Consider the following 61,653-nt stretch of genomic DNA (forward strand, 5'->3'; position numbering starts at 1 on the left):
TTTGGAACAAACTTTCAGCCCTTTCTCAAGTGGAAAATCTCTGTGGGATGCAGTTATCTTGCAGAATAAAGGCTGTTTTCTCTCTCTGATTCACCCAGGTGATGACTAAGCTCATGGAGCATTTCTCAACCCATGTGCTATTCACAGATCTTTCATCCAACACCTTCTCCCAGCACAGGAAAAAAAACCATACTGCAATTAATGATTGCAGAGGGAAACCTCTTCTCTGTCCATGCCTCACTGCCCAGGGTCTGCAGCCTTGGAGAAATAAGTCATGACCCCCCAAGGAAGTCCTCTGGAGAAGACCAGTCACTGGGCTGCATATAAAACCTCTAAGCTTTATCCTCCTAAATTAATTTTTCTCTTTTGAATACAATATTTCGCACATTGCATGTTTGATTTTTGAATACATCAGAGTCAGTCAATGGGCTCAGATTAGTCCCAGCCTGGTTTCACCACAGCCAAGGTGGCAGCAGTGAGAGATGCAGCCTCCAACACCACCATGCCTTAGAGCAGAGCCTTTGAGCAGAGCCCTGCTGTCTGCTGGCCAAGGATGACTTGCAAAGCGGGCAGATAAAGCCTGTGCTCATGAATTTCGTAATGCTGGCACTCAGCTGCCATGGCGCAGGGTAATCCCATGGATCATGGAGGGAATATTTTGAGGGCAGAGCTTCAAAGCAGTGTCTAGATGCTGCAGGAGCTGATGCTGGCATGGATTTATTTCCCAACTATCATTTTCTCTATTTTCTTAGCTACTACAGCCCTTGTTTTAATCTCAGGTGTCAAAGCAGATCAGAGGCAGTCAGTGCCATGGCTAGAGGGGATAATCCCTGTTTCCTATGCATGTGTGAGCTGGACACACCAGGATGGAGGACCTGGAATTTGTCACTCTCCAAACCAGGTTCAGAGGTGCTTCTCATGCTGTTACCTTGTGCAGGCACTTATAAACCTGCTAGAGCCTCACAGCAGCAGCCCAGCTCTGTGTGGGGAGGTGCTGCAGGGTGGTAGGCACAGGCTGGAAAGCAAAACCAGTGTGGGTAGCTTCTGTGAGGAGCCCAGTGGTGTCCAAAATCCAGCCATGGACACATGCTCACAGTGTATGATCACACACCAAGAAATGGGACAACAGAGTTATGGTGGGCAGTGCTCTATACTAAATAGGCAGAGTCCTATTGGGTTATAGGACAAAATCAACAAAAATCACCCTGGTGAGTAACTTGGGAAGTAATTAAGAGCAGTTTTATAGGTGCCAGGTCCTGCTGAGCAATAGACCAGTAAAATTGTGTCTGAGTCTTCTGAGGGATGGATGTGAGGATGGAACACACAGACCTGCAGGTGGGACAGCGCCTGCCCATCCCCACCTCCTGTGACACCTGAGAGCTCAGGGCACTTTACATGGGACCCAGTCACCCTCTCACTCCTGTGCTGCACATTCAGGAGTGGCTCCACCTGCTTTGGAGCTGATTCACACAAGGAACTAACCAAAAATAAAGGGCCATGCTCCCAAAAGGCTGGACCAAAACCTTTGAGCAGTGAAGCTTTGAGACTGCAGTGAAGGAGGGGTGCTCCTAGGGTGGGCATGCCCTGGGTCCCTCTGATCTGATCACCAAACACCTCCAGGCTGGGCAGACAGAAATGGAGGTGGCCAGGAAGAACAGGATGTTTCCCCAGATCCAGGCTTTGGGTTTCTGCAGTTCAGCCTCAGCAGAATGGGCAGGAGCTCTTTCCAGGATGCCAAAAGGAAGCACAGCAGTGGGACCCACCCAGCCACTGGGTCCTCTCTCCCTGAGTCCTGCAGCCAGTGCTTGGCTGACCCAGCACCAGGGCCTGGGCAGCCAGCTTGTGCTCCCAGACCAAGGCAACATTTTTATCACGCCAGTTTAAACCATTAATAATTGTCTGCCCAAACCCTCCCAAGCTTCCAGGCATTATGTAAACAGAAGTGAATTAAATTTTTTTTTTCCATCACTGTTTGAAATGTGCGATGCTTTTTCTAAACTGCCCCATGAGCAGAAGAGAGACAGGGGTCTGAAGCAGCTCCCTGGCCCCCAGCCAGGTCCCAGCAAGTACTTTATATCTCACTTCAAGCCAGTCAGAGCAAGGGTTTAAGAGGCTTTGAACACAAACAGCGTTGGGTTGGTTAAGTCCTGCTTTGACCAGTGGCGAGCAATGGAGACATAAACAGATTTCATTTGAACCAGGCCTAATGTAGCTGGGTTTACAGAGTCCCAGCTGATGTGCACATCCATCAGAGCTGGTGTACATTTGGGGTGGCAGCGTGGTCCCAGGGGAGGGCAGCCATCCCTGGAGCTGCCCCGGCTCCGGCACTGACCCCCTGCACCCTCAGAGATCCCCACCTCTCCTCTATCTGAGCATGGAAAGAGCTGACCTGCTTCACAGAGCAAACCTGGAATCAATTAATGTCTAGCCTGCATTTAGGAGAGGCAACACACTATATAAACATTATGTATCATTTAGCTTCTGAGGGAAAGCCATCGCCTGACAAAAGGGGCCTCTCCTTTCTGTTTTATGAAGGCTGGTTCACACTGGTGCAGGCCTCCTTGGCTTTTTTGGCCTGCTCCTAATTTTCACCAGCCCAGATTGCAGGAGACTTCAGCTCACAAAGTAGATTAATTTCCCTCATTAATAGGTGGGGGTGTCCTTGCTGAGAACCCCCATTTCTGTTTGTCTGCTCAGTGACTCTCCCCAGGACAGAGCTGAGGGCAGCATCCCACTGTCTGCTGGGCACCAGGGTGGCTGCTGGCTCCTCCCAGGACCAGAGACATTGTTCTGAGGGCTGCTCCTCACTGCCCTGCCTGCCTGAGCAAAGGGGTTGAGCAGCATCCCAACACAGCACTTCCCTGAGCAGCCTGTGCCACTGCCTCCCCACCTTCACAGGGAAGGATTTCCTTCTAATATCGAATCTAAACCTACTCTCCTTAAGCTCAAAGCCATTCCTTCTTGTCCTGTCACTTCATGCCCCTGTTAGCAGTCTCTCTCCATCTCTCCTGGAGCCCCTTTAGGCACTGGAAGAGGATTTAAGGTGCCCCTGGAGCCTTCTTTTCTCCAGGCTGAACAACCCCAGCTCTCAGTCCATGGTCAGGTTAGAGGAATTTACCACTCTCTACCTTTCAGGAAGCTACTTGTGATGCCTGGCCCCTGTACTTACCCTGAGTTACTCACCACTGCTATTGCATTCTCCTGCAATTAATATTTTCTTTTCAGTTCAAATATATACCTCCATACCCTTTATGACAGGTGTCCCTTCACATTGGCTGCTGTCCTGCAGCCTCCTGCCCTTGCACACCATTGCCTTCAGGAAGGCTCAGGATTGTTTTTTACTCTACACAAAAGTTTTCTCTCACCACGGAAATAATGAAAACCAGGATAACCAGCAGACCACATCCTGAGCTGGGGGTGCCAAGCAGTGTGCTGCTGCTGCTGCTGCTGCAGGTGCAGTGCTGCTGGTGAGAGCCAGCCCTGCCCTTTTGGGCACCCAGGGATAGCAGCAGGCCTGGCTGAGGGACTCAAGGTGACCCTTGTCACTCACCCAAACACAAATGCTGCAGGAATTGTCCCTGTTCAGTGACAGCTGTGGTGTGGCCCAAATAGAGCCAGTGATGCTGATAACTCAGTCATGCCCTTTGCAGAGGGATTTGTTTATTTAAATAAGCAAAGGTCCTTTAACCTTGGCATCATTAGCTCTGGAACCTGCCATAACTATTTCTAGGGACAGTGTTTGCTCCCCTCATTTTGGCTCTGTCCTTGAAGCCAGCACAGGAGCAAACTTGCCATTCACAGAAAATTCCAAACAATACTTTTAGTGTCACCCTCAGGCCACAGAGCTGGGCTGCCCCTAGTAAAACAAAATTTTAAGAGGAGAAAAATTTAAATAAATAATTGGCAAGAAAAACCACCTGGGGATTGTATATGCAGAGTTATGTGGACTGTGACTCTGGAGGAGTGAACAGAGCCTGCATGGCTGGTGGAAGATCAGGTACCCCACACCCCACTGATTTTCCATCTCACTGGACCATATGCTGAGGAGATGTCAGAAAAAAGCAGGTTTTCATCTCATCTCTCCACCAAAAGGGTCACATCATGAATAAGAGCACCACATATGTTTCCATCATGTTGGCAAAGTTTTAGGAAGTATTCCTCATAAAACACAAAATGATTACAAATGAGAACATGAAAAACAAATTCAGCAGGAGCTTGTGTCACTGGTTCCTCCCTCACCCTTTTACAAGGAGCTGCTGTTCTCAGCTCTCAGCTGGCTTGGGGAAGGCTTTGGGGCACAAACACACAAATGGGACTGGAAAGGCATTTGGAGAGCAATGCAGATGAGCTCTCTGGGGTTGGTGAGAGGCAGGCACAGCCTCAACAGTGGCAGGCAGAGTTCTGCAAGATTGACCCACTCTGCTCTGTTGGGGTGCAGCAATAATTTTGCTTAGATACTGCTCATGTTGGGCTCTCATTTATTTTATGGCCGGAAGCCATAATATAGTGAAAAAGAGGATATTTTCTAGAAATTCTGCCCTTTGAGGGTGGTGAGGCACTGGCACAGGCTGCCCAGAGAAGCTGTTGATGTCCCAACTTGGAAGTGTTCAAGGGCAGGTTGGAAAGGACCTGGAGCAGCCTGGTCAGGTGGAAGCTGTCCCTGCCCATGGCAGCAGGGCTGAAACTAGAGGTCCTTTAAGGTTCCTTCCAACCCAAACCATTCTGGGATTCTGTGATCCTCTGGCAATGCTGAACTCCCACTGATTGTGCAGAATCACAGGGAATGGTCACACAAAACTGAGAAAAACCCTCCTGGTGTTACAGCAGCAATGCCAGCACACGACAGCTTGTGGCTGACAGCCAGGCCATGGAGGGTGTGAGCCTGTTTGCTCAGGAGCACAGGAACATCCCTGCTGCAGGGCACACACCCCTCTGCCCCCAGCACCCTGCCAAGAGAGAGCCAAGCCCCCCAGTGCACATTCCCCAGGCACTCTGCTCCCTCTGCTCACCTACATCATTTCTCAGTCCCTGCCATGGCACAGGAAGAGGACACTGAGCTGGGGGTGAAGAGGAGCTGTGCAGCCAGTCCTGCCCTGCTAATCCCCACTGCCACATGACTGCAGGGCTCAGGGTGCCTCAGCCTTCACCATCCCTGCACATCATCCTCTGCCATCCCCGCCAGGCCTTGGGCTGCAGCTCTGCCCTGGCACAGCCCGTGCTGCTCACAGCTCTGCTCTTCCCTTCTCCGATTACCCCGAGCTCTGTGGGTGTGTTTGCGCCTGAACTGCCAGACCAAGAGGCCAAGCAGGTTGTTCCAAGGTGCTAATCAGCACCAGGGCACAGAACAGGCTGCTTTGTTCCCAGGTATCACAGCCCTTTTCCTCAGTGCAGGTCGCTTTGCTGACTCGGAGCAGCTCTTCTGCTGTGCTGAGGCTGCTTGATCTTAGAAAGAGGAGCTGGCAGGAGAGCACTGGAGGCCTGGGCTCCAGTCCCAGCCTGGCCACAAGGTTTCCAGGAAAGGACCTGGGCTGTGATCCCTTCCCAGCCCTCAATGGCAGTGTTCCTCCCTCCATCAGCAGCTGCTCCCAGCACAAGGCCAGAGCTGGTGGCTGCACTCCCACCCATTTAGCTCACAGAAAAAGGAGAAGATATTTCCAGAATTATTTCAATTATAAAGGCTTATTTGTCAATCATTCTGTCTTATTTCAATTAAGGTTTGAAGCACAAATTGTAGGCAGAGCTCTGACAGCCACCAAGGATCACGTTCTGCCTAAAAGGAGTTTAACTTTTCATCCTCTCATGATCTGGCGAAGATTTTACTTTCATGATTTCCACAGTCTCTCCCAATATGCCAGTATGTTCGCAATGGTGATGCTGCAACCTGCAGGGAGAGAAGAGCATGGTAAAAAAATCCACAAATGCTGTGCAAAATGGGAAGGGGCACATCTAAGGCACATGGAGAACTTGCACCCTTGGCAAGCATCCCTCCATCCACCCAGCAGAGCAAGGAGCAGTGGAGCCATCCCAAGTATTTTGAGCAATGAGCCTCCTGACTCTTTAATATCTTTACTTTCTTTAATATCTTTCAAAATAATTTTCTCCCAAAAGATCAAAGGAGGCAATCCAGGAGTTGCTTCACAACATGTGCCATGTGCACACAAAACATTTGCAGAAGCCCCAGTCCTGATAAGTGATAGGGAGGAAATAACACAGAGACTCCTGACAATAACCACAGTCACCTGGAGTTTTGGGTAAAAGGGAATTTTTTTATATCCAGGGAATTTTTCCTGGACTCCAGGCCAGACTGTGGCTTTTTTAAACAAATGAGTATCAAGCTGTGATCATAGGCTTGAATCACATTAAGGTTAACCCAAGATATGTAAAACTCAGCAGTCTCCATTTGGGGGATTTGTGGGAGGCTTTTCCCATTACATGGTTTAGGTTTGCTGCCTGGGGTTGGTTGCTCCCCACACAAGATCCAGAGAGGTCCATGGCTGAGGGAAAGCCCAGAGCAGCCTGGACCAGAGCTGTAGGAAGGAAGCAAGTCCTCCTCACCTCCCACACTTTAAAGGAAGCACGTTCTCCAACCCCACTGTCCCCATAAACCTGGAATGAGCTCTCATCTCTCTCCCAGGTGTGCTGAGGTGAGGACATGAGACCCAGACCATGAGGATGGAGAATTGCTCAGGGCTCTGCACTCAGGGGTGACCCAGGATCCCCTGAATCCCAGAGCCAGGCACAATGAACAGTGAAAAACAGTGAATTTTCCAGCAGGAAATTGATCACATTTGGGATGAACCTTGATCCCAGACTGACACTGACCACTGTCATGGTGCTGGGAAATGACGTGAGTCCTCCTGATGGGAAGCAAACCACTCAATTTCCATATGATGGTGCCTTCTTAGACTCTCAGCACTGCTCATGCTGAGAGCAGACACATTTTCCCTAGGGAAAACAGACTCAAAATATCCATTTGTTCCAAGAAAATAATTCACTACCTCTTAAGGGTACCTTGTTCTGTGACTTGGTGTCTCTCTTGTGAGAGCTGCTCCACCTCTCCTGTTCAGTGTGTCATCCTGGAGATCCAGGAAGGACAAATACAGATCAATAAATGGTGAAACAAAACCCATCCATAATGATGGCATCAGAGTGGCACTGAATCTTTTTGATGTCATCCAGCAGCTCACTGAAAGAACAAGCACAGGAAGAAATCACTGTCAGCAAGAAGGAGGTGACACCTGGGGTTGTCACCCCATAGAACCCTCCAATTGCTTCAGACCAGCTTCTGGCTGGAAAATCTGTGATCCTCATCCCCAGTCCACTTTAGGAGAAGGCAGATGTGCCAGGCAGGAGCTCCTGGGGGCTGATGCCATGGGGATGCTCATCCCAAAGGAGCAGTCTGGGGTCTCCCAGTGCCCAGCCAGGCAGGCAGGACCTGCAGGGATCCCTGCTCTTGTGTGAGAGCACTGACCCACTCAGTACTGAACCAGTGACTCTCTGGCCCAAAGGCAAGAACACTCTCCACCAAGGCATCCTGAACTGGTTATTTTTAAATTACATTTGCTAAAAGCAAGAATGAGCAGAAGAATTGGGGGAAGCAGGGAGTCACGTTGCTCTAATCATTTACATTTCAGTGACAGCTTTACTGCTTTCATTTCAAGTCAGTTTTGCAGAAGCCCTTTATCATGCAGTGCAGAGCTCTCCTGCAGAACGTGTTTCAAGCCCAGAGCAGCATTTTGGGTACATCCCTTCACTGGGCTGTGAGAGCACGGGAAGGAGCACGACCTCCCGTGAGTGCTCACAGAAAGTGAGTCCAAGCCATTCTGAACAGGGCTCTTGGCTTGCCATGACCTAAAAGGGCTTCTTTTTAAAGTTCCCTTTGAAGTTAAACTCTGACAAAGCACAACAAAACTGATCAGGAGCTTTCCTCCGCCTTTATGACACTTTAAGGTCTGTGAGCTGTTAGATACACCTGTGGTGAATCTACCAAGGAGGTGTACAGGATCTACAGCCTGGATAATCATAAAAGTGAGCAAGGAAAGAAAAGGAATGTTTCCTCCACTGAAAGCAGTTCATTCACATCTTTCCCTGCTGAACACCATCTGCAGACAGTGCTGACTGCCCACAGCCCACCTGCTCCAGTGAGACGGGGCTGGTTGTTCATGTTCTGAGCACAAACTGGAGACAGAGCAACATCTCTGCTGCCCTCGGGGCCTGGCTGTTCCTCCCCTGCCCTGCAGGAGGGATCAGGACGAGAGACAGGAATCTGCAATCATCTCTCCCCTCCAAGCCTGCTGAGTTTGGTCTGAGCTCCTGCAGGAGCCAGCACAGACCTTTCCTGCCTGCCTGCACACCAAGGCACAGCCTGGGACAGCCAGGGCAGCCAAAGCCATCCAGCCCCCAAAACCAGGTGACATTTTTGCCAGGTTATGTCATGGCATTGGGGAAGATTGGGCTGGGGCACACATAAAGAAAAGCAGCCACCCAGAGCTGGGGTGGCAGGAGGGCCATAAAGCTCTCCCAGCAGGGCCTCCCATGCAGGACCATCAGCTCATTTGGGGCTGCCAAGGACTCTTTGCCTGCTCCAGGACCTGCTGCAGAATCCTGTGAGCTCGTATTAAGAAGGAGCTTTGTAGCTCACAGTCTGCACAAGCAGTAAACTACATCAGAATTAAACCCAAATATATTTTTTAAAAGCAGAAATGTTGATTTTTTAAAGTTTTCTTCTCCATCCCCCCCACCTTTTTTTTTTTTTTAACAGAAAAACCTGGCCTTTTGAAAGTTTATTTTGAAATTGAAATAAGGTTGAGTGGGGCCTACACTGAAACAGGGATTGCAGCTAACAGAACGTCTCTGTATGGAATACAACAAGGAAATTATTTCCTCAAGGTGGAAATTTATTGCTCCAAGGTGGAAGGCAGAGTGTTTTAAAGAGGTTTTTAATTAATAAAGGGAAGCGTGCCAAGAATGTGTTGCATGTTTGAGCTCTCTGCATTAAATACTGCTAACCTGTTGAGGGCTAATTTAGGCTTCAATTAATAAATAACAATACACACAGAGGCATAAACAGCCTCCTGCACCTTCAGCAAAATGCATTTAGATGGCTCTATCACATTTTAAACAAATTTTAGGCAAAGAGGTGCTGTCTCTTGGGGTGGTAAGTAGCTCAGGGCACTTGTCTCCTCAGGTCAGGACACAAAGCCAAGCACCAAATGCCCCTGGAGCAGGAGAGCAGCAGCGTGGTGGGGCTTGGCAGGGTATTTATAGCATCCCTGCAACAGGAAGGGACTGTGAGACACTAAAGAATTTTTTTGTTTGCCATTTTTTCCCGCAGTAATGCCATTCTAGGCATGCTCACCCAAAGCCAGGATGCAATTTCCCAGTGGTCCCAGTCCCTCAGGTGTTAAGTCTCCCTGACTTCCATCAAAACCTAATCCTGCATGGCCCAGGCTTTCAAAGGCATTTAGGCTCTTAAACGTGCAGATTTGTGCTGAGTGGGATTTTTTTTTCAAAGCACCTCAACGTTTTAAGTGTCTCAGGGGGGAATGGTGCCAAATCTTATCCTACAGGTTTTCTTCCTCATGGTCCCCAGGTAAGGCATCTCCTGGCACTGGGTTCCACAAGTTCAAAGTGTGAGGCTCCACCAGCAAACACACACTTTCCCTGGTTTAAATTTCTCCCCACTTTGCCATGCATCAGTTTCTGTCTCAAAGACATTCAGCCCAAACTGGAGCATCTAATCCCCCATGCCTAAATCATTCATTATTTCATGCACTTCTGCATGTCCTCCCTTCTGCCAGCGACACAGAATAATTAACATATAAAAGTCTGGTGATAAGTGAAGTTTACGATCCAAAGCAGAGGAATGAAGGCTCAGAAGTGAACATTATAAGAGCCCTGTGCCCATAAACATCCCACTTCTGGTGGGCTACCCAGCCAATTAATTACAGGCAGAAATTCTGGCTGAGCATTCATTGCCCACATAAGCTCCTTGCTGAAAAATAAACCTCCAGAGTTGTCAGGAGAAAATGAAAGTAGGAGATGGTGTGCTGGAGAGAAAAATACACACAGACCAAGAATAGGACATGACCTGTGTTTTATAGGGTTTTGGGGGTTTTTGTGTCTACTCTGCAGTAGTAAAAAAAGGAAAAAAACCCTCCTTTAGGGAAAAAGAAACTGTGCAAGAATACAATGGCCAAGCCATGGCTTCTCAAAAAGTCAGGAATTATTAATTTTCACCTTTTCTCATAAGCTAATACAAGCATCAGCCCTCTTGGTCCAGGTGGCCCCTGAGGGTACAGGAGAGCCTCACCTGGCTCCTGGGTTTGGATCCCCATCTCTGGTGAGGCTTGAGAGCTGCACACTCTTCCTTTTGCTGTACTTGAGGAGCCTGAGCATGCAGAGGGTCAGGAAACCTTTGCTGTCCCCTCAGGGGGGTGTGTGCACTGCTGTCCACAGGTGGGACACGTGGGGCAGTGAGGAGCATGGTCTGACATCCTTGAACCCCAGAAGGGTTTGGGGTTGGAAGGGACCTCAAAGCCCATCTGCTCATCTCACCCTCTGCCATGGGCAGAGAGGCCACCCACCCACTAGAGCAGGCTGCTCAGGGCCCCATCCCACCTGGCACTGAACACTTCCAAGAACGGGACAGCCACAAATTTTCTGGGAAAACTGTGCCAGTGTTTCATCACCCTCAGGAGAAGAATTCCCTCCTAATATCTAATCTAAACCTGTCACTTCAGGCCCTTGTCCAAAGTCCCCCTCCAGGTTTTTGTAGCTCTTTTAGGCACTGGATGGGGCTCTCAGACCTTCTCCTCTCCAGGCTGAACAGCTCCAGCCCCACCAGCCTGTCTCCAGAGCAGAGCTGCTCCATCCCTCTTAGCAAACTGTATTTATCCTGAGTTACTCACCACTGTCATTGCATTCTCCTGCCATTAACGTTTTATTTTCAGTTAAAAATGTACCTCCAGGCACACTAAAAATGTACCTACAGGTATCCCTTCACACTGGTTGCTGTTCTGCATCCTCCTGCCCTTGCACACCATTGCTTCAACCTGTCTGAGCCCTTCCTATAAGCACAGGAAGGCTCAGGATTGTTTTTTACTCTATACAAAAGCCTCCTCTGGCCCTGTTCCATCATGCCCACATCTTTCCTGTGCTGAGCCCCCCAGAGCTGGGCACAGTGCTGCAGGTGAGGTTCCATGAGAGGGGAGTGCAGGGGGACAGTGCCCTCCCTGGAGCTGCTGGTTTGTTAAGCAGCCCCGGGTGCGGTTGGGAGCTGGGGATGGGACCTGTGCACAGCTCAGCCAAAGCTCCTTGGTGTAAACAGCCAGAAGGATCTGTGACCTGGAGAGAGGGGGAGATGAGCCCAGGCAGCTGCCTGAGGCTGCCAGAGCTTGCACACTGAGCCAGCACTTTCACATGAAATGTCCCAAACAACATCTCTGCCCACAGGGACTGCTGCAAGTGTGAGGCAGCTCACCCTGCCACTGCCCAGTGTGGGGGGTCCTGCCCACCTGGCCCCACATCCTGCGCCCCTCTTGGCCCCTCAGAGCCCAGCATTTGCCACTCTCTCCCTGCTGGGAGCTGCTCCTGTCCCAGAGCCCTTGGAAAGCTCCGGAGCTCGTGGCTGGGTTCCGTGACATTAGCCAGGCCTGGCTGTGTGTTACTGGCATATACAATTAAGGCTCAGAGGTTTGCATACAGTAGCTGGCTTTTGTAAGACAAGGAAATCAAGGAGTGTGACCAAGAGGGATTTTTCAATGTGAAAATTGAGTATTAAAAGGGTGCTTAAGCCAGCTGAGCCAAAACCACAAGGGGGAAAGGGCTGCCTAGTAAAGGAGGAAACAATCGCATTTTAAGGATGGTAAGTATCAAACAGATGAGGGGATTTGGAGCTGAAATGCCTTTCATACAGACTCTGGGCCAGTGCAGGCAGTGGCACAGGGGAGGACAGTGAACTAGCAGCCACCCCAAGTGCCCACAGGGGCCAAACCCCTGTGCCCTCCATCCACCTCCTCCAGGCCATAGCACGTGGGAGCACGCCTTGCAACAGCCCCAAGTAAATGCTATAAGAATCTAGTAAGAAAATTGGAGGCAACACATCCATCAAGGAAGGATCTGGATGCTCCGTGTGCCATTTCCACAATGGCTCCATGAAAGAGCTGGGTGCTTCTTACCTTCCCCAAGTGACTCTTGCCACAGCTGGGAGGGTGGAACTTGCTGTTTGATGTCACCACCTTAAGAGGTCACGTCCAGAAAAAGCCACACAGGCAAATGCTGGGGCAAATTCTTGGATAGATAAAATTCAGGCATTAGCACAGCCTGATTATTCTGAATTTTCTGTGTGTGTGCATTGCTGAGCAGTTCAGGCACACCTGCTCCACCAGGAGGAGGCAATCAGCCATGCTGGTGCTGTGTGGGATGGATACCATCCCTCCTGGCATCCCAGGGCAGCAGCTGCCCCCATGCCAAGGTGGGAGCAGCAGTGGGATGGAGAGCATCCCCCCTTCCTGCTGGCTAACAGCAAAAACTGCTGAGCACTCCCACGGAGGCTGTGCCTTTGAGCTTTGGGAGGTTGTCCTCCCTTCTTTCCTTCATGTTTGGAAGCAGTGCAGGAGCCCAAGCACAGACCTTTGCTCTCACTGGGACCCTTCCCAAGGCTCCAGCCCCCCTGCAGTCCATGTGCACTGTCTGACTCTGACCAGAGAACCTCTGGCAGCCGTTCCTGGGCTCTTTGCAGAGCTCACTTACAAATGAGTTGCCAGTTCCTCACCAAAGAATCCATTCTGTGACAGATCTTCAGCCCTTATGCAAACATGTCAGTGGATAGCTCACATCCATGATTGCTCCTTGCCTTGGATCTTTAGGAGAAGGAGCATTAACAATTGCCAATTTACTTTGGTTAGTCAGCAGCTCCGTGCTGCAAGTCTGGACACTCTGTGAGCACTTGTTCCAGGACACACACAGGTTTCCTGAGGTGTAACTTTGAGCAAGCCACAAATATTTGTTTCTTGGAGCAAACAGTGGTGAAGAATTGAAACTAGCTCATGCAGAAGAACTCATTAACTTCATTTAATTGACAATCTCCTCATTAACCTGAGGCTGAAAGGGCCAGAGGAAATGTACACACCTAGAAGCAGCTGTGGAAATTGCAAAGATTTCAAAGTTGTTTTTTGCAGGATTGAAAAGCCCCTCAGAGGAGGGAAAGGCAAAGCAGGGCTGAGGACCTGGCAGGCTACAAGACAGCACAAGGACAGTGCTGGAGCAGGGATGGAGCAAACCCAGGAATTGTGCTCATCACCCAGATCCATGGATGCTGCACCCCTGACCTTGCACTGAGCCACCTGGTGCACATAAACCAACCAAAAATTCCAATGGGATCCACCCTGTGGTTTTACTCTGCTGAACCCCCAAGGCTCCAGACAAGGCCAGTGAAGAGGCAGAGATGACCAGCACAGCAGCCCAGACATGTCCAAGGGATGCTGTGATCCCTCCAGCCCCATCCTGGAGCCAGGGATGTGCCCTGGACACGTTAGAATGAACCACATCAATCCATCCTCCCAGCCTGGAGAGCTGGACAGGTCCTCATCAGCCCTCTCATGTCCAAACTGTGCAAGGTGAGAGGTTAATGAACAGAACCCACCTCTTCTTCAGCCACTCCAGCACGGTCTGGGCAGCCAGGAGGAGGAGGAGGAGGGACAGGAGGAATGCTGCTGCCTCCAGACTGAGCCATAACTCACAAATTTTGCTTTCTAATGTGCTCCTGCAGAGCTGTGGAACCCCACTCCCAGAGCCCTACAGCACATCTGATGCCACTGCCTCCCATTCCAATATGATTTTTGCAGTTTACTGGACCTGAGCTCCCACTGTGGGGAAAGAAAAGCATTATTCCCTGGCCCTGTTTCAGAGCTGGTGCTGTGAAGGTCTGATCCACAGCCTTGCAGGAGCCAAGCAGTGATCCCAACACACAGCACACTGCAGGCATGTCTCCCACTCTGCTGTCTCAGCCTTGAGTTTCTGCTTTTTAATTTCCTGTGGCCACAGAGCACCGCTGGAGGGTCTCCCAGGGACAGTGTTTCCCATACACCATGGTGGGGGTGACACAGTAAGTCACATCAGTCTCAGCACAGGGGAGTTGCCAGCAAGAACGCTGTTTCTGATGGATTATCCAAACATTTCAAGCCACAATCAGCCTTAAAGCCAAAAACCACCTAGCCCTTCAGGGGAATATTTAACCTGGTGACTGGTGATCTGAAGCTGGAGGCAAACAGGGGAAGGTGAGTGCATGAGCAGCAACACTCAGCCTTGGGGTGCAGCTCTGTGGGCTTTGGGGAGCAGGTACTGAGCTGCCCAGGAGAGAAGCCAGCACAGCAAAGCTGCATTTTGGGCAGCCCATTTTTGAGCCCTATCCTCACAGAGCAGCACAGCTCCAGCCATGCCACCACCTGGGGAAGGCCCAAACGTTGTACACTGGCTATTTTTGCTCAGAGCAGAGCAAATTATGCTCTCCTCAAGAGGAGCCTCAGGCTGAGTTTCCTGGCCCCAAACCAGTACCTACCACTAAATCCTTGCTGTCCAAGTTTGCTGTGAAATTCCAGCTCATGGACACTGTGTATCCCTTCCCCAAGACCTATTTTTATATTATTATTTACATTTCACAGCAATGCTCACCTTGCTTACAGGTCTGTGGGATGCCCCAGAAGTTATAAAGAAATTACAACATTATGGCTAAATTACTAAAATTATGGCTAAACAAGCACTGACCATAAAACGAAGCATTTCAAAGCTTCATCCTTCTCATTCCTGAGTATTTTCGCCTCTTTGCTGGTCAGGATTCTCAACACCCCCAGTACAGCTTTGTGCCATAGCCAGACAGTGCAGCTCTCTGAGCTGAATTAGTTGATGGGGATTTTTTTCCTCAGAGTATGTAAATAAATATCAATATTCTAAACCAAAGACCTCCCAGTAACTAAATACTATTTATCTTAAATTTGTCTTCAAACTAAACAGCTTTGTCACATATATACAATAATAAAGAAACAAATTACAAAGGAGGAATTTGATTTTATTGGTTTTACTCAAAGCCCACGCGTTATACATAAATTCTGAACAACTGACTTTACAGACTTCATTAGAGATGTTGTCAAAACTTTGGGTGAAGCTCATTTCACTTCCCCACCACTAACAGGAGACATCACAGCCTGATTGTTTGTTTTAGTTTTATTCACTCTTCACAGCAGTGACCATTTTCAAACCATATCAGGGAAATGCTGCACTTCACTGGGGAAAGGCACTTGTGAGAAAAGAACAGCTGAGCACGTTGTCTGAATTTGGGTCTTTTTAGGTATTAACTTGATATCCCAAGCAGGGTTACTGACAACAAACCCCAACATCTTGCTTCCTGTGTGTGACCAATTAGCACGTGACGGCTGTGTTTGCTGAGGATTCACAAAAAACATCTTATTTTATCGACTCAATCACTTGGGTGGCAAGCTCATGGCATTCTGCATCCCAAAATACCCGAGAGACCACACACCTCGCCCCGATATAGATTCTGGCAGCCGTACATCCGTCCCCCTTCTCGGTAGCTGGTGGCTGTGAGTGTCATCTGAGCAATGCTCTCGGGCATTTGGGAGGTGTCAATCTCCCGGCAGAGCTGCTGGCAGGGCATGACAGAGCACGCTGGGGACACCCGGCAGCGGCACTGCAGGGGGAGAGGCCCCTCCTGCAAGCTCTGAGCAGGATGAAATCTCCCTGCCGGCGCTGGAAATCTGTCTGGGGAGGATCATAGGATAAAAACAATTCAAACTATGGGAGGAACTATTTCAAACGTTGTCAGCGGGATCTGCAACAATGTGTGCAACGAGTAATTCTAGCTATGAAAAAAAGAAGTGGGTGAGCATAGCTTCAGTGAAGCCCAGCTTAGCAAGAATGCTGCTAATGCCGCTTCCTCCGCCGCCGGCAGCCCTGGCCAGGGCTCGGGCACTGGGCCAGGCCATCCCCAGCCTGGTCCAGCAGGTACTGGAGCATTACACCACCAGCAGGGGTTCAATCTGCAGGGAGCTGAGCACTGACCTGGCCAAGCACTCCAGCACAGGCTTCATTCAACGCTGTGGGAGCTCACCAGGACATTTCGTGTTTGCGGTACCGGCACTAAAGATTTCAGCAACTCCTGCAGCCTGGGTGAGGCTTGGAGCAAACTGGTCTAGTGGAAGGTGACCCTGCCCACAGCAGGAGGGGTGAAATGAGATGACCTTTAAGGCTCCTTCCAACCCAAACCAGTCTGTGGTTATGTGATTCTGTACTCTCAGACGGGGAAAGGCTCTCAAGCAGCAGCTCTGGATACAGCTGTTTCTGCCAGTTGAGCTGCAACTCCAAGGACATAGCAGCAGCAGCTTGCACTGCTCTCCCCAGCATCCTTGCACTTGTCACTGGTCACTGGCAGAGATGATGGTGCCAAGGCAGAGGGGACTGACCTGGCCAGGCTGCTCTTACACTGTTTGAGGTGCAGAGATGTACAAAACCATAGGAGGGAAGTGGCCAGGCATGGGGGAAACTCATATGGCAGCTGGACCAGTCCCTGTGAGCTTGGGGAACACCAACACACACGGGTGGGCTCCTGGTTTCATTCCAGCACAGTTTAGTGTCTAAAAAAGGATTGCTCAAAACTTATTTATTGCTGGTTTATCCACTGCATCCTCCTGCAGAACCAGCAATGGGAAAGGACAAGCACAGGCAGCCAAAGGGGTCTCACGATTAAGGTACTGAAGGTCAGAAAAGCTCAGCCACTCCTTTTACAAAATATCTTCCCTCTACAGGTTTTGGAAATCAGGATTACTGGGAAAAAGAGATATCATTTAAAAACAAAATATCAGTGGACACTGTATTAAAGCTATTTATATCCTGGTTAAACTGAGGCAGCAGCTTTGTCGATAAACTGAGCCAGCTTCACGTCTCTCTTGGTCAGCCCACCGCAGTCATGGGAAATCAGAGTTATCTGAACCTGTCACAAAGGAAAAGAAAGAGGTTACAAAGACATTTTGATCTCTGACATTTGACATTTTGATCTCTGAACAGCAGCTCATTGGGAACATTGAGTGTCTCTTAGTGAGCTGGTTTTACGTGGTGCTCCTGGCAAGCACCAAGCCGGACCCTCCCTGCTTGTGTAAACCAGAAGATGCTGTAGGTGAGGAGGCTTTACAGAGCCTGGAATCTCACCAGATGAGCCCTTTTGCACAATAACACAGGCTTTGTACTCTTGGGTTTCATCCAAGAATAGGTATCTGATTAAATCATTCACTCTTTAAGTTTAAATACCATGGATCAGTTTCATGAAGAACCCGGGAAAGTGACCAAGCTGCCAAGAGCTGGATCAGGGGCTCATATTTTGTTAAGAATCCACATCCCAAAGGTGAAAAAATTCTTAAGATTGCTGCAGATTAATTTAAAAAAAGTATAGGTGACACAGCTGCCTCATGGGTCTGTTTAGACTGAGCCAGATGACAAGTTGGGCATTATTTTGTCTTGCCTTTGACTGAGATTTTGGGAAGACTTAAAAGAAAAAAGGAGTCAAAATCTGAATATTCTAGAAATCCAAGAAAATCAGGTGGTCAGGGTGACATGAAGGGCTGACGAGAAGAGTCTCTGCTGGGAGTTTCAGCTGCAAGGAGAGGTAGGATGTCCTGCTCTGAGGGTGGTGGTCTGAGCTACAGGCTGCTTGTCCATATGTCCTTTATTTTGGTACATTTTTAGTGGGATTGCCATATATTCACTAAATGCTACAACAAACAATGTGATACAATGCAATGAGAAGGATTAGAAAATAAAATTGAAGGGAGAGCAGTAATTTCTCCCTTCACACAGCACCTTTCATTCGAGGGTTGCAGTAATCCTTGTAACCCTTGTAAATATGAGACCACCATCAGTTAGGTAATATTATAAACAAATTTTATAAGCTGCTATGTTGAGACATAGGAGCCTACAATTTCTAAAAAATCAAATCTGAATTGAGACTGCCAGGCTCCCATTAGGTACCAACAGTCTGCTACCCTACACTTCTCAGTTCCTGACCTGCTGCACAGACAGGAATGAGAGCTGGTGAACAGTTTTAAAACAGTAATTTATTCAGGTTGGCTAAGCAGGAGTTTAAAGGCTTCTGTTTTATTTTTAGATCTCAGCCAGAGAGGTGAAGCCACAGGCCCCAACCATACAGGCGCAAAGAGCTTCATTCTTGACTCCTCACCACTGCAAATCTCAGCATCTCTTTAAAATCTCAAATCTCTTTACAGAGACACTTCCCATTCCCATACCTTGTAGACAAGCTACAAATAAAGGCAGAGAGAAAGGGCCAGTGGTTCGGTGTCCTTAACTCCACTGCTGTGTGAGTAACTAGGGCTGGTGAACGTTACCTTGCTGTAGACATTAAACCATTCTGGGTGGTGGTTCATCTTCTCTGCCTGGAGAGCAACACGTGTCATAAATCCAAAGGCCTAGAGAAAGAGAGAGCAAAGAGGAAAACATTGGATTGGCAGTGGATTGGCAAGATTCACTCCAAAATCCCAAAATCTCCTCAAGATGCCCCAGATGGCTGCACCTTGGGTTTGTGTGTGCTAAAGAAGCATTTGAACTTCTTGTGCCACTGGTGCATTCTCAAAACAGCTGAAATGATCCCCTGCAGACCCTGGTAAATCACCCTGCTCAATGTGACTTAGCCCAGGACTCAAAGCCATTGCATGACAGCAGTGATTTCACCTCTGCCATCAGCAGGGATTTTAAATATCCATCCCAAGTCCCCCATTCCCTACTGCATCTTAGAAATGTGCCATTTCTAATTAAGCACCATGCCACTGTATGACCAACACTGCTTCCAGAAACACATCCCTCCATTTAACCATTTTGCTATTTATTTTACTGCAGAGAAAAAGGCAGCAGGTGGGCCTGCCCCTCCGCTTTATGAGACATATTTTCCCTTTAAATGAGTTAAAAGAGGTTTTCCAATCCTCTGTCCCTACATGCTCCCTCAGGACACAAGTTTTATCAGAGGCTCAAAACGAAAATAATAGCAGCCCCTTGCCAAAATACTAAGGAGCAAATCAGTGCATTATAAAGAAAATTAGAAGATCCATGCAAATCAAGACTGTAATTATGTAGTGGGGCCCAAAGGGCCTGGGAGCGTGAGCAGGACGCTCTCAGCAGCAGGCTTTGTTCATAGCAAGCTCCATCCATCGAGTTCAGGACCTGAGTTAACATGCAAAGCTGGAGGAACATCCACGTTACAGTCTGGTTCAGATTATAATACAACAAGCTCCACAAAACCATACCTGATTTAGGTAGGTTTTTAGTGCTAATTTATGGAAGAGAATGTGGCTATAGCCCACATTCCACCAAGTGATGACCATTTCAAACAAACATGTGGTCAATGAATAACATATAATGGTTGATAATAGTTTCAAGTCTTTTTCCCTCTCACAAATTGCAAAAACCTTTAAGGAAAAAAAAAAAAGAATTGGTGCCTGGATGAAGAATTACTTTGTTGGTCGCTTTGCCAGTCAAATGAATGCAAACGTTATAATCAGAGAAAATCATTCCAATGAGGTTTGTCATTTGGAAATCACCAAACTGTCAGCAATTAAAAAGCTTTTTTCTTTGACCCAAGAGCTTTCCAAAATTCAGGAGAATCTAACTTCCCTTGAAGCTCTCGCTCGGTTTAGTTTTACTTTGAGTGAACAATTACTTTTAAAAGTTTGCCCATGTTCCAGCAGCATGCTTTGAAGTAGAAAGCTGCAAGTTGTGCATCAGATGTTAGCAATGATTTGGAAAAATTCTCCATTAATAGTGATTATTTAAATGTTTTTAGAGTGTCCAGTCTTAATAAGAATGCTATTTCCAACACAGCAATCAATACACAGATATATCCTCATAAGTTTAAAACAGTGATGTGTCTGCAACCGAATTTCCTGTACAGAAACAAATGGCAAGGGAAAAAATAAAAATAAATCTATAAAACCCCCTAGCAGGTTTGTGTAAGCTCTATTGGTGTCTGTTCATCCCAGGAACTCACCCGCCCATGTACAGACCCAGGTCACACTGCAAACAGTCACTGATGGTGAGACAATAATCACTGCTCCAATGAAAGCACACAGAGAGAATTACACAAGCAAGTTACTCTAAAAAATTAATCTGCTCTATAGACCTTCCTCCACACTTCAGATGACAAATCCTCCTCATCAGCAGACCACCAAATCCTCTCAGTGAGTGCACCAACACAACATCCCACTGCCCCTGCCCCACAGAGAGTGGAGTCTCCAACTGGGTAAAATGGACACTGGTCACAAAACTGTTCATCCTACTCAAGACTGCTCAACTTGAGGCTGTCCAGCTCATAAAAAGGAATAAATTCCAGCACAGAGGACTCTCCCCAGGACCCGTCCTGCTGCTGGTTGCTCCAGCTGCCCCCAGCTGTCCCAGCCAGGGCAATCCAGTGTCAGTGAAGGATGAAGCCTGCTCGCCTTCGTGCATGCCCTGCTCTGCTCAGAAACATTCTCCCTCATTGCACATTACCCACAGCAACTCACTCCTTGCATTTCAGTTTACTTTAATTACACACAAAGTGTAACTCTCACAAAAAAATGACCGAGCAATTTCACCAACACAATCTCCATTAAGGTCTTAAATACTTCCTTTACTAATTAAATGAATTGGAACACTATTGTTTATTAATCACCTTTATATTTGTAGAGCCTTAACCTTTCTTTGGGAAAATACAACTGGCTCTGGAAGGAAAAGATCTTTAGGTTTGATTAGATATGAAAACACTATTACACAAAATCAGTTTGGACATTTCTTCACGTCTTGAAACTTGATCGGTAATTTGGTCTAATTGGTGATCAAGGAAACTATCTTGTGATCAATTAAAGTAATTACCGCATTCCGGCAACACAACCAACCTTAATTTGAGCAGGAGTCTGCACTTCTTCAAATTTAATTAAAAATAATGAAAATTATTATGCAGTCTGCAGTGCAAGATCATTGTCAAGTCTGCACTGGTGGGCAGAGTTTATCAGACCATCACACATTTCTTGATGAAAGTGGGACAACCACTTCACTCATGACAGTGAGACTCAACACAGTCTTGACTTTCACTCTTTTAATAACAGGGAAGTGCAGTCCCTTGGCCCCAGATGAGAACTTTTTCTAGTTTTCCCCTCAAAAACAAAAAGACAGGAGAAAGAGAGGTTTTGTGCATTTTCTAGAATCCATAAAAAAGTATTAAAAGAGACTTTGATGCAGTAAATATTATGAAGTATTCTGGTTTTTCAGTAATAGGCATATTAGACACATTTGTAGCCTAATTCTTTTAGGACATTTGGGCTAAAATAGTATCCAGACATTCAGGGAACTCCACATGTAGACCACAACACCCAAGTGGTGGCAGAGTGCAGAGTGCCTACAACAAACCATGAAGAGCAATGTAAGTAAGGGGTGAAGCAATCCTGCATAATCAAGATGCCTGGGTGTGCTGGTACATCTCTTCCCTTCATGTCTTTTAAGATCACGAAAGAAGGAACTAAAAACTAATGATGTTTCAGTCAAAACATCACATTTAAAATGTTTCTTAAATACTAGCAGCCCTAATATGTCTCCATGAGATAAAAATCAGGGCTACTCTTAGAAAAACAAGCTAGCCTCAATAAGTGAAAAAAACCCAAGGTAAACTATAAAATAATTCAGCTGTCTCATGATGTTTTGTGACTGGTCAAGCTGCTCTTGAAACTGATATAATCCACTATCACAAAATAAGACTTAATGTTACTTTTGTTGCCTGAGAATGGGAGAACCAGGGCCAGACACTTTGCTGTCAGAACTGGGAGGAAAGATGAAATTCCCTGTGCTCCTCTGCCCCGCCCAGCACTGCACAGCTCCGGGAGAACCCCGGGATCCCGGAGCTAATCTGCTATTATTCTTCCTTTCACACTTCTTAAGCAAGGAATCCATTCATCTTAATACTTTTTAAACAGGCTGCTTTTGTACAATGCTTGCCAACATTATCTTGATGAGTTACACATCAAAGGCTCCCAGGTCGCGGTGCTGCGCTCATGCATCACCCACCGCGAGTCCCGTGATGGATCACCCCGAGCATCTCCAGAAGAGAGCAGCTGACAGCGCTTGACTGCAAGTGGAGACATTTCAGCAAAACAGCTGAAAGGCTCAACGGCATGACCACGCACACTTTATTTTTTGTTTGTTTGTTTTAAAATGAAGTGTGCACTCAGGCTTCTTAAATCCCCTGGACGCGCAGCCAAGGAAAGCATGTGCTAATCACAAGTACATTAAGGTTTCTGCCTCCCATCTGTCATTATAACGCTGGAGGTAGCATTAACCCTGACCTTCTGCAGCACGAGGGCTACCTGTCTTCCCTTGCCCTGCCTCCCAGGCTGCATCTGTACCATTTATCAGTGGATATTAATGGATTGCTCAGGTTACAGTGACACTGTCACACAGGAGATGACTACACCTCGCACATTTGCCCTCCACTCACCTGAGTAAAAAGTACCCAGGGTACAGCATGTGTTCTCCTTAGAGCTTGACACTTGTAACAATAAAATCAATCATTAAGGTTCACTCCCAAACTCCAGAAGCTTTCACATATCCAGCTGACATTACTACCTAACAGTGAGCTACAAGCCAGCAGATAAAAGGAAAAAGCTCTTTAAAGTCAAGATATTTTAAGTCAGGATCAGCTGCTAGTCATGAGGGCTCTCACAACATTCTCTCTTGTGCTCTCAGGAAAATATTGGACTTTGTATTATTTTGATTCTATTTACTCCATCACTAAATACTTTTATCATATAAATATGCATAAAGCTACACTCTTCATCTGAAAATGACAACATAGTTAAAACACAAAAAGAGGAATCTAATTAGCATTTAGGGAGCTGATGGCAGCACAGCAGGACAGGTACCCATTCCCAAAACCACAGGAATCACAATATTGGGATTCTTCCCTGTTGGCATCATCAATCTGCCTGAACCATCCTCAGAGACACTGGATCCACATGATATTTTCCTCCTTTTTGTCTGTGTCTAGATTCATACACAACATAAATTAGGTGAACATCTTCTCATTGCTTCTCCCTTTTTAACATCAATCCATAAACAGTGGGACCGTAATTAGGACTGCAAACAATCATGCACCAAAATAGAGCTGAACTCAGGTTACTCATGTCCCCCATCTCTCTCTGAGGCCTCAAGGCATGGACAAGACACATCAGGTACTGTGCTACAATTCCCTACTCTCTCCATCCTGGCATGGGCAGCCAACAGGGTGTAAAGGTGAACAACACCTGATGAACCACTGGTAGAAATTTGGTTTTCTCCTCTTTAATAGCTTGAGCAGCAAAATATTGTCAACAGAGGCAACCTTCCCATTCCACAGCATCACCTGTGGCTGGGGAAAGCAGTGCTCTTAACTCTGAATGATAATAATGAGGGGAAAGGATGGAAGGATAATACTAAAGACACTCTGGCATGGACTGAGATGCCATTTCCATCTTCATAGCAATATCTGAAGCTAAAAACTCCAAATCCTCACAACTCCAATTTCCAACTGAATTGGCAATGCTTTTCTGTGTTTACACTGTTCTTTGAAAATCCAGAGCTGACCACTTGTATCCCCCATACTTATCTGCATACATCATTGGCACAAAAATGCAATGCTGCTTTACACTCTAAAAAAAGTTACCTATTTACATTCCTATTGCATCTGTAAACATTGCTGTGTTAGATGTGCAGCAGAGAATGTGCAAACCTTTACACCATGTTCTCCAAAGAATGCTGTTTCTGTCTCCCAACACTTGTTTACAATTATGTCAGTGAAGAAACCAGCTTGCCAGCTCTATATCAAACATTTTTGACAGCAAAAGCACAAACACTGATCTATTCTAAGTAGTTTGCCACTCCATGTAATCTTGGAAAAGGCATTCTTGCCTTTGATTCTAAAAATGTTTATACTTCGTACATTATGCAAATAGTTTTTATATATTAAGAAATAATGCAAGCAAAGCTCAAGTTAAATTAAATTCTTCAACAATAACCTTGCCAAAGCACTGATTTTCCTATTAAAAAAAATTATTCCAATTTGTTGATCTTACATTGGATGAAACATACTGTAACAATCTTCATAATTTATGTCCTGTTGGGACACTATGATTTAAAGTAACATAATACAGACCAGCATCACTGCTAATCTAAACCACCTGACCAGATAAACAACAGTTTCCCCTTCTCTCTTCACTGAGACTATTTCTGTTTATTGTCATATGATTTGCCAATTTGAGGACCATGAGGGATAACTGGAGGCAGAGAGGAGTGGAGCAGGGAGGCACAGCCCTGCCTCCATGGGGACGTTCCTCACCCAGGTACCCCTACAATGTCCAGAGCCACAGGACATGACAGAAGGCGATTCCAAGAATGCTGTCCCAGGAAAAGCCCACTTGTGGCAAAGGGAAATTTGCATTTACTCAGCACCCTCTGGACCCAGTGCAGCACCAGACACATCACAGCTCTGACAGTGCTTGGGGTGCAGCTCTGCAAAGCGATTGGAGTTCAGGGCTTCATCCTCCCAGCTCAGCACACTTTGACTTCAGTGACCAAAGCTGTGACATCTCAGGATCAGGACACAATGCTCTGGGCTGGAAGGCACTGTAAACACCATCCAGTTCCAATCCCCTGCCATGGGGAGGAACATCTTCCACTATCCCAGGTTGCTCCAAGCCCCATCCAACCTGGCCTTGAACACTCCAGGGACGGGGCAGCCACAGCTTTTCTGGCAACCTGTGCCAGGGCCTCACCCATCTCACAGGGAGGAATTTCTTTCTTTCTTTTCTCTCAAGAAAATACAGGCTTGATGGAATAGAAGAGAGAGAAGATGGAGATGTCTTAAAGCAGCATAAAACTTTCTGGAAGTGATAAAAGTTTCAATGCCAATATAACCATATTACAACCAATTACAACCATATTACAACACATTACATATTACTTTCATTTGTTTACAGGTAGATAAATATGATAGTTGCCCATAAAACTTCTGCAAAATGAGTAGATACCCTAAATCCCAACCACGCCTGCAACTAAATCATGTGGTATTTGTGATGCATCATTTCAAATCAAAATATAGAATATAAATGCTTTAATTTTTCCTTTTCTTCCCCCAGGTCCCTCAGCACTTATAGACTAATTAATATTATTTTATTTTAAAATATTTTTAATAAAAAAAACCAACTTTATTAAAAATTGTAGATCTCTAAATTACATTTTCCAGGAAAAAAAAGAGAGAAATAATCCCAGGTGTCAGGACTGAACTAGAGCATGGTGGAAATCCTTCCATGTCATAATCTCAATGCAGCTCTCTACCTTCCAAGCCATTTTTGTGTGCTTTGTGTTAAAAAATGGAATATAAAGGTTGCCCTTAGGAGATTTGTACAAAAAAAAAAAAGCTATTCCATGAAACATGACTTTTTAAAATGAGATTTTTGCACCATACCTAAAAACATGAAATAACACAGTGAAGTCCCCCTTAACTGAGCACCTGCTAAAGTAATCAGGCACTTAAAATAATAAACTCTCTTGGCTGCACAACTGAAAGAACAATGATAATTTGACTTGCTAAAACTAATGTTTGGTCCAGCAAATCAAACCCTTGGCTGTACAGCCATCACACAAACCACAATAAAAATAAAGTAGTAACAAGGTGTAGGGAGCCCCCAGTTCCAGCCTTCTGAATTCAGGCACCTGAGCCCTCTGCTGAGGCACAGCACAACGAATCATCCTTGACAGCACAGTGCCAGCCCATGACACAAAGGTATCGTAAACCAGAACAAATCAGAATTAATTTAAGTAAATGTTCCCCTTCTAAAAGCTTCTCAAACCCTCTGACTTTTACAGAGTGCAGGTATGGTGTAGAAGAACAGAGAAGTTCATTATCCCATCATGCCACATTTTGGATGAAACAGATTTGACTGGAGCAGAAGAAAATATTCTGCAATTTTCCCCAATGTTTGTTTTTACTCATTTGAGAAGGAATGATTTCATTCTGTAGACATGAAAGGGAAGTTCACAAGCCATCCATGCTGTTGATAACACAGGGATGCTCAGACAAAATTCTCCTTGGTCTTTTGGCCAAGATTACACACACTATCAGTTTAATATCCAACATCTTCTCTGCTGAGCATCCAAGGGCAATCATATCCTGCCTCTGATAATCCTCTAAATATTTGCCATTTATGATCCTAAGAACACATCAAAGAGGAGTAAGAAAGGCTTTGCTTTATGATGGATTAAGGGAAGATGTTGGTCTCATGACCATTTCATCTTCCCCTATCCCGTCAGCTTTTTTGGTTTAGTTTGTTTTTTTTTAAGGCAAGTTCAGCAATTCAAACACGCAACAGAGAAAACATGATGGAGATGTGAGGAATTTGAACAGGTCTTACAATCACTCTCTTGGCCAAGCCAGAAGCTAGAAAGATCTAGAGATTTGCAATAAAGCAAACTAAGGACGATTTACGTCAGATCTAGTCAGGGAATCATTTCACTCAACTGAAGTGCTGAAGGTGTCCTACTGTACTGCAAGTTTTAATGTTTGGACACCTTTTCTAGTAGAGTTTAGGGGCAGTGAACTCAGGAGGAGACTTACCTGGGCCAGCACTGGCAGGCTGCTAATTTTATAAAATTCAAATGTTATTTTGCAAACAAGACATTCCATGTCTAGAAACAACAGATCATTTGGGGAAAAAGAGTAGGACAGACCAAGAATTTTCCCAGAGAAGACAGGGTATCCCTCAAGCTCTGCAGAGTCGGGTCCTTTGCCTGGTTTGCCATGCCCACTGTTCCCTCTGGGATCTGCAGGTTCATCTCCTGTCTCTGCTATTTGGAAGAATGGCTGGAGCAGGTCACAGAGAAAGGAATAAAAGCAGCTACATTTAGCTGTGTTATCAGAACAAGGCTCACCTAACTGCCAACAATTCAGGTACTCAACCTGCACTAAACATTATCCACTTCTTAGCCCCCTTCTTCAGTTCAGACCCCTTCTTATGCTCCAAGCACATGCCTGGAAGTGACAGAGTGTGTTCAATGAGCAATATTTTGCAAAGTTTTTGTTGGTTGTTTTTTTACCAGAACACAAAGGTTTCTCTGGGCAAACCACGCTGCTTGCACATTGGTCCATCTGGAAATGGGGACACAGGCTCAGGAGGGGAGGCAAACAGTAATTCTGAGTCCTCTGGTGAGCACCAAATTTCTTTTAGAAATTCGTATGAGCACACCACCAAGGGAAACCCTTTGTAAAGCTCTTGGGTTTTTTGTTCGATTGGGCATTACAATGTGCATAAACTCAGCATTCTGGGCTTGTACAGTTAACAGTATTTTTGCTCACTTTGAGCACGCACCCACTGTAAGGAGAGTAAATGTTCCCTCAACCAAGGACACCTTGGACATACACAGACCTACATTTAACCGTCTGATGTTATTCTCACTCCAGTCCAAGGAAAATCGTGGTAGATCATGTAATCAGGACTTTTCCCACTGATCCTAGGAATAAATAACATTTTACTTCAAAGCATCTTTAGCAATAGATAAACCAAACAGTGCAGTGCTGACTCAGCACAGGGCTTCCCACTCATCACTGTGTTCCCACCAAACCTCTCCAAAACATCACACCCAGCTCCTTGTTTGTCCAAAGCGACTTTTCATCTCAGCCAAACAAAACTAAAGGAATAAAGGGCAAGTGGAAGAGCAAGAAGAGAAACTCTCCTCCAAAAAGCCACATGAAGTGGGTTTGCAGCTTTATAAGAGAGGGCTGGAAAAAAAAAAACCCCACATGCCTCGCCCTGATAAACGACGGCCCTGCCAGTGGCTTTCCAGAGCAGATGTAACGTTTTAGCCAAACGTGATTGTTTGTGAAAGAAATAATTCTGATCAAAACCCGAAATTGCAGCCAGCAGAAGAGCTGCACTTCGTCACGCTAATCCGGCCTGACGGGGAGCGGCGAGCGGAGATTCCTACTGCGAGAGGAGCAGATGCGAAAGGTCAGCGCCGGCCCCGCACTTCAAACCCCTTAACGTGTAAAACAGTGTGCATTAAAGCCCGAACCGCCCCACGGCGGGATTAACGGATGTCCGCTAAGTGGGTTTGATGTGCTTTTGGTGAGTAATGGTTCGTTCTGAAACAGGGGCGTTGCGGCCTTATTTCAGTTCGCTCCGCCAGCCGGAGTCCAGTTTTAATTGCAGCTGCAGAGGATAATATCCCAAAGCGTGTCGCTGCTTGGTGGGAGTATGGGAAAGGGAGAGCTGCTGGTGCTAAAGGCAATTTACGGTTGGAAACTGTAGGCAGGCGTTGCTCCAAAAGCGAGGGGATGCAAAAGGCTGAACAGCCAGGACTGCATTTAACCAGCATCATTCCAGTCCCTCCATAAAAATAAATGTTATTGCAAAAAGGAGTTTCAAGAAACCAGTTTTCCTTAACTGAAAAGATAAAAACATTCATCTGAGTAACCATCTTCTTCAAAAGAGGCAGTCATACTTGCATTTCCCCAAATGAAGCTATTCAACTGAATTCAAACCCATTGTCTTTTCCATTCATTTTCCAAAGGTGCTTTATCATGGGAAGTGCCCAAAATGTAGCTAAAATTAGATTGACTTGCTCCCATTTATCTCTTTAAGCACTGTCCATATGGCTGATAGGACATTATTTATTCTGTTTAATTGAAACAATCAATCTGTGCAGCTGAAAAAAAAAAGATAAACTCTTCTTTTGCTACAAATCTACAAAACAGCTTGCGAGATCCAAAAGGCATTTTGACAAATCATTTCTTTTGCATCTTCAGATCGATGCATGCAACAAGTATAAAACAAATGCTGTAATCATTTTTACTTGAGTGATAATAAATCCATCTGTTAAGAAAAGCATTTGTATTGGAGTCAACTGGAGAGCAGCCCAAAGGTCAACTGGGCAGATTTTAAGCAGTGGAGTGCATAAAAGGAGATACAACAGGTCTACTGAGGGGAGAAACTCAGCAATTAAAAACACCACACCACACTAATTATAAACAATAAAATAATGGTTTATTCTAGGGAGAAATATGATTAGCTCATCAAGAAAATGAGTATGCCAAATCACAGTTAAGTCACAAAAACAAACAAAACAACTGATGCAAACTCTACCACAACCAGGGTGGGACATTTTGCATGATTAAGGAGATGAAGGACATATGACCATGTGTGAGTCTTCAATTTAAAGATAACTATATTTATTTAAATATTATTAATATTGTGACATTTTAAATAACCCCGGTGGCCTGACACCACTGGCAGTGCCACAATGAAATTATAATGGTGATGTTGGTAGTGTAACAGCACTTGTCACAGGCAGCTGGGACACAAGGGTGGTGGCATCTGCACACACAGAGCCTGGCAAAGAGGAGATGGGATACTCAACAGCACAAAGAGGAACCATCACCTAAAGGGGCTACAGGAGAGACAAGGGGGGACTCCTTACAGGGCATGGAGTGACAGAGCAAGGGGGAATGGCTTCAAACTGACAGAGGGCAGGTTAGATTGGATATTGGAATGAAATTCCTCCTTGTGAGTGGGGAGACCCTGGCACAGGCCGCCCAGAGCAGTTGTGACTGCCCCATTCCTGGGAGTGTCCAAGGTCAGGCTGGACAGGGCTTGGAGCAGCCTGGGATAGTGGAAGGTGTCCCTGCCCATGGCAGGAGTTCAGAATGAGATAAGCTTTGAGATCCAAACCATTCTAGGATGCTATGGGTTTGTACATGGCAGGCCATGACGGCTGTGAGAATAAAATAATTCCCTTATTTCCCAACTCCCATCTCCAAGGATTTCATTTCTTCCTTGACACAATCAGGTCCCACATTTCCACCACTACAGACCACCAAGCTTTTCCATAACTCCCCACCACTGACTGCCAATGAGCTGGAAGCATCACCAGACACGCTGACCAGAGCTCCAGTGCCATCTCCTCCTTCTCCAAGGCCAAGGAAGGAGAATCATAAGCTTCCAAACAAGGAACCTCTCATCTCATTTCCCCCAGACCCTGCAGTGCCTTGGTCCCACAGACAGGTGGATCATGTCCAGGTCCCACAGCTGCACCCTGACCTGCCGACTCAGAGGTGAGACTCTTATTTACTCCCTCGATCCCAAGAATAAACTCAAGGAAGGTGTGACCATCCAGGAATCATATATTTTTACTGTGCTCTGCTCTGAGACACTTGATGCAGTTCATTGGCTGTGCTTTGGCCTTCAGGTTAACCTCTGCCAGTCCCAGAAATTTCACTATCAGTTTCTAATAAAAGAAAATGTCAACAGGCAAATACACCCAAAATTCATTATTTTCAGATACAAAGGTATTTCCAACTCTGTAAATCCACTCATAAATAATTCTGATTTATTGTAAATCGGTTATTGTATTCATAAACGCTGGGAAGTTAGTGAACAACTTAACTACCAACATAACTACCAAAGTTATGAAATACTTTCATAACTTTGCAGGTGCACAAATCACAGCATATGCGAGAGGACTCAAAGGATAATGGAAAATGAAGCAGTTTCAGAAAGCCTATATGAAAACCAGCACCTACCTAGCTGGATAAAAAAATAATTTATTTTTAGTCGACAGGCAATCAAAAGCAAAACTCTAGCAGAAGGAGCTGGCAGAGCACTACTACATTAAAAATAGCAATTCTCCCCAAAATGTATGAAAATAGGTCCAACTTTCGATTAGCAGAAGTGACAGTTGGGCTGAGGCTGCTCAGGCTCTGAGGTTAAACACAACTGACACAGGCTGCACCTGAATCCAATCACTCCCTGGGCTCTGAGAAGATTCACACGCGAGGACTAAATTTGTCACAAATGGGTTGGTTTCCGATCCTCCCGTAGCCAACTCGCTTTATTCTGACCCCCGTTTAACAAATCAACTTAATGGGCACTGGGAGTGCCATAAAACTTAACAATGGAGTGATTTTAACTTTTAAAATATAGTTATGAAGCAAAATGTTGGAGAGCTCCTTCAATACTGGAAATCAAATTAAAACTAGACATTTTTTAACAGTCTTGACAGATATAATCCTAGTTACCATGTAAATTTATGGTAAGCTGCTGTGATATTAGCCACAGGTGCTACTTTTAATATATGGCCTGCATCTGGCTGGGAATAAAATATCTCAAGAGGACTGAAAATGACCTCACTATCAGACAATGGAGAAGAAAAAAAACCACAAGACCGCTGTGGCATATAAAAAGCTGGAGATGTGGTCCACAACTGAATATTTGCCATAAAATTCATTTTAACTCTGCAGATTGTAAGTTAAAGGATATAATGTTTTCAATACATACAAGGCGTGGACGTATTTTAGACAAACAGCCAAAAGATTAAGTACATAAAGTGGAAACGAAATACACTGCCTATATGTACAAAACCAAATTTTCCAACCTTTGATGAATGTCAAAAACAAAGCAATGTGCCAGGAGCAGAAAAAGGATGGACCCAGATTGTATTGAAGGCACTGGCACCAAGTACTGCTATTGAAAGGAATCAAGAGTATGCATTGCATATCCTACCAAATTCATTTGGATGTGTAACTGGGATCATACAAGGATCATCAATTTAAAGGGACAAATCCAAGCACGTCTCCCTACAGCCAAAAGAAAAAAAATTGGCATCACCAGGAGGGAGAAAAAAAGGCATGTACCATAACATGCTCTGTCTGACTTTTTTCTCCCAGACTCCAACCAAGAGAGACAGCAAATCTGGAAAGGAAATGCAAAGTGAGAAAAATAACTTATTTAATACTCCTAGATTTTTTGCACATCTTTAAATACGTTCTCAAAACCCAAGACACAAATTGCACTGAGACACATGTGCCTCTACTCTCAGTGCACAGCATTTCCGTACCGTCCCCTCCACTCAGACTCATCCTCCACCTCCTCCCTCTTGCCCCAAAAGACAAAAAATGTACCTGAAATAGCTTTAAAACTCTTAGAGCATTTGATTTCCTGTCATTTTAGAAAATGACGTTAGAGGTCTTACGGAGACTTCCTACACTTTTTTTTTTTCTTTCAAAAACAAACTTAATTAAAAACTTACCCTATAAAAGAAAGCAGCTGTAAATTCTGAACCTGACCATCAGCAAACTTGCCCACCTTTGTAATTTCCTAACTGCATTTGCTGCCTCGGTGTGATTACCTACGGAAACGCAATCACACAGGCAGTTGCCCCTTAAACCCTCTGGTCAAATCCAAGCAAGTTTGACAAGAGACATGGAAGTCTCAGAGCTAAGATGTTCCTGAAATTCTGGGAAAGGGAGCAGCTGGATACAGGACCCAAGCTGAGCACTTGGCATCTTGCACTCACAGCCTTTCACAGCTGCACGTCCAGCCCAGGACTGGCCTTGAGATGAATCTGGCAGAAATTCACATCTTTAAACCAGGCCTGTCCCCTCTTCCAGATCCCTGCTCCCAAGGTGAACTGACCTGAAATGCTGGGAGAAGTTACCAGCATGACCTGGAGGCATAAATTAACTTTCTTTCCCAATCCCCAATCTTATTCAAGCAGACTGGAAGAAAACCAGTTTTGTTTCAGCAGCACAAAGATGGGAATGGATGACAACATCACCTCGTGATGCTACACCATGGCCTGAAAGCCCCACCAGCCACTCTTCTCTGCCCTGCAGCCTGGGAGAGAGGCCCCAGAGCAGCTCCCTGATGTGAGGTTTGTAGAGGCTCATGAGCATTCAGATGCATAGCAGGAATTGGGATTTGCCATGGAATGGTCCCAGCCCACCTCCTCTCCAAAACCTCACTCACAGCCAGAGGTTTCAGCCAAGCACATCTTCCTTTGGAAAAGGGACCCAGCCTGGGGGCTTTGACCCCATTGAGGGTCCTGAAGGTAAAAGACCACAATGTTAACTCATCCCTGCCTGTCTGCCACTCCACAGTGGCAACAGCCCAGGGCAACTGGAGGAACAGAGGCATTGGTGCCATCAGCACAGCTCCTCTGGACACAGCACTCTCCTCTACAGCTGAACTGCATTTTCCCCCCATCACTGGTGTATTTTATTCTATACATTATACAGACCACCAACCCCCCAGGAGCCTGCCTCACATTCTGGGAACACACACCAATGACACCCAGTCCCCCAGGACTGGTGCTTGGTGGGCATCCACAGCAACAAAACCAACCAAGCGCTCTCAGCAGAAACCCCAGGCTGGCTTCCAGCTTATTTCAGAGAATTGTACCACCAAAGTCCATTTTTGTGAAAATGTATCCTCAGAATAACAAACACCATCAGTGCTTTCAAATTCTGGGTTACAAACTAATTCCCTGAGCCAGAAGTGTCATTAGCTTGTCAGCCTTACAAAGGCAGCTCACTGCTGATAGCTTTTAACTGAGCTGATCTCAGCCTGAAAGCTTCAGGAATCCAAATAATTCTTGTTTCACAGAAGTTTCATTTCATTCTCATGCTGAAAATAATATACATAAACCAAGCTCATGTCTACACATTTGCACAACTTTATAATAAAAGTTGTGTTTATATTCTTAACATCTGTTGACATACATAGACTTTGTAAACCTGGCATAGATTTTGAAGCCACAGAATTTTCCATGCATCATGAACACTATCTGCAAGAAGCAATAAAAAAAAAAAAAGCAATGAATACATTAATCATACCAATATCATCTGCAAAACATAAATTTGAAATACCTTTCATGTCAGCTCAATTACTTTTTTTTGTGTGTGTATTTTTGGGGTGATTTTTTTTTTCCACACCTGATTTTATGCCATCTGTAAAAGGGCAGCAAGAAGATCACTGAGGAAATGACATTTCTCAGTCCTTTGACTTTTACTAAACACTTTAAATCCTGTAAATAGAATATTTATTACATGAAATGAAAGCAGTTGTACCTACAAGTTCCATTTTTTAATTGCAGGACCAAATTCTCCCAAGTACAAGGTATAGCTCCACTTTTTTCATTTGTTTCCCAGGTTGTAGTAACCATAGTGTTTACCAATAATCATTATAAATATATGTGCATAATTTAATAAAATTAAGCATACATGCATAATTTCAATTTATTTTCAGCTTTAACTTATCGAAAGGCAAATACCTGCTCTCTAATACCAGCTAAGGATCTGATGCCCTTGGGATCTGCACGTTGAGCCTGCTCCTGGACTATGAGAACAGGAATGATTTCTGCCCTCTGCAACAGCAAAGGGGATACTGCAGTAAATCTATAAAAATCAACAGGGGAAATTCTGCCCTCAGATATTCACATCTATGCTTGATCCAAGCAGAGCTGCCCAGGGCACCCACCTGCATGGCTTTTTCTCCCAAATGGGGGCAGAAATTTCATTTTGAATCCAACTCCCAGCCTCTGCTCTCATTTCTGCCTTACATGCATGAAAGCAGCTAAGAATGAAAGACCCTGTTCTTTTATCTCCCAAAAAATTCAAGTGGCACTTTTTTAAAGTACTCTTCCCATGCCTACAGGTACTAGAAGTATTGACATATAGCTCATAATTTACCAACAAGCTAATTTACATACACTCAACTTCCTATACTGGTATGTGCTCCATCCATCTTCAAATCAGGAAGACATATGGATATCTACCTAAGTTGGTAGGTAAGATAAGTCTACACTGTCAAAATAAAAACAAACTTTGTGAATTTTTGTCAGAGCAATGTGTTTTCCAGCTATCTGCGGGTGCAGGACACTGATCTGTCTCCTCGCCTGTCTGTTGGCAGACAGGGATTGTCTAAATCCATCTGATCAAACTGAGTTACTCATTTACAGTGGGCAAAACCACTTTTTAAATAATTTTGAGGGCAACTTCCCTTCTAGTTGTGCTGAACCAACAAAGACTTTGACCACAACCAGGCAGAGATGCCATTTCATGAATATTCAAAGACAGAAAATCTCAACTCTTCCAAGGGTCACTTCTATCCTGCCACATTCCTGGTTGCTCCAGCTGCCTGCACATCTCACCAAGGCTTCCTGTGAGCTCCCTCTCATGGGCTTCTCCCCTTCACTGCCCTTGGAATGGACTGATTTGGTTCTATTTGCTCGGTATTAACATTCAGGTTAAAAATGTACTCGTGACTCTGGCCGTGCTCCCTGGACCAGCACAGGCCTGCTAATGAGCTGCATTTTTCTGCAGTTGTTTTCTCTTTTGCTTTCTCCCAGCTCACCCACCCACCTTCTCTCTAATGCATGTTCTGGGAGTGTGATTTTTTTTCTAAGCAATGTCATTTTTCCTCAGAAGGGAATTTTCAGTGAAATGTAGCTGAGCAGGGATCTCAAGACAAATTCAGTATTTCTAAAGCCAGTTTCTAACTAATATCTGAGACAAGTTCTTGTGAGTGTGAGATGTGGCTCAGGATCCTGTTTCCAAACAAAAACCCAGTGAGGCAAATAAAAACCAGTACTGTGCACTCTGCGTGCCAAAGACACTGCCAGATCAGCTATTATAGCTCAATCAAGGATATACCAGAATTTGTCTTCCTGTTTAGAAGGTGAAACACTCCTGTTTTCCCCACCTTGCTTGCCAAAAGTTTCTGTTCTTTCTTATATTTACCTATGTTTCTCACATATTTCCCTGACAAAAATGATCCCCACTGCCCATCAGTTATGCATTTCCAGCATTTATTTATGAGTGCTAGTAATAGAAAAAAAAAAGAGGATCAAGTACTGCTTTGTCTGATTCCACAATCCCAACCTTGACCCCAACCTGAATATTAGAATCCAGAAACTGTAATATTAGAACAAATCTGCTTATCAACTACAACATGGAATTAATTTACTCCACTTAATGAGATCAGAATCTGAGAGCAAATCATCAGGGCAAATCCAAGAGGATTTGGCCCCACCAGGATACTCCCAAACTTCTGAATATAAATATTTTCCCATCAGGACCATATGGAAATTAAAGCAATTACATTTCCTTTATATTAAAAGTGGCATATAACAATCATTACCTGATTAAAATTTTTGAAATTGAACTCCTTGTAGATGGCATCTCTTTCTCCCAGCTCAGACCAGCCTGAAGCTTTGAGATCCAGTAAAACTTGATTCCTTTCCTCTGTCGTCAACCAGTGAGACTGGGAGGACTATTGAGGGAAAAAATAAAGGCATGGCACAAGTGAGGCTGAGGCTCTGCTTTGTACAACAATAAGAAAACCACACGATGAAATTGTGGTTATGTACGGTGCAAAGGTGAGGATATGGAAAATTGACTGTGCAGTTTCTTAACATTTGTAATTTCACAGACCAGGTTAACCTAATCCAGCCCAACCCTGCCATTTCTGTTTGGGCAGGTAAGTTTGGCCAAGTGCTTTTTGTACAAAACTAGTGAAAAGCAACAGACTCCAGGAATGAAGGCGGACATCAGCATACCTGTACCCTTGGTCATCTGAATTATCCAGATGCTGTAACATCACATTTATTTTCCAAATGTTCCATTCTGTCTGGCAAGTAAAGGATTATTTACATTATTTGGTAAATGTACAATTATAAGGCTAAAATATTAAAAGGATAAAATCATATCAGGAAATACCTATTTCAAAAGAGAGAAGAAAAACAGGAGATTGCACTCTACCTACTTTATATTTTACTATTTTAAGAAAGTGGGAATGGACTTATAAGACGGCACATGCTACGGAGTTCTACAAGGAACAAAGAGCTTTGTAACTAAATCAAAAGGAAAAAAATGTCAATACAGACCCAATTACAAAAAGTTTGAAGCTACTGGTAAAAGCACTAAATTCTGCAAAGCAGCAGTGTTTAAGTATGGCTTACTCGACATGACACGAGTCCTCCTGATGCCACTGGGAGCACAGACATGACAGATTAAATATCTGAATATCTGCTTAAATATCTGAATCAGGGGCTGAAGCACACACAAGCCCAGAGCCAGACACACAGGAATGCTCTGTGGGGCCTTTGGGAGAGGTTTGATTCCTTTTCTAAAAGCAGGACTTAAAGAAGGGCATGAGCCCTTCCTCAGACCACAAATTCTGAGAGATGGCTCTCAGGCTCTCATGACAAACGCAATGCTTTGGTGGGAAGAACCTTTCTCCCCAGTACAGCTACATTCAGACTGGTTTATTCCTTATTTCAGAGCCGGCTCAGCTCTGTGAGATCCCCCAGAAAGGCAGTTTTGCTGCCGGGGTTCACTCAGACAGGGCAGGCAGCGAGGACCTGCTCAGCACTCAGGAGTTTCACCTCTGCCAGCCGAGCCCCGGTGCCACCAGATGGGGCTGTGAGTCCGAGCAGAGCAGGAATTAACGCAAACAATGCGACCTGAGCACGGCCCTGACATCCACGAGGGCCGAGGAGCAACGTTTTCACCAACAGCATAGGATAAAAAGCCCAAAATGGAGTAAATCAATCTAACAGCAATACGGCTGCTGTTTGTGTTTAGGAGGATACAGAGATGTAACAATAAATGGGTTTTACAGGCCCCAAACTGAATTAATTTAGGCTCTTTACACTTCAAACACAATGTTACGTTTGCCAGAACACAAATTTCAGATTTTTCATTGCTATAACTGCATCATAGGCATAAATTTCTTACTTTTTTTAATATATTTTTCAAGCATATACAAAAATCACCAAAGCCAAAGGCTTTCTTGAAACGCACTGTTTTATCTGGCACGAGATTAAATTTGACTGCAAATGCACAAAAAATCATGAGGGGGGTGGGTTTTTGAGACAGCAAAGTCCAGGACTGCTGGACTTTGCTGTCTCAAACACAAAGTCCAGAGATGCCCTGTGCCAGCTCTGGGGACACTGTGGTGCCCTCCTGACACCTCACCTGACACATGACAAGACAATGGCGTGACTTGAAATTCAATCACAGAATTTTTAATAGGAATATGGAGACCACGTTTTATGCAGGCCCTGGTGAACACTGAGCACATTTCGCATTGTGGAGGCCACGTCCTGAGTCAGCCCCTTGACACATCAGCATGTTCAGAAATGGAGCAGAAAGCAGCAAGGACAAAGATAAAAATCTGATGGCTTTTCCACACTCACAGCCCCCAGCAGCTCGTCAGAGGCATGGTCAGAGCCCAGGGAGGCAGGAACGGGCACCGGGTGCCAATGCTGACTGAGATGCTGGCACTGCACTCACAGGGGCTGTTGGGTGTGGGGTTGCCCAAGTTATGGATAATGTTTGTTTGGAGGAAGCCCGGGCGAAACAGTCATTAAGTAAAAAAAAAAAAAAAAAAAAAAAAAAAATATATATATATATATATATATATATATATATATATATATATATAATTAACTCTTATGCCTGAGGAACAAGGGTTGAACCCTGCACGTGCTGTTCACTATGTTCACTATTAGCTTTGTGTAAAATAAAATAATCAGCTGTGAGGTGGGATGGCGGGGGGGACACAGGGAGAATCATAGGATGATTTGGGTTGGAAGGGACCTTACAGCCCATCTTGTTCCAGCCCTGCCATGAGCAAGGGCATGTTCCATTATCCCAGGCTGCTCCCTGCCCACCCAGCCTGGCCCTTCCAGGGATGCAGCAGCCACAGCTCCTCGGGGCAGCCACTGTCAGGGCCCCACCACTCCCACGGGGAAGAATTTCTTCCCGATATCCCATCTAACCTTCTATCAGCGTGAAGCCATTCCCCCTTACCCTTTCCCTCCACGCCCAAATCCCCTCCAGCTCTCCCCTTGCCCCTTGGCGCAATGAACGGTGCCAGCCAGGTCTCCCCGGAGGCTTCTCCCGGCCGAGCGATCGCAGTTCCCGCAGTTCCGAGGGCACAGGGCCGGGCTGACCCGAGCCCGCGGCCTGTCCGTGCGCCTCCCCTCCGCCCCTCAGCCCCGGCCCGGCGCGGCGCCCCCGAGCCTCACCATGGCCGCGGGGCTCCCGGCGCCGCCCGCCGCCCGCCGCGCTCCCAGCAGCGCCCGCCGCAGCAGCACGGCCCCGCCGCCCGGCATGGCCCCGCCGGCCCGCCCCGCGGGAGGAGCCGGGGGAGACGGAGCGACGGAGGAAGGGGAGCTGCCTGCGCCGCCAGAGCCGCCCGGGGCCGCGGCTGGTGCCGGCAAAGCGGCCGCCGGTCGGGAACGGGGAGGCTCGGGCACCCTGGAAGGAGCTGGAGTGGGGATCGCTTCTGCCGTGCCTGCAGTGAGAGCACCAGAACCGGCCTAAAGCTGGGATTGGAGCATTCAGAGCAGATATTCAGGACAGCTTTGTCACTGTCGGGTTGCCCAGGGAGGCGGTGGTCTCCAGCCCCGGAGGGGTTTCAGAGGCGCCGGGATGCGGCGCTGGGTGATGTGGTTTAGGGTTTAGGGGTTACGGTGGCGGTGCCGGCGGAGGGTTGGTCTGGACGACCTAACAGGTCTCTTTTAATCCTGATGGTTCCATGATTTGTGACACCTACCCGGGAGGAGAAGGGCCGAGCACAGCTGCCGGCCGTGAGTGGATTCTGTCGCACAGAGAGCGGGCAGGGGTCATTTCCACCCCAGGGACCGCACTGAAACAGCCCCGCTCTGTTTGTAAACACATCCCTGTTTCGTTAGCGGTGCAGACATGAGCACCGGGGACCATCCAACCCCGGGCCTCTCAAACGAACCAGATGGCAGAGGCAGGAATGCTCCAATTAATAATCTTTATTAATAACATTCACCCCAGCTTTATCTTCAGTAAGACCGAAGTCCTACCAGTGCAGTTTCCTTTTTGGACACAGATATACATGACCTCTGGTTTCCAGAGGAAAAGATAGAGCCAACAGAGAAATTCATGAAGAATTACATTGCAGGGATCTGAGCTATGTGTCAAACAATAAGTCTTACGACTGTCTTTGCTTTATGTTAGTTTAATTTGCTCTCTGAACCACCCCATTAGGATACTCTGGCAAACCTCCACTATGATATATTTTATGCAATCACATAATCCACACAACATACCAGTCCATACCTTATCCAAAGCCCTCCATACTAATCATAACTAAAATAACCCATAAATTCTTTACATAGCCTCAAGTGGAGAGTGTGAAACTAACAAACATGGTACTAGAAATTTAAATAAACATCAAGACTGGTCTTGCTAATTTCAGCAGGTGAGCTGTAGTTCAGAAATTGCATGTTTTTACTTCTGAAAGAAAGGGACTTAAAAGGTTACACTAAAAACCTGATTTATTTATTTTTTTAAAGGACAATACAATTTCATCCAACAAGAATGTGGTAAATAAGTTGTATACACAAAGAGAAATAGTGAGGTGAGCTTGGGAAGTGACTCTAAATCTCATAAAGAACTGTTACTAAGTCAAAACTCAGATGAGAAAACCAGCACTGAACCCCAGTGCCAGAGATGGGAACAGTCACCTCCATGGGAGTGAAAAATCATTTAAAACATCTTCATAGTTCATTTTATGGACAGTCAAAGTAATGTACCAACACCTCCCTTCACCAGTGTTTGCCTTGCAGTGCCATGCACAGACCAATGTGATGTAAAAATCTTCCCTGATCTACAAATTAGAACTGTAACTAATTACATCGAAGTCCATTAAAAAGAAGTCAATCAGAGCAGCTTAATAAATACTTTAGTTCATGTTTTTCATACTTGTTACCACTGGAATCGCCACAAATGGGCTTGTCACAGATTCAGCAGCTCATAAATAAAGCCAATTTTCAGTCATTATTATAAATTACAACCAACAAATTCAACAGTTCATTCTTAGGTACTTCTAGTCCATAAAAATTCCCCCTTTACCAATAAGTGCAAAATCTTGTCCCTGTTTGAACCCCTGGGGTTATTCCTGGTGTTCGTGCTCCTGTCCCGGGATGAGCCAGCGGATGCTGTCGGTGCGGACGGTGGCATACATGACAAAGGCAGCCAGGAAGAGCACAGAGAACAGCAGCAGCCAGTCTATGCCCTTGGTCAGAACACTGGGCAGGGGCCCTTCCCAGTCTTCCTCTGTCACAGCCACATCACTTCTGGCTTCTATCCCTAAAAACAAAGCACTTGGTCAACATCGTAATCACTAAATACAGACAGGCTGCTTTATCTGGAGCTTTGCTTGTGGTCTCTGTCTAAGGCTCAAACTCTGGTAGACTAAAATTTTGGTGAGATGGCCCTTGTACATTAACATGTACCCAGGATATGATTTACTGATATAAAAACTTAGGGATTTTTATGTGCATTTGCAAAACAGGAGAAGGCTTCTTCTGTCCTCCCAGAGAACAGCTTTCGATAAGTTGTGAGAGTTTCACAGTGCATGGAAATTTAATTTAGAATGTTTCAGGAATCTGATTTTTGTGCATTTCTGGAAATACAGATCCAGATAGCACTTCAGTGTGGATTCGAAGAGAGCTAGCTGAGTGACAAAGAGAGTTTAATTTATTTCATTCTCAATTAAATCTTTGGGCAGGAAGATAATGCTCCATCCTTCTGGCAGCCTCTCTAGCTAAACCCCACTGTTCCCCCTGCTCTGTGACAGCAGCCCAAGGAGCTGAGTTTCTGCTCTCAGCACAGGCTGAAATCCAGCTCACAGCAACAACTGATTAAGGGAACCTTTGCTGAGTCCTCACAGGGTACACAGGAAGAGGAAAGCCCAATTTGGACCTTAAAGCCAGCCTGTTCTTCCCACTGGCAAACCAGAGCTGATTTACACACCTGTCTGGTTAAAAATGAAGTCTTTCAGGGTTTCCAGCGTTCTGTCTGTATGATTAAATCTAGCCATAGGTTTAGCACCTTGGAAAAGAAGGATATTTGGTACAGCCACAGTTCCAAATCTAGTTGATAAACTACAAAAAGAAAAAAACAAAGCATGAAGGAAATTAAATCTTCTGGAGGAAGAACTAGAGACAGTCACAATACCGAAAGTGTCAGTTTCACTAAATAAAATTGTCAGTTTATGTAGAGAAAACATCACTCCTGTTTATAAAACTGAAAGCTAACAGAAATGAACTGCAGCTAGAGCATAGAGAGTGTGAGTTACCTGCTGTGCTGGGATGCATCCAGTGCCAGGAAGCGAAGAGTAGGAAATGCTCGGGGCAAAGAGTTAAAATGAGGTGCCAGGCTGGCAGAAAAGCGGCACCACGGTGTGTAGAACAGGACCAACGTACAGTCACTGCTGTTTGGGTTCAGGAACTCCATCAGGTCCTTGGAGAAAGCATGAGAGCAAACATGAACAATTACATATTTAACAGGTTGGGATGCAGCATTCAGCAATTGATTAGATACCTAGCAATACTGATTAAGCAGCTGCACCTTTTAAAACAGGTAGAGAACTGTATATAACCTTTTTTAAAAGTCATTTTAAAAGTTTGTTACCTAAAAATATACAGGCACATAACCATTACAAGAAAAGAGCTGGCACTAATTGCCATTAACGATTTCCAAGAGAAACACCAGTTCACAGAGCAGGAAAGCTGGCAGCACCCTGCAGGCACAGAGATAAAACACACAGGCACATGAAGAGAGCCATAACTCCATTTTTTCCCCGCTCCGAATGGCCCAAAAAGCCTCCTTGCCCAGTCATATATTTGTTTCGGTAGGACTGAGGACGTTACCCAGGGAAATTCGCTGAGTCAGGCACTGAGAGCAGCAGGCAGCCGGGGTCACACCGACAGCGGGCAGCGAGCGGGCCCGCTCACTGTACCTGGGACACGTTGAGGATCTGCAGCGTGAAGCGCTCGATGCCCGTCGTGTTCCTCTCCTCGCAGTTCACCTTGGGAGCCTTGGCGCTGTCGGTGCCGTTCTGCTCCTCGGCGGCCGCGGGCAGCACGGGCTCCAGCACGGGCTGCTCCCGGGCCGGGCACGCATCGCCATCGCAAGCCCCGGCCGGGCCGCCGCTCGCCTCGGCCGGCACCGCCGACAGCAGCACGGGCTGCTCGCCCAGGGCCTCGCTGCCCACCATCGCGTCCGCCATCTCGGCCGTGCGGTACCGCACCGGCTCGGGGCCGCTCCGCTCCGCCGCTCCTGCGGGAAGGGCCGCACCGAGCCAGGCCAGCGCCAGCAGCAGCCGCCACATCCTCCGCACAGGCCCGGCCCCGGCGGCCGCCGCCGCGTCTCCCCGGACAACGAGCGCTTCCGCCGGATCCCCGGGACACTTCCCGTTCCGCTGCCGCTCCTGTTTCCGTGGGAAGAGCCCCCGGGGCCTGAGGGAGGTGGGGCAGCAGAGCGGGGCCGGGCCCTGCTCGTGTTACACAAAGCGGCTGGGTCTATCCGAGTCTTCTCGCGGCCCCGCCGAACCCCGAATTGGGTGTTCAGCCTGGAAAAGAGAAAAGTTTCGGGTGACCTAATTACGGCCTCCCCTGAAGGGAATTTGTAGGAAGGATGGGACAAGACTGTTTACAAGCGCATGTTGTGACAGGACAAGGAAGAATGGCTTAGATTAGATATTAGGAAAAAAAAATTCTTTACCAAAACTATTTTCAGAAAAAATTTACTGTGAGCATGGTGCGCCCTGCCAGAGGTTGCCCAGCGAAGCTGTGGTTGCCCCATCCCTGGAACGTGTCCCATCCCTGGAACCGTTCAAGGCCAGGCTCGACGGGGCTTGCAGCAACCTGGGATAGTGCAAGGTGTCCCTGCACATGGCAGGGGTGTGGAACAAAATGTTCTTTAAGGTCCCAACCCAAACCATGCCATGATTCTGTGACCCCGCCTCGCAGGGCTGAGCCCGCGGTGAGCGGAGCCGCTGCCTGGCCCGGCCGTCGGGCTGCTGGAGTCATTTCACCCTTGATTTGAATTAGCTCAGGACGGAAATTCTTGCAACGAGACAAGTGCCATGGCTTCGGCAGGCTGCTGAGACTGAGCAGCGAGTGCCTGGGATTCATCCCAGAGCCTGCTCTGGTACCAGCGTGTTGCAGCCCCAGCACTTCATCACAGCCGCGCTGCTTGGGGAAGGATTTGCCCGCTGCCCCTCTGGCCAGGGAAGCGCCGTTCGGGAGTTGTTTGCACACAAACTGTGCCTTAACCTACAGCAGGCTGGGGTGCGGGTAAAACGCGGCAAAGTAAAGGTGTATTTTTAAAATAAAAGAGTTCTTGTCCAGCAGCTTATCAACCAAAGCTCCCAAGCAGAAAGGCAAGATAAATACTCCCATATTCCTTTTTAGGACATTGTATTTTTCCTGTTGCAGAATTAGTTTTTACTTTATTTCCATTTAATAGTGAAGCTTCAAGACTATTTGGGACTTTTGAAAATTACCACATTACTTCAAGTGCTGCTATCTTTTTTAACACACTTCCTTAAAACTGCCAGTAGTGCACAATGAGATTTTGCCAAAATTCTGCATCTGTCAAAAACTGATAGTCATGACTGAGGGGAGCATGAAGCATGCACACGGGAAAAGGGCAGGAAAAATCAAGTACATGTGTATAAATGAAGATGCGGGTCATTTATTACAGAGACTGGATTTTTAGCTTTGTTTTTACTCAGGTGTAGTTCTCCAACTGTGTCACTCCTTACAGCACACATTTTCTCGCTTGAAGCTTTTTCTTTCAAAGTCCAATTTGCATAAGCACTAATAATGAGGACATAATAATCTAAAAATAGAAAACATGAGGTTTGCACATAGAGGGAAAACATTTAATTAGATGAGCTGATACAGAGCAAGCCTGAAAGCAAAAGCACAAAGGGAATCCAAACTGGTGCAGACCAGCAGAGAACAAGCTGCCCCATTCCCCCTTCTCCTTATGTTTTAGTCAAAAGAGCATTTTCAATTTGAAAACAATTTCTTACTGTGAATTTAATCCTAACATAATCTCCTTCCTGCCACAGCACAAATATTCTTGGAATACAGGGATATATATGTCTTATTCATCACAGAATAATGAATTATGATCACCATTCCATGAAAACTTTATTTATGAGTACTTTCAATTTGACTTCCATGTGCAACAGAGGGAAAAGTTAGCAGTTGACTATTTATCCATAGAGTGCTATAGCTCCTTTCCTCCCCTTTTCTTCTATTTGAGTGAAAGGACAAGTACAATTAAGTTACTGTCACGTTGTTTTCAATTCATTCAAAAATAAGCAAATTCCTCTATCTCCTGACATCTTGCAACTCAATCTTTTTGCCTTAATGTAAATATATGTAACATGCCCGTAACAAGTAGGTAATGCTGTCAACTGGCATCTTCAGCCAGAATTTAAAAGGTATTAAAAAAAACCAGGGAACAATAGTTAGGTTTTAAAGTATTAACTTTATTAATAAATATACATCCATATGATGATGTAAATACAGATCATGAACACTACTCCATTCCCATACACATAATTGCACACGAGTAGCTCAAGTTCATGGACATAAAAACATACACAGTATCTAATCAGGCTTTTTACAGCAGAGGACAGGGTGCTGATACTAGTTACTTAACAGATTACTGTTACCCCCAAAGTAAACCAGTGGAAAAGCAAATGATGCAAGACTGAAGGAACAGAAAGTGGTTCAAATTTCAGAATACAGATTCTTCTATTTCAAAAAAAAGTCACAAGGAGAAAGGTCTAGTGTCTACTAAAGTCATAAATATATTTAGCAGTGTTAAAATATATGCATTAAAATAGAGAAGAATAAACTTTTTGTAATCAGAAATGAAGTTTGCAGTTCCAAGTATTTATGATTGTTATCAGCTGTTTTAACTGTCAACTCTAAGGGGAGCATGAAACATTATTATACATATAACAAAGACCAGCAGAGCCACAGCTAATGAAACCATTGCACAAATGACTTCACATTGCTCTGCCTTTTAAAGCTCTTCAAAATGGGGAAGGGAGTTAAATTCTCATCTGAATTACTCAGTGTATTGTAGTTCCAGGTAATTCTCTTCACAGATACATCACTTTTCACTGACAAGGCTTCGTTTTGTCCTGACTGAACATTAAGATCCTTCAGACAAAATGAAAATATATTCATTCAGAAGAGAGATCTTTAATGGCTCTAGTTAATTTGATTACTTTAAACTAAGTCCAAGATATAAAGAACATTGCTTTAATGACAAAGCTAAGTGCTGATTTTAAAAATACCATCTTTGATACCAAAGTCAGCTGCTTCTGATGGTATCTGATTTTTTTTTCTGCCAAAATATGGTGCTAGCATCTTGAATCTGTCCAGTGCAAGACTTTATAGTAGCAAAATTATTTGGTTTTAAAGTTTAAGTAAATTTAATCAAGAAAATTAATAGTAGTTACTATATGTATCTTAAACAGTGAACTTTATAGCATCATTAAGGAATAATAGCAAGCTAATACATTTCATTTATGTATAAATAAGACATTAGAAACTTGATAATTAAAAGAAATTATTAAAACCTAAACTTGACATGTCGGTCTTCTGAACAGTGTTAACACACAACAGTGATCCTAGCTTATGAATAGCTGAATTATGATATATAATATAAAATAAGCAATTTACCTTACAAGTAATGTTTTCATACTATGGGAGGAAAATGCCAGTTTTCCCATTGGTACTAATAAAGTTTAGGCATTAACATGCTGTTTCAGTGTTTCTCATGGAAAAAAAAAGTGTTGAAAAAAGCACAATGTATTCTGCAGAGTATACATAGGAAGAACAGAAGCATTTGAAAATTCTATTTCTAGTCACTTTGAATCTCCTCTTTTTTTTCCCTTCACTGCATGGCACCAGTAAACTCCAGTCAGATGTAAAATAAAGCAGAATTAGGAAACACCAGCAGTGCACTTCTGATCTCCTTCCTCAATCCAGAGCGCCAAGCAGCACTGCAGGCTCTCTGAACACTTTTCTATTTGATGCTCATCATTTCACAACTGACAACATTAATTAGTTTTTACTGGGATTATATTTCATCTGATATAATTAATAACCACTGCAATGAACAGAAATTGCTTAGGTGATTTCATTATTTCATCAGCATACTTGAATACAATGATACTAGCAGAACAGCAATACATCTGCATTATCTCCTGACACACAGCACAGCACCATTGAGTGGATGCACAAGTGAGGAACGGACAGGAGCAAACAGGATCAGCAGGAGGAGGTAAGGAGTGGAGTTTCTCCAAGGGACAGTGGTGACATGCAACACGTTCCTTGCCAGCGAGCTGTGACACTCCTGCACTTACACATTCAGCTGAAGAGGACTGCTTGCCCAGCTGAGTTCAGGAAAGAACTTAAAGCAGTCTTTTGTTGAAACGTTATCTGATTAAAAACTGCCAATACAACACAGATCCTGAGGGTGAATGAACTCACGTTAGCATTTTGCATGTGTCAGAAGTTACATCTTCTGAGAGAGACTGCTAAATTTCAGACTTGAGAGTTTGTTGAGGAACAGAACAACTGGATTTCAGAGCTTCAGCATGAAGAAACTATTCCTTAGTAGCAATTTAGCTGCCATTAGTTCATGTACTGACTAAGGAGCCATCCAGTAAAAGTTGAGGTTCATTGTCTTAGTTGCCAGTCCATACAGAGTTCCCCCAAAACAATTCAACACACCTATTGTAAAGTACAGCAAAAGTCCAGCTCAAAATGTGTTAGGCATCACTGGAACACCTGAAGGCTTGCTGCTTTTTTCCTGATAAAAAAGGTATGAAACATGACATCTGTTTCTTGTCATCACTGAAAGCAAGAGGTCTAGTCAAAATGACAGCAGGCCAGAATAGCATTTATGTTAACAAAAATGACCATCATTACCCATTCAGCACAGGCTCAACCCAAATTTTATTCTCCCCCAAATATGCAAACTCTACATATTCCCCCTCCCCAGGTATTTCAAACTATGAATTTATCATAAAGTCATCTTATATGTGAAATGACTTAAATATAAACTTTCTTCCAGATTAAAAAAAAAAAAGGAAAATTAATTTTGAACAAACAATACGTAACACTGAGGACTGATTATTTTTTTCTTTTGAAGTCTGGATGAAAGCATTTTACACACTCACACATTCTCCCACACTTCAAAAAATTACACACACCCAGTTGAAAAATGGAATATTTCTTTTGGGAGGAGGGGAGGTTTTAGTTTGAGTCAAGAAAGGTGTTTATAGTTAACCAACAACATTTTTTCTGGCTTGCATGCATAGATGAATTACTCTATATCTGGGATCTAGCAGTGCAGTAAACTGCATCCTGTTTGCATCAGCTATACAGTTTGCTTTTGTAAATGATGAAAATGGTGTCCTTTGGTAGATATATAAGCTTCCATAACTTAAATATAGTATAAATGTCTAACAATGAAATAACTATTTCCAGGAATATCTGGCAAAACTGAGTCTAAAAATTTGGCAACAGTGTCTATTTAAAAAGTTTAATTTGTAAACATTATAGGTTATTACTTTAAAAGCTATTAAACTGTCGCCATCTAAGCACAGATTTGAAAGGCAAAAGCCAGAGTAAATAGCTATTTACAGATTTAAGAACATACTGTTTAATATTAATCAAGTGCCTAACTAGAATGAACAGTATTTAATTTCTTATAAAATATTTCAAATTCCAAATAATTCTTTGTGGTTTGGTATATGTATTATTAGGCATTTCAAAGTTACCCAGCAGAATCCTGTAACAGTGTACCCAAAAGAACAGCTCTCACCTAATGGCAAAGTAACTTGTTTTTGTAAGGCTCTGTGCAGCTGTAATGCACTGTACAAATGCTCAGGTTTCTTTAATATCTCCCAAAATGCTATTGGAGGATGAGTTGAAATTCACTTAATGCTACAACTCTAGAAACAAAAGTCACTGGAAATCACTTTAGAAAAAAAGGTTGGCTTTTTTTTGTTTAAATCTATTGTAAGTCTATCTGAGGTCTGTAGAAGGTCCAGCAGAAGTGCAAAACGTGGCTTGCCCCTTTATCAGTTTTTCTTACCAAGTAAGAACTTAACTGGCTAAGTTACTTATTGTGGGACAGGCCACATCATGAACCATCAGCCAGCTAATTTCTGTCCTCCTTATTTCAATTATTTAATGCACAACCACACATCTAGATTTATGAGAAACTGAACTTAAAACTAGGGACATGGACATTACTTAAGTATTGACACCAAGGCATAATGAATAATTTCAGACTTCCTTATAAATTATGATTTTAAATCAACAGAAGCCTTTTTAAACCAAAGCCTTCCCAACATTCTGTTAGTTTTTAATTGCACCCGTAGGTTATGGCATTATTGAAATAAAATCTAGAAGCTCAGACTTAAGCAAACAGTACAAGAGAACTCAAGAAACATGCCCAAAATCAGCATAAAGCAGATTAGTAAGGAGTTACTCATTCCCTCCCTTCATTCATTAGGCTGCTTGATTTTGCTGCTAGTTTCCCCAGCAGCATGGACTCCTCTGTTATGCACCATAGGGTAAGGAAAAGCTGCACTGCCACAAGTATAATTGAGATTTGCAAGCCGTGATAGAGCTTTAATGCTACCTGGAGGTCTGCCTGGGCTGACTTTGTATCCTGCTGCTTTAGTTGTACCCAAGGGTCTGCCTGGACTTGTCTTAAATCCAGCTGCTTTGGTGGTCCCCAGGGGTCGCCCTGTGCTGGTTCGGTACCCTGCAGATTTGGTGGTCCCTGACGGCCTGCCGCGCTTCCCGGAGCGGTTCAGGTTTTTCTTTTTCTTTAGTTCATCTTTTGTCTCTATATTCCTGCCACTTGTGGTCTGCAAGTGGGGGTCGTTCAAGGCATCTTGTCTCTGGCAGGCAATGGGTTTGTGGCTGACTGCGTGGCTGTACTTGCTCTGCTGCGTGGCGTAGAGGTCAAACTGATCCGCAGCCCTCACATTGTCTTCGTTCAGGCAAGAGCTCTTGCCGCTCCCACAGAAGGCTGGATTACTGCTGGCAACAGGGTGCATCATTTTCTACCAGAAACAGGAGAGGGAAATATGTATCAATATATCATAATGCTGCAGCATTGCACAAAAGAGAATCTTTCAAAAGCTACCTCTGTTTCATCAATTAGTCCGAACTACTTTGTCTATTTTTAGTAAACAGTACTAATGTCAGTAAATTACTTTTGAAATGAGTTTTATTAAGCCTTCACTTGAGGTTCTGCACAGTAACCTTTACACATAGTTAAAAAGGAGAGTTTAAACCACATATTATTCAGATAGGTATAATTAGAGCAGAGTAAGTTAAAAAATTGAACACAACAGCATTTCAGAAACCAAGACCTACAATTTGCTCATCTATGATTCCAAAACCTTTCTAACCAAGTAGCATCTAAATTTTAGTTGTTCTGGCTCTAAGATTGATATGTGACTCAGCTGTAAGCCAAAGAAAGATATGTTATATCTCTCTTGGTATAGCAGATACAGGATCCTAAAGATTTTTTTTTTTTTTTGCTTAACTGCAGCAAAAGAATAAAGTGCGAATCAGTTTTCTTATTTCATGTCACAATTAATGTCAAAGAAAGAAACACATTGCATTTGGCATTGGCATTTGGCAACACAATGGTGCCATAGCTGGGAAAGCAGAGGGATGAAATGAATTTGTAACGAGGTACAAGATGCTGGATTGCAGAAATGCCACTGCTGTCCTAGTTAGCAGAGCACGTACAGGCTGCTAGCAATGCCAGCACTGAGATATGTTGGTATTGCTGGCATTGCCAACAACTCTGGGAAATAAAGCAATTACATCTTCCATTCAACTATACTGGTTCTACAACTTAAGTAAGCTGCAAATACTCAAAGTCTAAGAAAATAATATTTAGCCATGTTGAAGACAGTATTAAGCCAATAAATACCTGTCCCTTCAGAGTATTTCTATGTCTTACAGCCACGTTTAAGACACCAAAAATTACTTCCCATGTTAAATTTCACAAGTAGATAAGGTCTGGAAGATTTATTATCTTTTCCTACAATAGCTATGGAATATCACCTACAGCAACATAATTTAAACTCTACCATTGATTACTGAATTTACTTGGCAGTTACAAATGTTTCCTGCCAGCCAGAGAGAAAGCACACAGCACAGTCTATTTACCCTGGAGTAAATCCCCGTGCTCTTTTCTCCTGATTACAAAGGATACATTCCCTGTTGGAACACTCAATCTACCCTGGCTTGTCAAATGCACATTACAGTGTGCATTACTCTTGTGCAAATATATGAATATGGGTTTATGTCAAACAGTGAAATTATGATAGCTATATAGTTTAAATATTAGATGTTCTAGCAGAGATAATCCAAGTGCTACAATCCTGGTGCATTGCATGGGGTACAGTGGAACAAAAGTGAAACCATTGTTGTTGCAGCTGTTAACGTCCAAGCCAAACAACTAAGAATAGTTTGCAAGCCTGCACTTAGCAAAGGACAAAGGAAATAAGCTCAGGTCAAAAGACCAGACAGACTGATCTGTGCAGCAATGCAGAAGGAAGCTTGGGGTTTTCTACAATTCAGTCAGAAACTGTTACCTTTATTTAACCCCACTAGAAAAGTGCCTGCAATTATCACAAAAAATACCTGAGATTTTTCATGATATGTAACTGCAAACATGAGGGTTCTATAATGTCCCTTTGCTGCAGAGTGTGAAGCCCAGCAGCTCTGAAAGGCTGTTCAGCTGTTTGTTGATCCACTAGAGACACTTGGAGTGCTGAGCAGCATTCTTGTCTCAGGACTCATTTTAAACACAGGAATACTGGCTTTGGCCCCAAAAAACTGCTCCAAGCTCAGCTGCCACAAAGAAGGGTCAGCTGAGCTGCCCAGCATCCAAGGAACAAACACAAGGAACACCCCAGAGCTGGGAGAAGGCACTGAATAAAAGCAGAGGCCTCTGCTATTTCTCATGAGACCAACCAGGCTCACACTCCTGTGGTACATTCTTACTCTCTGCTTCTTCTCCTCATTACACTTGGGGGATTTTTCCATCCCTCTTTCTGGGGGAGAACCATCACAAGCACTCCCAGACAGTGAATATATTCTGCTGTAGGTGATGAATGCTGGAGCTTCATCACCATATGCATGTGCTTTGTGTCTTCTGCAATACCACTGACAAACACTGACTTCTCACACAAACCCTGGCTGATGATGCTTTACCTTCCATCTGGCAACAACCAGCATCACTGGAATGGATGAATGAAGAAAGACAGTACAAATCAGTAACTGTTTAAAATTTCTTTCTAGAAGAAGCTTAATAAAACCCCCAATCTCAGTGGAAGACTGCCAATAGGGTTTTTTAATCCATCCCCCCCGCCTCTGCACCATTTTTCAACAAACCATGCATATTTCAAGTAGTAGCCAAGGTTCCTCTTTTATCTTCTTTAAGACTTTTTTTGAAAAGTTTTTAAAAGGAAATCTGTAATCAAGCTTAATTATCCTAACATGGAATCTCCAGCACAATTTTCCTTCATTCATATTACAGTAGGGAATAAAAGAATGTAGAGAGTCTATGGAGTGGAAGCAGGTTTCTTGGCAGGGAGATATACAGTATAAAAGAAAATTGGTATAAAATGCAAAGCTATGCCAATTTTAAAATTACACTCCAGCTAAATTGTATAGCTAAACACATACAATTTTGTGTGCAATCATTCTTGAATAAAACCCTCCAAAAAGTTTCCAATAAGATAGAACTTTCTCATTTTAAACCTGTAAATAGGCATGCAAAAATATTTGCAACAGTTTACATAAATCAGTTTTTAAACTGATTTAACTGACTGGCAGAACATCTCTGTATCAACAAACAATTAAGATGAGGCACTGCAACAGGGAAATTAAGTTGTATTTCAAAAAGATTCCCTGGAAAGTGACTGTGGAGGATTTTCTGTATGGATCTTTGAGTGCCTGGTAATTTATATCCCTACAAGTGCTGGGGAACGGAGGAGACACTGGATAAGCTGGCTTTGGGAAAAGAGAGGCAGCTTCTCATGCAACAAAGCACAGGAGTTCCACCACTGCTAGAAAGAAACAGGACAATCTGTTGGAAAAGAAATGAAATTTAGCAAAATATTTAATTATAGTGAGTTGTGTGTGAACTGGTTTGTTAAAAAGTAGTTTTGTAGCCGTTGAAAAGTGTGTTGAGTTTTGTGTGTAACTTAGCAGGTAGTCTTAGGGATTTCATAAATAATTAAACTAGTGCAGGAAAGTAAGAATGCTAACCTGTCTGGAGGCAGCATACAATGCTCTTAGAATAAGATAAGCAGAAGATTAATGATCTTGTTTGTGAACCAAGGAATGTATCACAAAGGGTCTGTGACCAGGCAAGGGGAACGGGAAACTGTTTCTTGGAGACTTTGTTGTGAATTGCATGTATAAGAGGGAAGCACCCATACGTGAATTTGGGGGCTCGGACTTTGGGACGTGAGTCCCCCAGGCTCCCCGGGCCCTTAATAAAGCACCCACAAAACTTATCCGAGTTTTGTGTCATTTATCAATTGGGCAACAAATCCAGCTGGGACCACAAAGCTTTGCTACAAGGGGATGTCTGGACATGGTCATGACCCCCTCATATCCCTAAAATACAGCTTCACACACAGCTCTGGCTCACAGCTGCTGAGGCTCCCACTATTGTTATGGCCCCTCTCTCTCTCCAGGCTTTCCTCCTGCAGGAAATTCCCATTCATGACCTATTCACTACACAAAATTGTAATATCAAAGCTACTTAAATCACATGACATAAAAACATCCTCTTGGGCTGTGATGTGATGCCATCTTTGGCTTCCAAACATCATACCTTGCCTTCTTCATGGGGATGATTCAGCTGCCAGTGCAGACAAGATGAAACCTTTGACAAGCAGAGAAGTCCACAAGGCCCCCAGAACAGGCACTTGCTCAGTTGTTGTTTTATACTGAGAACTGGACCTGAGAGCCATTATCTGCACTGAGCAGAATAATCAGCTCCATCCAGCACAAGCAGCAGCAACTGCTCTGCTCCCACCCACCCTGCCTGCCTGCTGTGCCCTGGGGAGCGCCACAACAGACCTGACTCAGCAAGTGCCTCTCACTTCTGCTAAAACACACCTGAATCTCAGCAAAACTGCACAAAACTCCAAGTCCATCTATAATACATCTTTCCAAATGATGAATACCAAGAAAGGTAAACTCCTCACACCAATTTTGCTTTTAATCAGGGTTAGTATCCAACACCCGCTCGTTTTTCTGAGGTTTTTCACCGCTGAGCTTGCAATAGTTTCCACAGTATCGATGGGGCTGTGGGAGGCTGGAGCAGCACATTTTCATCATCATCCAACACACACAAAGTATGTGACTCGCTCCTTAACAACACAAGCAGCCACAAGCATCACTTGTGCAGCTCTCTGAAGGTCACTGTGGCCAGCGAACGCTGCAGGAGCAGAGCACAGGCCCGGCTCTGTTCAGGATCCCTCATAAAGGACGCTCTATGCTGAGCCCCAGGGCCCTGGGGAGCTCACAGGGCTCCTTTGCTGTGCAGGGGGGTTGAGCAGCAACTGCAGCAGGAGGAATATTTTCCCTTTCAAGACCACAACAGAAATATGGGGTCAGTTCTGTTCTTCTCTCTTAGGACAGCATGTGTGAGAAATCCTTTCATCACTCACTAAGAATTCTATCAATTTAAATGTTTTTCACATGTCTCCTTTATTGTCAGCTCCTTTTCTACACATTAACTCTTGCTAAAGTAGGGCCTTACCCAGTTTTTAAAACCCTGTAATTGCTTACTTTCACAAGGATGTCCCTTACCTGGAGTAGTCATAAATGTAAATATTTAAAAAATACTAAGTATTAAATTCTATCAGTGGCACTACACTGTAACACCTAAACCTACAACTGAAATCTTATCTACTTGTGAAGTTTGATAACCAGCTTTTCCACAATGTGCTTATGAAGCCCTTGCTGCAGTTGGTGCATAATATGTTTATTTTCTCACCATCTGACACCAGGTAAGATGCCAAAATTTAAGAAATAATTTCTTTACAGCAGTGACTTCCTAGAGTTACTACATGACAACACAGGACTGCAAATCAAGAGACAACATAATTTTGGAATTTTGGTTATTCTTAGAAATTAAGGAGTTCTCCAATCAATACAACTTACAAGTGGTGACCCAGAGTAATTTTCTTATATGCCAGAAGTTAAGAGAAGAGTTATTTGGAGCTGAAACACCCACTCACTCCCTTCAAACTCCCCTTCCCCAGACGTGCCAGGCAGAGTGGGAGCCTTCATCTGTGCCTCCTGCTCCTCAGCAGAGCTGCAAGCTGGGTGCGGCCTCTGTGCCCCCGGGAGTTCAAATCTTTAGACTCAGACACCCCAGGAGAAACAAAGCTCTCCAAAGCCTAAGCACCAGCTTTGTATTACAGACAAAGCTCAACTGCTCTCACAAAGAGCTGATGTTGGCAAGCACCACTGGGCTAAGTGTAAAGTAAACTGAACTTTTCGGGTTCGCTCGTTATTTGATTGCAAAACCAGGCAAACAAGTCATTGTTAGGCTTTCTAACCCTAAAAACCAAATAAGCCAGATCCAAGGGCAGAGTTTCACTAGATGCTAACATTACCACGTCAGCTGACTTCTTCCCAGCCCAAAACCAAGATCATATATGATGATGACGATGAACAGCACACCTTGAAAGACTTAAGACTGCCTCACAAAAATTAAAGAAGATGGCATCAATGAAAGAAGATGGCATCAAATTAAAGAAGATGGCATCAATTTAATTATCTGTGCACCTCCAGTCACACTGGCACAACTGTCAGTTTGGTTTCATAATCAACAGAAAAACCACTCTGAATCCGCCCTTTTTCTGAACGGGACAATCTTGCCCTTTCCTCTTCTCCCACATTCCCACTCCTTCTGCCAACACCAACTATTGTGCAAGAGCAGGACAAACCGACACCAGGGATCTGATCCAGGTGAAAACTAATCCAACAAGAAAGCAAACGCAACAGTGTGCAGGCACAGGGGCAAGAGAGTAACAGAAACCCACATTTCCATTAGCACAGAGACAGTGCCAGGTCAGCCTAAGCCACAGGACCCACTGACTGCCACTGACCCACTCCCTGGTACTGTTACTTAAAAAAAATAACAAGATCTCAAAAAGATGGTCTTAGTGGACTTCAGAGATCTGGATGACAGGCGTGACAAGTCCCAAACACAGCACAGGGAATGGAGGTCGGAGAAAAACCCCGGAGCTGGGGATGGAGCAGCACAGAATGGAGGCAGCCATCAGGCCAGACAGACTGGCTTAGGAGAGTAGGTGAAACTGCACCCTCATTATTCTGTGGTTCTGCAATTACCAAACTTCAAGGCAAACCAAATATGCATATGAATGATGGAGCAGGTAGAGGTAGATTTTATAAAGAAAGGATTATTAGTGTTTGTGAATTGTCCATTCACCTCAAGGGGCTATTCCCAAATAAAAAGGAGCAGTCCTTGCCATAGCCTAGAACGAGGGCTTTGAGGAGCTGGAGATGCTTATTCATCTCCGTGGGTGTTCCCACCCACCCTCTTCTCCCCAGGGCTGCAGCCTCCAACAATAGCTCCAGAGGTAAGAGGTGCTCATTCATCTCAGTGGGTGTTCTCACCTACCCTCTCCTTTCCCTAGCCTGCTACCACAAAAGGACTTTCAAGTTTAAGAGATGGATCCAGCATCTCCTTGCTGCCGTGCATTTTCACAGTGCTTCTCTGTGATGGGGCCATGCAGAAGGCTCTGGACACCTGTCCACCCACCCAAACACAGCCACGGCAGTGTCCTTGTGTGAGACAGCTGGAAGACAGAGTCCACTTGTTGAATCTGTTCAACAATGGCCAGTGGAAGAACATGATGGATTTTTTTTTTTATTTAAGGCTGCATCTAAAATATCAGGGATATGGCTACAGACTCACACACAAAATTCTAAGAGAAACTGTGGCATCTGAAGACTGAAATAGAAATAAACCATAATTTAAGAATATTTTAACAAAGTGCCCCTCCTACCCTTTCATTTTACACAAATAAAAACCACATGGATCAAAATAACTGTTAATCCACAGAGAACTGCATAAAAATTTAAAGTGCAACTATTCACTAATTAATTACACCAGAAGAACTATGCACAAACAAGAATGCACTAAACTATCCACAACTGAACACGAGAATACCCAGCACTGACACGCGTTATATCAGAAGGCAAAGAGGCACAGAAGGGACACAGTGAGGCTCTCCAGGTACAGATGTGCAGGGCAGTGAAGGCATCCGCTACCGAGGTGTGTCAGGAAACACCTCCACGGGCTGTCCGCACACACCCAGCTGCCCCACGCGAACGGGAACCCGCTCTAAGCAAACAGCCCCGCACACAGACCAGCCCCACGCACGGAGCCGCGGCTGCTGAAGGGAAGGAACAATTCCCGGCCGCAGGCTGGAGACAGGAGGGCCCAGCCCCACCTGGAGCGGCCGAGGGCCGGCTGAGGGGACAAAGGGGCGGCACAGCTCGCTCCGCCTCGGCCGCAGCCGGGGACGCGGCGCCGGGGGTGGCCTCGGTGTCCCTCCGTGTCCCGTGTCCCGCGCGGGGGGCACGGACAGGGCCCGGCCCCGGGCTCCGGGCACGGCCGGGCGGGGACAGCGGGGCAGGCGGCGATGGCGCAGCTCCGCTCGCACGGCCCCGCGGGGCCCGGGCACCGCACCCTGGGGCGAGCAGATCGCGGGATCGCCCTCAGCGGCGGGGAGGGAGCGGAGGGGGGAGAGCAGAGCCCCGCTCCGCTCCGCTCCCCTCCCCCGCCGGCCGCGGCTCCATCTTGTCCGCCCGCCGCCTCCCACCGCGCGGAGCAGGGGCCGGGGCCCGCGGGCCCGACCCGCACCTACCTGAGAGGCTCGGGGCGGCGGCGGCGGCGGCGGGCGGAGCGGCCGCCTCCCCACACCGCGCCGGGCGGCTGCAGGGAGGGGACGGGCGCAGGGGAGGGAGGGAGGGAGCGGCGCTGCGGCGGGCGCGGGCGGCGGGGCGGGCGGGGCGCGCTCCCGAGCGGGGCCGCGCCGCGGGGGCGCGCGCGGGGCGGGGCTGCCGAGGCCCCTCCCCCGCCGAGGGTCGGGGCCGCGCGGCCGCCGCCATTTTGTGGGGCGGGCGGGCAGAGGTGAGGTCCGTGAGGGCACAGACCTGTGCCCAAGACTTGAGGCACCGTGCGCGGCCCTGCACATCCCTGGAAGCAGGTGGATATTACTGGTGCTTCCATCACTGCCGTCGGGATGGAGGAGTGTGGTATCTTCTGTGTCAAAAGCACACACACAGGCTCACTTGGGTTGGAATGCGCTCTGGGGTCAGCGGGCCCAGCCCATGACCAACACCACCGTCACACACACCATGGCACCGAGTGCCACCTCCAGCCTTTACTCAGACACCTCCAAGGGCGGTGGCTCCATCACCTCCACTCCACCAAACGCTGCAGTCCATTATGGAATAGTCCAGTTGTTAGAAGGATGTATGACATGGATGTATGCCATGAGTTCTGGCTCCCTGCTGATTCTGCAGTGGAACAGCTGCCGTTCCCAGCATAGCTCACACAGGGCTGGGTCCGGGCATGGACCATCTCTGGGACTGCTGGTTATCAAATACTTTGCTTTGTTTCATCCATCCATGTTCTGAAGAGCTCAGTCTTGCATAGCACTTCCTTATAAACACAATTTCATACCTGCAAGCAGGAACAGCAGCTGCAGGAATTGCAACTTCAAATGTTTACAAAAAGATCACATAGAAATATTTTAAGTGCCCAGCACATTTCACCATCCAACCTTTTGCCTACTTGGTGGAGGGCTGTGACCAACATATTTTTTAATGCACATTTGTTAATGATTATAACAGATTCCTGCCCTTCATGAGCACCCTTGGTCCAGGGTCTGAATTACTACATTGGTCCTTAAATGACTGACACACAAAAAAGCCTGAAAAATATTGTGTATTATTCAGATGAGGTTTTAGATAACAAAAGCAGAAAAGACCAGGAAACAAACCTGTAGCTTTCACAAATGGTTAATTCTGCTTTTAAAAATATTTTCCTCTCCTGCTGTTGTTTGAGGAGCAGACTGCTGTACTCCAACACTAAGATATTCCATTTCTACAATACTTGGAGCTCTTCAGGCCGAAAATTGCTGTGAAACATCCTGCCAAGATGATGATTCGTATTCTTGCCATTTCTTCCTAATGCATGCAGGAATCCTCACTTGCAATATAAGAAAGCAGCAGGGAAAAGCAGCATTTATTTAGCTTAATTTAGCAAATGATTCAGTTTATTTACAAAGCTCATCTTTCTGCTGTTCAAACGCCTGTTGGAAATGCCAATGAAAAATGGTTCCGTTTGATACCTTTCAGTGTCCTGTTATTTGCAATATTTTAATCTGGAAGGTAATGAAGTCAGGCTGGGCTTATCCTCCTGGTTTCTGCAGAAATTTTGGTCTCAACAGAACAGGAGCCATCAGGCCCTGGAGGAGTGGCAGTGCAGTGTGAGGCAGTGAAAGGCTCCATCCTGAGCTGTGAAGCTGGAACCCAGCTGTTGTCGAGGCTGTTCCTGGCAGAGCAGAGCAAGATCCAATTGTCTGATCTGGGACTGGCCGTGGCTCTGTGCTGGCCAGGCTGGTGTCACTGCCCTGCACCAAACTCCAGGCAAACCCACACCAGCTGAGCCAGCTCAAATTGTCATCTGGTAGCAACAGGGCCTGGTCCCCCTGTGTGAAACTGTGCTGATAACAACATGGACCAAACACTGATAAACTGCTCTGCCGCTGTCTTCTTTTGTCACAGCTCCCAGGGCCTGAAGCACTCTGGTTGTGGATCTTCTTCCTCCTTTTCTTCCTCTAAAGGACTGACTCATTAGCAGTACCAAATGACTGCATTAATTATCTGTAAGATAAGTGATGCAATGAAATGTTGAGCATTCCCACATCCAAACCACAAAATGCCATTCTCCTCCTCTCTCAGTGGAGATTTCGCCAAAGGATGCACATTTTCAAGGAGAGGAAGGGCCTCAAAGCACAAGTTCCTTCTTCTGCCAATACAGGAGCTTCTCCTCAGTCCTGGGCTCCAGAGCATGCTGAGCAAACAGGGAGAAGTTAGTTTGGGAACTGCCATGGCCTCCTGTCTATTTAACTGAATTATCAGAGCTGGTCATCTCTACAAATTCACTTCCTAGCTAACATGCACAGGCAGAGGAAATGTAGGTTTTAATGAAAATCCTTAATCTTAACTCTGAGTGTAACATTTTCCTTGCTTGGCCATTCATTTCAGAGGAGCTGCCATGGGGTATTTATTATTTTGAGAAATGTTTGTGATGATGAACTTCATACTTAGAATGGCCCAAATACAAAATAACTTAATCATATGCTCACTCCGCAGTAGGTTATTAATAATTTCTTAGCTCACTAGAACAACTTAGATCTGAGATGTTAATTAATTTACCTCTGCTTATGCTGGTCAGTTTAACAATCTTGTATCTCTCAGTAAAGAAAAATATTTAAATCTGTTTCAGATGAAAAGTCTCAGAGAACCAATGTTTGGGTGGCAATCACTCAGACTAATGGTCATTTATTTAAAAACAATTGTTTCCACTGTAGCTAAAACTATGAAAACAAATCTTCCTGCCTGGCACTTTATAAACATTGTACAAAATGTACATTTTGGGACAAATTTGAATCCAGCTGTGCCCCTTTTCTTTTTGCATTTTTAGGTTGCTCTCTGCCTCCACTCCCCCATACAGCCACGGTTAGCTGGAAGCCAGAATTTATTCTGCAAACGGCCAGGCTCTAAGAACACAAACTTGTTTAAGCTGAGACCATATTTGGAAGAGATCTGGGTCAAGGAAAATAATCAAAGGAAAGTGCATTCCTGGAGCATCACGTGAGGAGGCCACAGCACACACAGGGCCCAGTGCTAATGCTCAGGGAGGACCCTCAGTGCCCCCCTGCCACTACTGCTCACCCTGAGCACCACCTCAGCAAACTGGAAATGAGGAACCCCTTGGAAATGAGGGGTTCAGCAGCACACCATCAACAGCATCAGGACCATGGCACAAAGTTCAAAACTAATCCAGGCCAGCTCCACAGGCTCCATCCTCACAGTCACAGGTACCTGGCTGTAACCCTGCCACTGCTTTGGCTGAAGCCATGACCATTTCCTACAACTGTAAACATGCCTGAAGGACTGAAATACCAAAGTGTTCTCTCACTCCCTGAAATTCCAGCATTCTTTTTATTTTAGGAAGATCCCAAATCCAGCCCCTGCTGTTTGTTTTATATTTGGCTGCCACAATTGCAGAATTTCAGGAAAACTTTGCTTAACAAAATTTTTTTTTGCTTCCACTTGGAAGACTTGAGTATGAAAAGCCCCCACAGACGGTACTTTTAGCCTCTGAATATTTTATTTAATTAGCAGCCAAATGCACATTAACTAAATTGCAGTGCTTTAATTGTACAAGTAAAAGCTCAAGCAGCCAGCACAGGGAACAGCTACAGAACATGCTGGCTGTGATCAGCACTCACTGTCCAGGTTTATGTTTATAGCATTAAGTTAGCATGTAAAATAGGCCTTGAGCTGCCTGTTTTAAACAAAAGGTAGCACCATGAACCCTATAGTTCAGGGAGTATAACACTCTGAACTGTGATAGCACTAATTTTTTTATCATGCTGTGAATTTTTTTCTTCCACACAAAATACTGGATTTAGCCTCTCCTGTTTTCATGACTTGGGGATTAATCCTTCACAGGGATGGTGGGGGGTTATTGCTGTTTGAATGTCT

General features: G+C 45.2%; 3 protein-coding genes across 5 annotated transcripts; all 3 read right to left on the bottom strand.

Annotated features, from left to right (window-relative positions):
• Nucleotides 1-16,182: 16,182 nt before the first annotated feature.
• Nucleotides 16,183-38,994, bottom strand: PCBD2 (pterin-4 alpha-carbinolamine dehydratase 2). Of its 2 annotated transcripts, none has more exons than XM_058035065.1 (4): nt 38,941-38,994; nt 36,048-36,179; nt 18,411-18,491; nt 16,183-17,005 (listed from the first exon to the last, which is right to left on the bottom strand). In XM_058035065.1, exons 1-4 carry the CDS (start codon nt 38,941-38,943, stop codon nt 16,910-16,912), a joined length of 312 nt encoding a protein of 103 aa, XP_057891048.1. In that variant the 5' UTR covers nt 38,944-38,994; the 3' UTR covers nt 16,183-16,909. The 2 variants fall into 2 exon arrangements, with proteins under 2 accessions (XP_057891048.1, XP_057891049.1); XM_058035066.1 differs by lacking the exon at nt 38,941-38,994 and adding an exon at nt 36,466-36,484.
• Nucleotides 38,995-39,687: 693 nt separating this feature from the next.
• On the bottom strand, nt 39,688-43,079 carry TXNDC15 (thioredoxin domain containing 15). The gene is made up of 4 exons (XM_058034782.1): nt 42,693-43,079; nt 42,030-42,193; nt 41,705-41,835; nt 39,688-41,038 (listed from the first exon to the last, which is right to left on the bottom strand). Exons 1-4 carry the CDS (start codon nt 43,062-43,064, stop codon nt 40,842-40,844), a joined length of 864 nt encoding a protein of 287 aa, XP_057890765.1. The 5' UTR covers nt 43,065-43,079; the 3' UTR covers nt 39,688-40,841.
• A 2,139-nt stretch (nt 43,080-45,218) lies between these two features.
• Nucleotides 45,219-57,814, bottom strand: C15H5orf24 (chromosome 15 C5orf24 homolog). Of its 2 annotated transcripts, XM_058034956.1 has the most exons (3): nt 57,738-57,814; nt 49,424-49,853; nt 45,219-47,581 (listed from the first exon to the last, which is right to left on the bottom strand). In XM_058034956.1, exons 2-3 carry the CDS (start codon nt 49,848-49,850, stop codon nt 47,541-47,543), a joined length of 468 nt encoding a protein of 155 aa, XP_057890939.1. In that variant the 5' UTR covers nt 49,851-49,853; nt 57,738-57,814; the 3' UTR covers nt 45,219-47,540. The 2 variants fall into 2 exon arrangements, with proteins under 2 accessions (XP_057890939.1, XP_057890938.1); XM_058034955.1 differs by having other exon boundaries at nt 45,219-49,853.
• Nucleotides 57,815-61,653: the final 3,839 nt, after the last annotated feature.

Source organism: Melospiza georgiana, chromosome 15, assembly GCF_028018845.1.
Source record: "Melospiza georgiana isolate bMelGeo1 chromosome 15, bMelGeo1.pri, whole genome shotgun sequence".
Classification (NCBI taxonomy): Eukaryota; Metazoa; Chordata; class Aves; order Passeriformes; family Passerellidae; genus Melospiza; species Melospiza georgiana.

Coding starts and splice junctions, on each gene's coding strand:
- PCBD2 (XM_058035065.1), bottom strand. Junction 18,492..36,047: donor ATTTCAAAAATTTTAATCAG/GTAATGATTGTT, acceptor CTCTTTCTCTAG/GCCTTTGGATTTATGACACG. Junction 17,006..18,410: donor GGTTTAATGTCTACAGCAAG/GTAACGTTCACC, acceptor CCTTTGTGACAG/GTTCAGATAACTCTGATTTC.
- TXNDC15 (XM_058034782.1), bottom strand. CDS start 43,064: ATGTGGCGGCTGCTGCTGGCGCTGGCCTGGCTCGGTGCGGCCCTTCCC. Junction 41,836..42,029: donor GATGCATCCCAGCACAGCAG/GTAACTCACACT, acceptor TTCTTTTTGTAG/TTTATCAACTAGATTTGGAA. Junction 41,039..41,704: donor CTTCATTTTTAACCAGACAG/GTGTGTAAATCA, acceptor CTTTGTTTTTAG/GGATAGAAGCCAGAAGTGAT.
- C15H5orf24 (XM_058034955.1), bottom strand. CDS start 49,850: ATGATGCACCCTGTTGCCAGCAGTAATCCAGCCTTCTGTGGGAGCGGC.